We start from the raw sequence: 72,089 nt of genomic DNA, 5'->3' as shown, positions 1-72,089 counted from the left end.
GTAAAGAGGAAGGACATAGAATTTTGTGTGTCTACCCCAGATAATGTTTTCCTGGCTACATATCAGTTGCCAAGGAAATGCACAGGATGCTCATTCCAGAAGTTTTCCGGAAGCGACAACAAAAGTCAGTTGGGAAGTTTGGGTGCAGCCTTTACTGGGAATACTAGCAGATGTGTGCTGCATTGCTGGAGTCTGTAACTGAAGACAGCTTTAAAAAAATTTAAAGGAAAATGTGCATATTTTATTTATATAGCCGCCTCATGCTTTATTTAACAGAGGAGCTCAGGGAAGGGAGTAGAGGGCACAGGCGGTAGGGTAGTGGGTGGGAGGTTCAAAGCAGGGACTGGTGGGTGCAAAAGTCAGGGCAGGAAGTTTTTTTACAGGGGGGTTTAGGGCAGGGGGTTAGGTGTGGTTTGGGTTGCAGCTCCTAGAGCCCATGCCCGTCCGGGGGTGGGGAGGAAGGGCAGCTCCTGGCCCTCCTCTACCTGTCCTTGTGTGGAGGGGTGGGGGGCAGGTGAGGCTATGGCTCCCAGCCCAGCTTGCCAGGCCACTTTTCCCACTCTGTTCTGAGCTCTGGGGAGGCTGGGGTTATGCCATGGAGTGAGCCCTTTCCCGAGCTTGGGGGTGGTGGGGGAGGGGAGAGAGACAGGCCAGGGCTGGATGATGGTGCTGAGTCTGTCTCCAGGGTAAGCTGGAGGGATGGGGCTGGGGCAGGGGCCAAGTGATATGTCCAGACCTAACTGGAAGTCGGGGTGGTGGGGAATCAGGGCTTCTGGCCCTGATGTCTGAAGGGGAAAGATAGTCCTGGAGACTAGGTTGGTGGGGTGGGAGGCAGGGGGTGGAGCGCTGGGGCTGGAGGACACTTACCTGTCTGGTGGCTGGCAGGATGGAGAGTCCTGGCTCCACATGCCCCCTGTGTAATCAATACCAGGTAGGATGTAGGTTTGGACTGCTGAAGGATGATTTCCTCTAGGGCGCATAATTCCCTTATATTCAGTGCCATTCTCTGTTCCCCTCTAGTGGATGGACCACATTGAGTTTTGAATGTATTGTGGACTTTAAGCCAAACTGACATAGGTCTTTTAGCTTCTCAGAAGAGGAAAGCCACTCTGAGCATGTATGGATTACATAAATTGTCAACAGATTAGTTAGTTATTTATTTTACAGTGACACACTCACAGGTTCTATTAGTACTTTTGCTTGTTTTCTCAGGTCTGATTCAGTTTTTCCCTTACAATCCATATTAATATTAGACATTGTAAGTGATCATCTTCATAAAAATTTTCCCTACAATGTGAGAGATTGCTTCACATTAAATAGTATGAATATACCAAAGAAGGAGGGGTGGAGGCAAAGCACACTAAATTACAGAGGGAGACACAGATCTCTCCTGTCCCTTGTTAAAGGAACATTTAAAAAACCCAGCCTAACTAAAATTTACGTTAGCCGTAGCCCTACTATAATAAAAAAGTGTGTCCTTGTTTTCTCAGCCACCTTGAAGAAGATCCACCTGTTGTGTATGGCTCAGATGGGGTGCACACATCTGCATGCCTTATGCCCTTTCTGAATATCACATCTACTCATCTCTCAGACAAAGTCAGGTGCCAAGTGTCTATTTAGGACCACAAATGACAAACGGTGGATTTTAAGGCAGAGCACCTGCCCCCGCTGCTCTTTGCAAGTTTTTGTGGCAGTAATCAGGTGATTCCAGGTTCTGGGAACACTACCTTCTGAAATGCATGCTTTGCTGTTGAGCTCTTCTCCTTCTATTCAGAAAAATACCAAAACCCACACTACATCCCACTTCAGCCCCCAATCAAATTCACAGAGAGAATAAGTTGTATCCTAGCAGTCTGGAGCCTGGGACTGGGAGAGAAGAATTCCTGAGCACTAATCGTGACTCTGATGTGGGCCGGCTCATTTTTAAGACCAGTAAAAATGTACCTATAATTGTACATCACAAGTAACAAGCAGTCCTTCAGCACGTGAGGATATGTCTAAACTACAAAATCAGGTCAAATTTATCCAAGTCGAATTTGTGACATTGGATTTTATAAAGTCAAAGTTGAGTGTCTGCAGCCGCCCACAAAGTCGACTTAGTGCATCCTCACCAATGTTTGACTGTTGCAGCAATGTATTGTGGGAATCTATCCCACAGTTCCCTGAGACCTGTTGCATTCTGGGCTTTTTTGCTGATGCATTATGGGGAAAAATTCCCTGCAAGTGGTTGTGGGATTCTGTTGCTATCATTCCACACTGCATTGCCCTCAAAACAAACGGCCATTTTTCATGTCTTTTTTCTCAGTGAGATATTATTTGAGTCATCTGAATCATGGATCTTTTAACCAAATGGGCCATGAGAGCAGCTACTTTCATCTTTCCAGACTGCATTGCCCTCATTTCCCTCCCTTTGAAGCCAAACAACCAATTTTCAGAAGGAAATTAGGAAAACTGGGGAATCCCAGAGGATGTCAGAACCAAAGGAAAGACAGAGTGACTTGCTTTGTGGTGTGTCGGAGAGGGAGCTGAATTAGTCTGTATCTTCAAAAACAACAAGAAGTCCTGTGGCACCTTGTAGACTAACAGCTATTTTGGAGCATATGCTTTCGTGGACAAAGACTTGCTTTGCCTTTGCCCACAAAAGCTTATGTTCCAAAATGGCTGTTAGTCTATAAGGTGCCACGGGACTTTTGTTGTTTTTTAGTGGTTAGTTTCTCTTCTCCCATTGAAAAGCAGTGGTTCCCTGGGGAAGGGATACCTTGACAAATTCATACAGGAGCCAAAAGAATTGGTAAAGGTGCTCAGGCTACAATAATCTATGAGCCGTCCCCTTTATTGCCTGTGCCATGTTAACAGGAACCACGCTGGTCCCCTGAGGAAAGCACACCTGTAAATTTTCTGGTGTTCAGTGGGGCTGAGCACCTGTGTTCCCTCCTCAAAGACTATTCTGCCTGCAAATCACAATGGTGCCTTTCCCTGTTCCGTCTCTGACTTGCTAACAGGAACCACTCTGGTCCCCTGGGGAAAGAATACCAATGTGCACAGTGGCCAAAAGGATCGGCAAAGGTGCTCAGGCTACATTTGTGAACACCTGGGAATTTTCTGGCATGTAGCAGGTCTGGGCAGCAGTCAGGGAGCCATCAGTCCCACCAGTTACAGTGTCTGGTCTCCAGGTCTGTTTTCCCCCTGTGAAATGCAGCAAACAGGGCATCATAGAGACTGTGTGGCTCCCCACTTTGTGAAATGGGGTGAAGGAGGCAGCCCACTATTCAGCATTGGCCAGGGCTGGCCCCCATAATCCTCTGAAGCCAGTGGATCATGAGGCTTCCATTAGCATGGAGCGGACACCAGGATCTAGGAGGGCCTGCCTACAATTCAGCATTGGCCAGGGCCCCCCGGTGACAGCCAGCCAGCCAGCCCCTGAAAATCTTTGCTGCTGGATGAGACTTCCCCTTGGTGACATCCAGCCCCCAAATCTTTCCCACATTTGGAGCCTTCACTGAGCACAAGCCAGGACATGCTGCTGTCTGGAAGAATTGACCGCACAGTGCAGCACGCACAGGTTTTTATATGGTGTCGGGCTAGCTGTTGTAGTGTGGTTGGGTGGGGGGATAGACCCTGATTTCATGGCACCTATAAGGAAGGTGGAGATTCCCCTGTACAAATGGGAGCTGCAGAAAAAGAAGTTTCTTGGCCTGTCATACAAGCAGGACCCCCACGATCTAGCTGCCATGTGGTGTGATGGGGCAGGGGCGGGACTGCCACATAGCACCGGGCGGGGGGTAGCCACATGGTGATGTGTGGGCTAGAAACCCAACTGTAAGAAGCCTGTGGGAGCCTGGGGCCTCTACGTACAAATGTGAAGTGGTGAAAAAAATATCTCAGCCTCTTGTGCTAAATCCTGTGCAGGGAAGAAATCTTCACCCCATGCAGAACATGACGCCCCACTGTCTTGTCCCCATAGTGAAGCTGCCACTTGCTGCTTTGGGGTGGGGGCTATCCAGCAAGAGGAACTGAGACCCTGGCTCTCCTGATGGCTCCATGCTGGAGCTTTGTAAAGTAGCTACATGCAATCGCCACGCTGATCATAAAGAAATGAATTCAAAATGCTGTGCTTCCCATTTCCTACTTCCTGCTCACCTGGAGCCATGACCTGAAAGGACATCTCAAGGGGCATTGTGAGACAATTTCTGGGGCTAATAGAATTGACTTTAACCCTGGTTAATCTACACTGGTTTAGCTCCACATCGCAAATTCAGTTGTTCAAGTAACTTCGTTGGGAAGTCAGCAGTACAGAAGTTGGTGTTACAGAGCCTCGAATCAGATTGTTGAGTACTGGGGTGCTTAGCTGGTGGCATAGCTAGAACTGTGTATCGGAAATCAACTTTCTACCCTAGTGTAGCTCTAGCCTTGGAGTACACCGTTACACAAAGAAAACAAAGGAATCCCCTCCACAGGAGGAAGGTATAAAGGGACCCTGGGGGTTCCTCCATCTTTTGTCTCCAGCCTGTTCCATCTTTGTCTGGAGCCTGCCTTGAAAATTGCCTGACACACTCTTAGGAAAACAGAGAACTTTACTGGAGGCAAAGGTCAAAATAAGATCTGACCTGAAGATGTCACTTGATATAAAAGCAACTGTTTAGGTCAAAGTAAGTAGATTTTTAGGGGACTAGAATTAGCTGTGTGTTTTCTTTGATTTGGTAACTCATTTGGATCTGCAACCACTACTGTGTTGCTTAATAAAAAACCTCTTTTGTTTATAATCAAACTCAGTGTAAACTGCTATTACCTTACCTAATGAGCCCACCCTGTACAAATCTTTTGCACAGAGACAAATCTATTTAGGGTTTTGATCCCTTCTGGGGGTTGACTCCCTTTCCTTGTCTTACCCACTTCTTCTGATTATTGGAGTAGACAATTAGAATCCAGGGTTTATATAGTAGTGGGTGCGGGAGGTGGAGGACAAAAAGAGCTTACCTGTCACTAATAGGACCAGTGGAAGAAACAAATTAATTTAAGTAGTATGTGTGCCATTGCGGATATCAAAGGTAGGGAAATTGCCATTGTAGTGCATGATAATTGAGATCTCTGTTAAGGTCTGGGTGGATTTCCTGTCATGTCCAGGAAATAGATCTCTTGCATGGAATGGTCCAGGCTGAGATTGATGGCAGGGTGGAAATTGTTGAAATCTCTGTGGAAATCAAAGTCTGATTATATAATATTTGTAGACAGACCTGCTCCATGTAAGTATTCCCGCTATAGCTTTTCTCTTCACAACGGAAGTATATTTTCTGGCACTTGGTTAGGTTCCAAACGGAATGAACTTATGCATTTTGATATAAATTGTGTACGGTGCAACAACAACTTTACTGAAAACAGAAACATAACACCAGGTAGCTCTGCGTATCAGTAGATAGAGCTCTTACATGTTAATAATGCTACAAACAGTTTATGTGTGTATACTTTTTTCTATGTGGTGTTGCGTAGACTTGTGGGTTCAAGGCTGTTAGGGAGACCGGGTGGGCAAGGTACCTTTTATAGGAGCAACTTCTGTTGATGAAAGAGACGAGTTTTCAAGCTAAACAGATCCCTTCTGGGCCCTTCAGAGTTTGACAGCTTGTTGTTTTCACTAAGGGTGACTCTGTACTTATCAGTGGATCGATATCTTTCAGAGTTTGATTTTGCCTTGTGTGTTAAGACATGGCAAAATTGATCTCTCTGGGCTCAGCTGTTGACCCTGTACTCCATGCTAGTATACACACTAGAGACTGTGTTAAATAATCAATCTGCATTGTTATTCTCCTGGATGGACTGTTGAAGACTGTTTTTATTTTATTACTAAAGCAAAATTTAGGGTGCAATTAGAGTGAGTTTACCTTTGTGATCTGACTTTTATTTTCGTTTTCTCAGGGTATTTTAAACTGGCAAAGCAACCTCGGGATGCTTTCTTTCAGCCCATTCTTGTGTTGCTATGTCCTGTCTCTTGCACTGTGATCCATGTTTCCCACCCCTTGTACCACACACAAGAGAACAGCAAGGCCCAAATCACAAAGACAAATACCCAGGGTGAGCACTCCAAGGTACATTCCTCAACCACCACTAAAACACAGCAGAGCCCCTTGCTAAATCAATAAATGGGGTGAAGTTCAAAGAGGGAAGACAGCGAAGAATCACTGTGGATATGACATGAATTGTGGCCCCTAAACCCTCAGAAGTGATGAACTGGTGGTTGATGTGTGCCTTCTGCAAACCCAGGCCCTGGGGTCTCAAACATGCAACTGGTTCAGGGGCCAGTGGCAGGAAGTCAATTATATTGCACCTGCAGTGGAGAGTGAGGAGCACATAGATGCGCTGATATCAACCAGTCATACTGAGATCCAGTTACTTTCCCTAAACTCTGCCCATGAATTCTGGCTCCCCTTGGTCAGGTTCTCTCCTCACTCTGCAGCATCACTGAATTTCCAGGGTCCGAGGGAATGGATGCAGCACAACATTTGCCTGGCTGCAGACATTTCTGAAGATAGTACAAGACTATACACGGGAGGGTGGTGAGATGAGCCTACATACTACTGAGCCAAGCTCTCTGGCAGATATAGTTATAGGGAGGGTGCAAATGCATTAACTTTAAAAATTATTTTGACTAACTCACCCTGTTATTGCTTCATAGATGACTTCTACAGGTCCCTTCCAGTTCTATGAGATATTTATGTATGTATATTGCAGCCTATTTGATACTGAATGATATTAGAGAGATGAAGTATATATGATAATCCAAAGGAATTAAACAAATTTCACCAACTTCTTTTCTGATGCTTCAAAATAAAGATTACATAAAATGTGAACAACTAAAAAACCATCGTGTATGAACATGTCAGTACACCAAGTTCAGAACAACTCACAGCTCCAGCTAAAAATCTGCCTACAGTTTGCTCAGCTTCGCTGGTCAGCGGCAATCAGTCCTCTAAGCTCTGCTGAGACTAGTTTGAAGGTGATTCTTCACAAGTTTGAGCAGAGCAGTGGGTTTGTTTGAACAGGAGGTCACTTGTAATGTCATAACTAGTTTGCAGAAATTCTCTAGAGATCCACACAGACTGCAAATATTTCTTGACCATCCTCTTGTAAAGGGATTAGTTATTTATGGCACCTAGTGCTGGATATTTCTTTCATGCTTCCCTGCTATTTGGGTTTCGCATCCTGCCATGTATTTCTTGGAATGAGCCTGCAAGTACTGACACATGGGCAGATCAGCACAGTAAGCAAGTTACAGGTGCCTGAACTCCTTCAGCAGACTTTTATTTCCTCTGCTTGGCATGAATGTCTGTTACCTTCCTTGTCAAACGAGACCCTTTCATAGGGCTCTGCTATTTATTATTTTTATGTTTTCTCATTTTGATTTTCAATAGTTGTTTTAAAAGATTCTGAGCCAGATCTTAAGCTGGTGTAAACTTATTAGACTAACAGATATTCTGGAATATTAGCTTTTGTGGGCAAAGCCCCGCTTCATCAGCTGCATCTGACAAAGCAGGTCTTTGTCCACAAAAGCTCATGCTCCAAAATATCTGTTAGTCTATAAGGTGCCACAGGACTTCTTGTTGTTCTTGCAAATACAGACTAACATGGTTACCCCTCTGATATGTATGAACTTATTTAGTGTCTTCAAAGCTGAGTTAATGAGTGTGATGCAGCTGGATGAGATTAAAGCCACTGCAGATGTGTATCTTAAAAGGGTACTTAAAGGAAGTATTTCTGCACACAATGAACAGTCAACCAGTGGAGCTCTTGGGCAGACGATGTTGTGCAGGCCAACACCATAATAGGCTCAAAAAAGAAGTAGATAAGTTCATGTAGGCTAGAGCCACAGCTGGCTATTAGTACGGGCAGGGATGGTGCCCTAGCCACTATTACCATAAGCTGGGAATGAGTGATGGGGAGGGATCACTTGATGGTTACCTATTCTGTTCATTCCTGCTGGCACACCTGACATTGGTCACTTTTGTAAGACAGGATACTGGGCTAGATGGACCTTTGGCCTGACCCTGTATGGCTCTTTTTAGAATCTTGTGCGTAGCAGAGAAATGTATTAATTGCCTATGCAGAGTATGTTGGTTTTAATTTGAAGGAAGGACTTTGCAGAGTCCTCTGATTTTGGATACATTCCTTTTGCAGGTAGAAAACAGCAGCTATCCATGTGGGAATCTCAAAATATTTTAAAGACAAATGCCTGATCTACAGACATCAGCCATTATCTACCAGTATGAAAGGCTGTGCCTGCCCCTATTTATCTCGATTCTTGTACTGGCACCCTTCATACCTGAACCCAAAAGCCAAGGGTGAAGGAAACACAGAAATACTTTCTATTGCACGGGAGTCTTGGTTTTTCATGGGTAGGTCACTAAGGCACTCACACCTCCATAAGCATCTGCCACTTTACTGCTAATGGTGTCTATGTTCTCTGCTACTTTCCATCTTAGACGTAAGGACAAGTAGGTTGTAAAAAATGGGCCCAGACATGTATGTGATTTATATAGTTCATGTGTGCACATGCAATCAGCCACTGAACATCTTGCCCTTTGTATATTGTATGGCAAGCAGAGCACATTGTTTGCAAGTCAATGTTCCACTTACATACATGACATTTATTGATCTGTTTGCCAATTATTTTTCCCTTTGGGTAGACACCATTTGACTATAACTAATTATGCAAAAGTTGGCAAAGGAAAAAAAAACTTCAGTGGAGGGAAAAAGCAGACGAGAGAAAAAGAGGAAATTAGAACTACTCCAGGAACCTTTTTGTTAATGGATGCGAATGCCTGTATAAAACTTTGCAGTTTGGACTTTTTCCTCCAACATAGGAATAATATATCTTTCCCTTCCGCACACGTTCTTTTTTCCTGCTTATTACCAGACGATGATTTCCTTTCTTTGTCTAGCCTATCAGCATTTATGTGGATCTTTCAATGAATATGAATGCTTGATGGTGCCTGAATGCAATTACAATATAAGGTACTTGCATGCTCACTTCTGATACCCATTGTCTTAAACACTAGAGACTGACAGGAGATCTTGCTCAGATCACTATTGCTTTTCTTCCAACACAAAGGTTGGGGTGGGGTGGGGTGTGGCATCCTGAAATGTGGCTAGTGGGAAAATAATCTGCTTGCTTTTCTCTTCTAGCATTTATGGTTGACTTTCTTTCTGATTTCTATGTCAGAATCTCGGTGTCACACAATTAGGGGAAATCTGTTGGAGCAGAATTATAGACTCTTGAATTCAGAATTAAGTCGATATTTTCGAAAGGTGCCTGGGTAGCTCATCTTTAATAGTTTGTGTGTGGTTAACACATTCCAGAGTGTCTTGGTGGAAATTCTGTAAGAAGCTTGGTATTAAAGAGCAGATGCAAAGGAGTGGCAGACCTTGCTACTTAGGGGGCTAAGTATTGCATTTGTTCATTTTACTTAAAGTTTCAGGCTCTTCATAAAAGCATGAGAATGCAATCCTGACCTCATGTAAGAATTATGATAGGCATGTTTACAGACTGTGTCCTTTAATACATATGAATTTCTCTTCTCCTTTTGCCACAACATCCACTAAAATTTTTAAAATGAGTGGTTGGGTCTCTTTACATGTGCAAAACTCATTAAGGCAAACTACTGCAATAGTCGTAGAGCCATGCAGATAATTTGAATGCACTGTACCACAATAACTATGCTGTGAACCTAAGGGTATTCATGAGCTTTTCAAGTGAATGAACACTCAATGCTGGAAGCAGGCAACACACAATGAATAAACTACATTATGTGGATGTACTAAACTGTTGAACACCAAACTATCTCATGGATGTCAGTGATCTGAATTTGATGGCCTACTGAAACATTCTTCTTTTATATCACTAAGTTGGCGCTAGGCAGCCAGTACACTGCTCTTCTTTGATGATCCTTTGCACCTGCAGGTGCAGGATACTAACAAAAGGATAATTCTAGCTGGCAATAAAATTAAGATTATTATTCATTTACTGAAATTATGTGGGTGATTCTTCTGATGTGGGTGCTGCTACATTATATATTGAATAATAACATTTGGCTGACGCATGCTTTTTTTCTAAAACTCACAGAAAACTAATACTCATGTTTCCTTAATTCAAAAGGCTGTCAAGAATGTTACACAAAATATTCCACTGCAAACCTCAGAAGAAGGGAAGAAGAATGCAAAGTATTTTTCTTTATATAATACTTTATGCTAAACATACTAGAGGTTGAAACTCTCTAGACTGGCACCCTTCGGCTCTGACCAGTGCCAAAAGAGAAAATTTTCTGTACTACAGGAGGTCAATATTGTCTAGCACATTACCACATAACACTCCATTGCTTACTGGGCTCTTAGAAGACAATTATGGATAAATTACAGCTAAATAACAGCACAGAACACTGAGAGGCAGGACTGGGGTCTGTAAACAAACTTTATGGGCCCACAGGTAACTTGGCCATATCCACAATCAGTGGTCCTCCAGCTATTTAAAATCATGCCAGATTACCTATGTTACTAGATGAGAGAGTACAGCCTAGAGAGGTTCAACCTGAACTACATCTTCAAACAGGACAGATGCCTGTAAATCACCTCTTCAGATGTCTTACAAATCCAAACAAATGCAAAAATTCCCTGAAGACCTCGGTCACAAAGTTTCTAGTGGATAGGTGCCTGAAGAAACACTAACCAAACTGCAGCTGATGTTCACCTCACTGCTAAGGTCCTCAGGAACACATTAAAGAAATCTCTAACTATATGACCAACTAAATAAAAAAGACAGTAATTTCCATCAATTAAAGGGGAAAAAAGCTAAATAGCTCTCACTGAAAGCAGCACACAATCACACTAATTGTCACTGCACTTATGACGCACTGCTCAGTTACAGATCATTCTCTGGGGTTGAGAATGTGGGAGGGTGAATAAGTCCACATCAGGTGTCACTACCTGTGGATCCAGTAATTCTTGAATCCTTCTGGCATACATTTAGATAGAATTTTCCCATGGCAGTGCCATTTTAAAACTACCAAATTCTCCTGTTCACCCCCATGAAGGTTCAGAAACTTCAGACACTTCAAAGATAAAATGTTCATGATACAGGGACCAAAGAGTAGTTGAAATGAAATGCTGAGGCACAGCACTGAACAAAACCAGGAAGGCCTGTTAAAATGGGCTAATCTTCTCTTTTGGACATGTGCCTGAAATAGGGTTATGTTATTTGTCAATTTGCAAAAAAAAAATTATTTCACCTAAAACAATTGTAGTCAGTCACAGCCTCGCCAGGACTCTGGGCAAGATCAGTGTGTGTGTGTGGCAAGGGGTGGGGGGGCAGATTTGTGCACCTGGAAGGGGCAAGGCCTTGGGCAGGATGCATGGGGTCGGGGCTAGCTTCTCGCAGGCAGCCCTCAATGACACCCAGAGCTCCTCGTGCTTCCTCCAGGCAGCCCTCATTCACTCTGGTGGTGATTCAAAACGACAGGAGCTCCAGCCACCACTGTTGCTACAGAAGCGTTGAAGCAGCTGGGAATCCTGGGCCCTTTTGAATGGCAGGAGCTCAGGGCAGTTGCCCCTTTGCTCTGCCCCCCCCCCCCCACATGGGTGGGGCTGATGGTAGTGGCTGGGTCAACAAACAATTTTGTATTATCCTAGGTAAAATAACATGATACTAAAACGTAACGTCATAAAAGCCCATGTGAAACCACATGAGTCACACAAGTATCATGAAGACCAGGTTCTCTGCGCAGAAGAGCAGCAAAAAGATTCAGTGCATGGCCAAGGCCAGGAAAAGAGAACTGCAAGAAGTGTTTTGTTTCTAATCATTGTCAGTTAAGTTATGTTTGCTTTGGGTGGAGGACCATGGGTTCCAGACCTACTGAAGGGAAATTAATTTATAACGCCTTTTCTTTAAAGAAAACAAACGCAGTAAGCAGAAATGTTGGGTAAACCAAAAAATAAGACAAAAACTTCAGATGTGGCTAGTGGTTTTGCTTGCCTTTTTGGAAATATTTCACATGGTCCTGATTTGCAGCAGTTTCTAGATCGGATCTCCTGATGGCATGTCAATCTTACCCACAAAAACTCATTATTACCCTAGTAAATAAAACCATTAGTCTTTAAGAGGCAAAAGGACTGCTGGGTATTTTTTTTTTTTTGTAACTCTACAGACGAATGTGGCTATCTCACTTTTTAAAAGCTTGCATCTCTTGCTGCATCTACGCGATGAGATAAAATCAAACGTAAAGGAGTTAGCTCGCTGTTAAAATGTCACTGTCTTCCCTGTAAATACCATTAGCTCGAATTAGTGAGCCCTAATATTGATAACAAAATGACAATATTGCTGGAAGGGTATAGAGTCAATTTCGAATTTAAAATTTTGAATAAAGGCTAGTATGGAAGCACCATGTCTTTAATTCAAATTTATTAGTCTCCAAAAGTGTCCTGTATGTATCCCACAATGCTACGTGGTGACCCTCCACGTGTGTCTGCTTCCTTCTCTGCTGCTCTCCATCCAGGTGCACAGGAAGAAGGTCACAGGAAGCCCACAAATTTTTGTTTTAATTGGAATTTGAATTCTGCAGTGCCCAGGCCTGTCAATATAAAGGTTCAGATGCGCAGCTAGACTGAAGCGGGCAGGAGTGGACAGGTCTGATATCACAGCTGCCCACCGCTACGCCAGTGTCAGCAGAGGACACGTGGCATGGGGAACCTGGGTGGGTTGGGGGGTGGGGGTGGGGGAAGTCACAGCTGCTCACTGCTACGCCAACGTCCACAGCGGATGCGTGGCTGCTGGAACTGGGCGGGGGTGGACAGGGCTGACAGCACAGCTGCCTGCCGCTATGCCAATGTCTGCAGAGGACACATGGCATAGGGAACCCAGGCGGGCTTGGGGGAGGGTTGAAGGCACAGCTGCCCACCACTAAGCCAAAATCCACAGCCGATGTGCAGCTCAGGGAACCCGGGCGGGTTTGGGGCAGGGATGAATTCTGTTACTGGATATTCTGAATACAGGGACAGTGCTTTACATTCTGGAATTGTAACATGAAACACCCACAAGCAGTTGGGTCTAAGGCACTGTGGGATAGGTACCCACAGTGCACTGCTCATTCTGTTGAACTTGCACAGGGCAATGGGGACGCAGAAACTCGACACGGAAAAATGGTGGGTTGAATTTCAGGAAGGTTTATGGGCACAAATTTGAATTCATAAGAATGAGTAAAAATCAAATTTATTAAAGATTAAATGTATCTCATAGTGTAGACATAGCCTAACTTCTAGGAAAATTCATTTGGCTCACTGTTCTGTGAGCTACTATTTAGCTATTGGTTAAAGAGCACAACTTAGACGGTTAAACTTCTCTACTCCAAAACTATCTTGTCTGGTGATATCTGTAACATCTGCATCATTTTAGTTAGCTAGACAATCACTTATCATGGGTGTGGCCAAGTTTCCCATGGTCCCATAAAGTTTGTTTACAGCCACGAGTCCTGGCTGACAGTGTTCTGTGCTGTTATTTTGCTGTAATTTACCCTTAAATGTCTTCTAAGAGCCCAGTAAGCACCAGAAGTGTTGGTAATGTGTTACACACTACTGACTTCCTGGGATCTGGCAAATTCCCTTGTCTGGCACCTATCAGGTCCCAACGGTGCTGGCTGAGATAGGTTCAGCCTGTAGTTTCTAGCCCATTCTTCAAATTCAGCATCCTAGACTGTATCCCTTCTCTCTCACCCAGCCAGAGAGTTTAACTTCAAAATGCTATTTTTCAAGATAGGGTGTGGGGGAAAATGAAGCATGAAGTCAGTTTGGCAACCTTTTCTGCTGTCTGAAAGAGTGTTAGTGAACATTTTTCACTGTTCACACTCCCAGTGGAAGTTCCAATTTCTCAGCACTGTGTTATTTGACCAATGTGTTGGTGTCTGTTTTATCTCAGACGTCAAAGGGATATTTACTTTGAACTAACAGTAAATAAGAAACTCCATTCAAGTATCATTCCCCTAAATCAAAGATGAATCGTTCAATATATAAAGAGCCCCTCACCCGGGCACTATAAAACATCATAAAAACAGTTAAAATGCAATATAAACATAATATAAATCCACCCTCCTAAAATTCAATACACAGAATGTGAATGAGCAAGTCCAAGCCAGAAGGAGGGTGGTGATGGTATAAACAATATTAGCAAAGTGGGTATAATAAGAGACATCATAGAAAGAGACCCTGAGGTGTTTTACTTTAAGAAATAGGAGGCATGTTCTAAGATGGGTGCCAGGAAACAGCATTTCCACACTGTGGAAATACAAAAGCCAATACGACCCCCAACACCCACAGAAGACAGGTGGTGGCAGAATGCACAGACCTGTTACACCAGGAGGAAACTGCAAAAGGAGGGCTGACACACAGCCAGAGCTTAGCATTTCGGATTTAAAAACCCAAAGAACAAAAAACAGCTGGGCCAGCTTGTAGCTGCTCTGCCCCTTCATAGGCAGCCAGTGTAAAAATGCCAGGTGGTAGTGGGGAAAACAGGACCAAGCCTGAAAGGTGCTGAGTTCTGTTTGGCATCCTCCAACCAAGCACTTTAGCACCTGCTTAACATAAAGCTTGTGAGCAGCTCCATTGGCTAGGGCTGTTCTCTTGCTTGATGTTAAGCACCTCCTTAAACGTTTTGCTGGCTCAGGCCAAGTCACTCAGCGGCTCTAAGACCTGAGCCGAGTCTAACTGTCCCTGCTTAAGCCAGTGTGCAAGCACGCTCCTGCATGCTGAGTAGGCTGCCAGGGACTTCTAAAGGAGCCCTGCTAAAAGGGAATTAAAAGCTGAGCCTGGTGATCCCAAGATCATGCTTTGCCCAGTTGCAGTGAGGCAGTCTTGAGACCAGACAAATAGAGAAGAAGCAAGTAGAAGAGACATTCATGAATCATGTTCAAACAAACCAATACAAAAGAAAAACTCCCACTCTGTAGTTTTCTTGAGAAATGGTTTGACTGAAAGTGGTGGCAAGATAGTTAACAGGCTCGGTACTGTGACATATTTTTGGAATTCATACTGTGACTTGCTTCTTTAACTAAAAATTAAAATATTTTTGTATGAAAGAGAAAGGCAAAAGCAATGAAGCAACGAAGAGGACAGTAGTCAGAAGAAGAGGAAAGCCGAGAGTGGAATGGTGCACAAAAAACACAGGCCTCAGCCAAATGCATCTACTTGGAGGCAGACATAGGCTCTTGCAGTACAGGCTATGTCTAGATTCAAGAGATCCGTCGGCAAAAGATGCACAAATTGCACATAGCGTTTGCGTATCTCCTGCTGATGGTTCTGTCTGGAGAGGCTTTCCTGACATTTGCCCCACCTACATAATGTTTGGCCCGTGGAACAAGGATTACCGGGATGTTGGCAGAGGGCCCCTGTAGTGACAAACTTCTGTTGGGAGATGTCTGGGTTCTCAACAGAAGCCTGGAATCTAGGCATAGCCATAGTCTTGTGGACTGAAAACTGGGCTAGTGAAACGCTGGCTAAATTCAACTCAACAGTTCACTGAGTTCAGTAGGGCTGGGATTTAATTCTGTGAGCCAGGTGATGAGGTCGATCTATTTGTAATTCTGCCTCTGATCTTGGGCAAGTCATTTCACCTCTGTGGTTCTCTATTTCCCTTCTCCAGGCTGTCTGCCCTGACTATTTAGATGGTCAGCTATTAGGACTGGGACTTTCTTACTTACACTGTGCTTGTGCAGTGTTTTGATGGAGCCTTGATCTCAACTGGACTGGCTCTCTCTAGAACAACAACTAGTGATGGATGAACAAACCCACAAAAATGGCTGGAGAAGTTATAAATGAGGCAGAATAAATTTTTTAAAAGGCAGAAATCTTCAGAAACTCATATATCATCAGTGCACACCTGATTTATCTGTCAGGGCCCACTTCTGCTTTAATGGAAATAAAGGAAAATTATATTATCTGCTAAAGGCCTGAAGGTATCCAGAGGAAGATGAATACAAACAGCAAGCAATTATCTTTTACTGTGTTTTAAAACTATAATATGTTTTGATTTAGAACATCTGCAAGTTTATTAACTGCTCACATTTGAGTCAGGAATTTAAAAATAAAGAACAAAATGTTACAAGTCAGAAATGGATTGACAATGCACAATAAATCATGAGGAATATACTCAGATACTGAAAAAAAACATGCACAAGAACAGGTCCCTATCTAGAAATGTGCATAACATGTCTGTACATTTGGGGAAGTGAGGAAGAGTGACTTAGGAATCATTCACGTCAAGACTGGAAATTTTATTATAAAGATTAAAAAATCTCCTCTCCCTAAGGCTGCATCTACACTATAAAATAGCTTCAAAGTTAACTGTGAAGTAAGAGCTACTTTGAAGTAGTCTGCAGAGCATCTACACGTGCTTTTCCTTACTTCGAAGTTAACTTTGAAGTAAGGGAGGCTAACTTCAAAGTCACTACTCCATTCCCGGGAATGGAGTAATGCCCTACTTCAAAGTTTAATGTTGAAGTGGGGCTGTGTAGACGTTCAACTTCAAGGTTATTTGTGTAGTGTAGACACAGCTTAAGTGAATGTGTCATAATTTGCTCTTTAGTAGGAGACTGGCTGTCGTAGTGCATGGAACCAAACTAGAAAAGTAGTTATTTGACTCATATAATTAAACAGTGGATTTAACAGTGTTGCTAATGCCTGTTACTGCTAGAACTGTGAGGCTAAATAACCCCATATTACACTAAAAATATATGACAACTATGCCATATGTCTGTATCTAGCACTTTGTGTGTTGCTAAGAGTGCAGCTTCAACCTGACATTGTTAGTTTCCATCTGAACCAGAATCAAGTCCAAAGCCACAGTGGTGACCAAAGCACACCTGAATCGACAGCTTTGTTTGGGTTCCAGCTGTAAAACCTGTGCTCTTTGTGCCATTTGTTTTGGAAAGAAGGGGCATTCAAAGACTGGGAGGTTGTTTTGAAAGGCCCCCGGCTACACAGGCAGTGCGTGATTCAAAAGTGACACCTTCGAATTGCTGCAGCAGCCATTATGCTATTGAGGCACTGAATATTCATGGCAGTGCCTCATCAGCATCTTTTGAATTCCCTCATTAACATGCCCCTTCCGAAAGGAGGGGGCTTGTGTAGACACAGTCTGTCTTAACAGTGACTACTTCGAAATAGCAATTTTAAAATAGGTGTTATTTCTCGTGGAATGAAGTTTTCTGGAATCAGAATAACACACTTGCTATTTCAATTTTATTTCAAAACAGTGTGTGTGTCTTTTGGATGCTGCAAAAATTATTTAGAAATAATTCCTGTTATTTTGAGATAGCTTTGTTGTGTGGACACAGCCTTAGGAAGCCAAGCAAGAGGGATATTGGGGATGGTTCTAGGCAGAAGTTCTACAGAGAAGCAGAATGTAGCTTTATGGGTAATACTGGCTCTATTCTAACAATGTTCTTTATTCAATGCAAAAAAAAAGGGACTGTGTGATTCTTTAACACAGTCCTCTAGCACTCTCCAATATATCACTGGGTTAATCCTAGATAGTATCGAAAAGGTTGATGAATGACAAGAAGCTACTACAAGAAATCCAGTTTGCATGAATTTTTCAGCCTGCAAGTATTGCCATCCAAGGTGGCAGGACACTTATTTGCTAGAATAAGAAAATGTGTGTGGAGAGGACATGGGTGGTAGCAGTCTGTAGCTCTTTCAATCCAGCCTGCAAATCCTGCATTTAACTCTGGATTCACTTGATCTGTTTGTTGAGGGGAAGGAACACATTTGTGTTTGGGTAAAGGTCTGTCATTTTGCAGGGTAATCCCTGTGTTTAATAATAACCAAGGAACTTTTTTTTTTGAGGATGAGAGGGGAAAATTAGTCTTTGGTTAGAAAGAGTAATATGGAGCACTGTATATCTTCTGAATAAAATCCCTAGGGAAAAATATATCATGCAGAAGATTTTACAAGTCATATAATGCCAAAATTTTTAGCAATTCCCAACATTTGCAGGTGCATGTGTTTGAGCTCACACAATCTTGTTCTTGCATGCCCAAAGCTTGTAACTGCATGACTAACTACCACTTCCCTAGACTAATGCAAATATGGGCTAAGCTTCAGATATGTAAATTGATACACCTCCAAATTTTCAGTGTGCAGTGAAAGATGCACACTGAGAAATTTATGCTATGATTTCACTACATTTGCAAGCAATACATCTAAAAAATGTTTTTGGACGAGGAATTATAACTGAGCATATGCAACATTTCCTGATGCTGCCTTTAAAATAAATTTCTTGGCCTTTTCCCAAGTAAGAACACAGTACAGTTCATCTGAGGAATAGCTTTCAGTGGAATTCTATCTTATGGTCCAGTCTTTGTCATGGTCAGGAGGCTTGTGCCTCTCACGGACTTGGAGAGCTATGCCAGCAGGAACTACAGCTCTTGGAAGGGTCACTCAAAGTGGACAGGTCAAAGGGTATAGACCAGACAAATTTGAATCACCTCTCTCCAAAGTAAAACAGGTTGGCTTAGGGTTAACAAGCCTATCTGTAAAAAAACAAAAGTTACAAGAACATGCACAAAGAACCCTACAACTACACAAGTCTTGGGAGGAGTTGTCAATCCACTTGGATTGAGTATGAAGCATGGTAGAGAAAGCCAGAAAGAAGCTGCCCCACAGATGACCCTTCTGTCACCCAGCACAACCACCCAGTTGGTACGTGGAACTTTCAGACCATTTATCCAATGGGAATGACAGCACAGATTGCAACGGAGATGAAATAGTGCAAGCCTGCAGCTTTGGGCTTGTGTGAGACAAGATGGACGCAATCTAGGCAGCTATGCCTAAGAACAGGTGAAACCCTCATCTACTCAGGACATGAAGAAGAGGGTGCACCACATGCAGAAGGTGTGGGCTTGATGTTATCAAGAGAGGCATCTGCTGCTTTAATGGAGTGGACAGCAATATCGCCATGCAATATCCCAGCCAGATTCTACACCAAAGTGTGGAAGGTACTGATTGTGCAGTGTTAAGCACCAACCAACAAAGAAGCTGAGGAATGCAAAACAGACTTCTATGAGAAACTACAAAGTGTTGCGAACCAGAAAGCAAAGAAGGATATCTTGATTTGGATGGGCGACTTCAATGAAAAAAATTGGAAGCGTAAATACAGGAAGAAAGCAGACTATGGGAAAAGAAGGCTTAGGCAACATGTATGAAAATGGAGAGTGCTTCAGTGACTTTTGTTTCTTCAACAGATTGGTGATGGGGATAGCGTTTTTCCACACAAAAGATCTATAAGGTTTCACCGGATCACCAGTTGGAAAACCAGTTTGATCACAGATGCATCAGCAATTCTTTCAGAAGATAGATGCAGGATGTCTGCTCTAAAAAGGAGCAGATGTAGGTTCAGACCTCCTTTTGGTCACAGTAAAACTCAAGTTCAAGCACAAGAGGTACACCACAAAAGTGAACAAGCCAGGACTGAGATTCAATACAGATCTGCTGAAGGTTATAGAGCCAGTTTCCAAGCAGAGCTGTCCAAGAGATAGGCACTTCTGACAAACCTCATCCCAAAAGATGTTACCGTGGAACAAATTTGGGAAGACACCATAACAGCCTAGAAAGTGGCCTGCAATAAAACTTTGGGAAAGAGGACACGCCATCACAAAGAACGGATCACAGAAGAAACTCTGAGAAGAGTGAAGGAACGAAAGGACAGAAAAGCAGCAACGAACAACAACAAAACAAGAACAGCCAAGGCAAAAGCTCAGTGACTGTATTCAGAAGCCAACAAAGAAGTTAAAATCACTGTAAAATGGGACAAGAAGAACTTTGTAGAAAACCTTCCACAACAATGTGAACAAGCTGCAGGATAGAGAAACTTGAAAAAGCTCTCTAACATCGCATGGAAACTAGATGGGGCACGGTGCACAGTGGATCAGCCAGTACAGAATAAGGATGTGGATGTGCGAACAAACCCAAGGGAACAGCTCAGTAGATGGAAGGAACACTTTGAAGAGCTTTGAACCCCCTGCCCACATTGAACCTCCCAAGTTACCACCTGCAAACATACTGCTACAAATTAACAGCAGCAGACCTACAAAAGAAGAAATCAGAAAAGTCCTAGTCCATCTAAAAAGTGGAAAAGCACCTGGTCCAGATAAAATCCTCAAAGAAGTAATCAGGGCAGGTAGTGAGACATCAGTCAACATGATGTATAATCTATTTGGGAAAATTTGGGCCCCTAAAGATATCCCCTAAGACTGGAAACATGGCTACCTTATCAAACTTCCAAAGAAAGGCAACCTGAAGGACTGCAAGAACTGCAGGGGCATCACATTACTGTCTATTCCAGGAAAAGTGTTCAACAGGATTCTCTTGGAGGGAATGAAGACAGAAATCAATAGACAGCTCAGGGAAGAACAGGCCGGCTTCCAAAGCGAGAGATCCTGTACTTACCAAATAGCAATTCTCAGAGTGATTAGAGAACAATTGCTTGAGTGGAACTGCTCCCTGCACATAACCTGCACAGACATTGGAAAAGCTTTCAATACAATGGACTGGATTGTGAACAGGACAAAAGATGACCATCAACGAGGCATTCAGTGGACACTTTTTGAACAGCTAGAGGACACTGATTTTGCTGGTGCTGTCTCCCTCCTTTCCCACAGACATGAAAGCATGGAAGAAAAGGTCACAACGCTAGACAAAACTGCCTCAGTGACTGGACTGAGCATTAACAAGGAAAGACCAAGTCAATGAGCATCAGCCAGTCCAACAACACCACTATCTCACTGGGATGGGATGACCTGCAAGACGTGGAGCAGTTCAATTTCCTGGGGAGTATTATGGGCAGAGATGCAGGAACAGACAAGGATATCAGTGCCAGGATAGGGAAAGCAACAGCTGCATTCAAGACTCTCCATCCTATATGGAGTTCACAAATGATATCTGTGAAGACAAAACTGCAGATCTTTAACACAAATGTGAAGAATGTGCTCTTGTATGGATGCAAGACCTGGCATACTACAAAGTCTTCAAATCACAGGCTACAGACATTCATAAACAGGTGCCTGAGGGTACGTCCTTCAGATCAAATGGAAAGACTTTGTCACAAATGAGGAGCTTTGGAACAGAGCAGGACAAGAACCACTTGATGCTCAAATCAAGAGAAGAAAGTGGGGATAGCTGGACCACATGCTCAGAAAACCATCATCCAGCATAGCCCTTCAAACTCTCATATGGAACCCGCAAGTAAAATGCAAAAGAGAAAGACCTTGGACAATGTGCAAAAGATCTACTGAGGTGGAAGTACAATAACTGGAGTACTCCTGGAGTCAGCTAGAAGTTTTTTCCGAAGACAGAGTGAAAGGAAAGAAACTTATAGATGACCTATGCTCCACGTGGAGTACAAGAGATAAGTAGTAGTAGTAGTTTGAGTGGAATTACAGAAAACATCAGGTAAACACTTTTTTTGTACTAGTCCACTGTGGACCAATTTTTTTTTTTTTGGTTTGGCAGAAGGAGAAATTTGGCACATCAGTCACTTGTACAATTTTTTTCTTTCATTTAACCCATCCCACATATTGAACACAGGTATATAAATTGTCATCTTTTAAAGCCTAATGATTGACTCACCTTTATACCCCATGAAGTGAAGATGGGTTGGGTTACGGCAGACAGTTGTATTTAGAAAACAAAAAGTGGTAAAAGAATGGGGTAAAAGAATGATCACAGAGAGGTAAAGGGGTAAAAGAATGATCACAGAGAAACCAAGATCAAGGAGAATCAAGATGGATCAGAAACCCAATTTCTCTCTTCCCAGGCTCTCCCTGTGGTTACTTTATCTCTGTTTAATCTCCCTTTATTCCCTAGAAGCTTGGTCAAAGGAGAGTTATTTGATTTTTAATACGTACATTTTGCAACTGTTAGCACTAAGTTTTCCCAAAAGAACTGTGTCCTAGTTTCTAGGCCAAATGTACTTACTATCTTCCTATCTTCACCACCACATTCAATGGTTGGTCACACAGTTATTCTGACTAACTCCTCTGCCAAAATGACAGATCTTGTCAGAATCTTTCGCTTATAAAGAGGAGATAATTGCACCTACACAACTGATTTTTTTTTGTTGGTCTGGATAGACACACACTGCAGCCACCTGGCTCCCATACACATGTAAAACGTGGAGAAAAATAAGAGCAAGGGGACCTCTTAATTTGTGTGGACCAGGCACACTTCTGGACATGCTACCTGTTGACTTGATTGAAAGCAGCATGCAGTACCATGACTCTGTGTAATCAGTGTTGCCGTCAAGGATGCACAGATGCATTGATTTACTGTTGCCTTGGTTCCATGGCAATGGCTGGGCAAGCAGCTTTCTAAATTTTGTTAGCATTCTCACGAGAATGGCGTACTCAGGAAAGGTTCAGGACTGATAGGCCAGAGTGTGAAAACCTCCAGTGACAGATATACCATAGGCAATGTAGCTTCTTCACATCTTCCTACAAACTTAAGGTGCCTCGGCCTGACACTGCAGGTACTCTCCCTCCAAAGAGAGGACAGGCGCAAAGCCATCCAATTACTGGCTTCCCTCCTGCAATAAGGTTGTCGTTCAAGGTCAACAATGGTATTGGTTAGTTAGTGGTGGTGCATTTGAGATGTGGACAGCTAGCCACCATCAATGCAACTGAAACCAGAATAATTCCACATTGCAACAAATGGCAATAATTTTCAGATATCGGCTGAATTTGACTAGGCATCCATCAATATTAAGAAGCTTTGCCTTCCCAATGCTGTGAGATGTCCAACAAACCTTTGCAGAAGAGTTATTAGACAGCACAAAACTGAAGCTGAAAATTCACTTATCAGCTTCCAGATGCACACCGACAAACTGCAGCCATAAACATTCCTTCCATGGGGATATGTAGCAAGCAAGACTTTGGCCTGGAGCAGATTTTTTTAAACGAAATGTCAGACTAAGTGGTCTTGTCAATTTTAAATTATGTTGCATTTTAAACTTGTGTGCTGTTGGGGGTGTTGCTTTGCCTTTTTGGACTTCCAAGCTCATTTCATGTAAATCTAATTATGAGAGTAAAACTGTTCCTATCTGTAAGTCTTATGATTAATGCATTAGCCTGAGGTTCAGAATATCCTAGTCCCACCATAGACTCCCTATATGATCTTCGTTGAGCCTCTTAATCTTTTGCTACCTCCGCTCCCCATCTTCAAAATCAGAGGTGGGGAACCTCCAGACTCTTTAAATACTCCTCTGAACCCACCCCCCCAACTCATGCATCTGATGAAGTGGGTCTGTGCCCACGAAAGCTTATGCTCCGAAATATCTGTTAGTCTATAAGGTGCCACAAGACTGGTTGTTGTTCTCGAAGCTACAGACTAACACAGCTACGTCTCCGATACAGTTCATCAGGGTTAGCTGCTGATGGGTTGCCATATGGTTTGTTTACCTGAACGTCTGCAGGCTCAGCTGCTTGTAGCTCCCAGTGGCAGGAGCGATGCAGGGGGATAATGGAGTTCACATGCATCTCACCAGCATCCAGCCCCCCCTGCACTCACCATCAGCACTATGCTTCTTCCAGCAGATGAGGCAGGTAGGGGGGCAGAGCAAGGAAAAGGGCAGGGGGCTGAAGCATGGGTAGGGCAGGACAGGCTAGACATAGCAGACCAGAGGCAGGGGCAGGGAGGGGACAGGGAAAGGGCACATGGCTGGTGGTCCCTGCCCTCCCAGAAGCCCCGTCACCAGTCAGCACCTCCTAGTGGCCACGGTTTGCCATTCCTGGCCCTGGAGAGCTGCAGGAAGCAGTGGTCCAGCCGGTGCCACTTTCCGTAGCTCCCATTGGCTGCGAATGATGAAGTACAGCCACTGAGAACTGTGGGGCTCTGTGCCTGAAGATGCTCAGATAAACAAACTGTCTGGTGGCCTGCCAGCAGCTAACCCTAACAAACTGCGTGCAGCCGGTGGGCTGGAGGTTCTTCACCCCCGTGGAAAATGGAGACTAAAAACTCACTGTCCTCCAACCTTTGCGTCCAGTTTCTACTTAGATTGTAAAACCTCTTCTTGACAGTGTCTATTTTGCTGTGTTTGTACAGTGCCTACCACAAGGTATCCCAGTCCTGGTGGCAGCCTTGGGTAACCACTGTAATACAAAAAAAACAAACAAAGTTAAATTTATTTTCTGTTTCTTAGCCTAAATATTAAAGTCGGAAAAGTGGCTACAGATCTTCTGCAGTGCCTTTATAAGAATTTTAATATTCTTCATATGCAGCCTATTATAATTGCCTTGTGTATTTGCCCAGTCTACAATGAATGGAAACTGTGGTCCTAGTCCCATTGCATTCCATAGCAAAACCACTCACTGGCTGTTTCTACGCAGGCCACTTTCTTTGAAAGTGGCATGGTAATACACGGCCCGAAATATGCTAATGAGGCACAGATGCAAATTCCCCACACCTCATTAGCATCCAGTCACATGATTTGGAGTCCGGAAGACCGTTCTTCTGGACTCCAAAACGCTGTGTAGAAGTGCGGCCCCCGGGGGAGCTTCCGGAAGGAAGTCCTTCTTCTGGATGCCCCTTCTTCCCGAAAATTTTTGGGAAGAAGGGGCCTCCGGAAGAAGGACTTCCTTCTGGAAGACTCCTAGGGGCCACGCTTCTAAACGGCGTTTTGGAGTCTGGAAGAATGGTCTTCCAGACTCCAAATCGCATGACTGGATGCTAAGGAGGCACGGGGAATTTGCATCCGTACCTCATTAGTATATTTCGGGCTGTGTATTACCATGCCACTTTCAAAGAAAGTGGCCTGTGTAGAAACAGCTGCTGACTTCAATAAGGGCCCATGTTAGCAGCACCTTTCTACAGAATCAAATCTAAACAGGGGTGTTTTCAGATGATCTAATCATGTGGCTACTTTGCAATCTAAATGCCAGATTGTAACAATTTTAACTGCTGTGTAATACTTCTAGAGAGAAGTCCCTGGAGCTTTGTCAATGTTGTCTTTAAGAGCAAGGATTTCTTACAATGCTAGTCTTTTGTGGGTTTTTGAATAATAGATCTCCACCCACTGTACCCACAAATTTGGGATGCATTTTGTGGCATTTATTGCTAAGTTTTGTTTGAAAACCAGAGCTGGCTGCATGAGGCAGCAGGGCTGCGGTAGGGCACAATGCCTCCCAGCTAGGGCCAGCAAGCAACACTCAGTCACGAGGTAGCTTAATGCGTTAGAATTCTCAAGCTAGGAGAAGTCATGCTAATCATACACTGGGCCTGCAGCCCAAGAGCGGGTGCCAATTACACCATGCCTGTTCATTCATGTTCTCACAAGTAGGCGGTTTTCTTTTATCTGAACCAAACATATTGAAATGTGCCACTTTGGACTATGACAGTCAAGAACTTTCCAACCACTGCCTAGCTCCCCTACTGAAGCTTACAGGATTTACTTTGCTTTGGCTTTGATTTGTGCTCATTATACTGGCCAGCAAGCAACCTGCTTCTGGGGGTGGCATGTGAACAATCTATGTATTGGATTAAATCTGCCATCCTTTACTCAGATCATAACCCTGAAGTCCTGATGCCTCAAATGTGTAGGGCATGCAGATGCAAGTAATTAAGGAATTAAGGAGCAAGTAATTAAGGAAGTCATCTGCAAACATCTGGAAGAAAATAAAGTGATATGTAACAGCCAGCATGGATTGGTGAAGAACAAATCATGCCAAACCAACCTGATAGCTTTCTTTGATAGGATAGCAAGTCTTGTGGATAAGGAAGAAGCAGTGGATGTGGTATACTTCAACTTTAGTAAGGCATTTGATATGGTCTCACGTGATCTTCTTATCATTAAACTGGGCAATACAACTTAGATGGGGACACTATAAGGTGGGTGCATAACTGTCTGGATAACCATTCTGAAAGAATAGTTATTAACAATTCACAATTGTGCTGGAAGGGCTTGACAAGAGGGTTTTGCAGAGGTCTGTGTTGGAACTGATTCTGTTAAATATCTTCATCAATGATTTAGATATTGGCTTAGAGAGTATGCTTAGCAAATTTGCAGATGATTCCAAGCTGGGAGGGGTTGCAACTATTTTGGATGATAGGTCATAATTCAAACTGGAGAAATGGTCTGAGGTAAATAGGATGAAGTATAATAAGGACAAATGCAAAGTACTCCACTTAGGAAGGAATAATCAGCTTCATACATACAGAATGGGAATTGAGTGACTAGCAAGGAGTGCTGCAGAAAGGTATCTAGGGGTCATCATGGACTACAACTTAAATATGAGTCAGCAGTGTGACGCTGTTGCAAAAAAAGCAAACGTGATTCTAAAATGCATTAACAGGAGTGTTGTTAGCAAGGAATGAGATGTCATTTTTCCGCTCTACTCCTTGTAACACTCATTTTTCTCCCTCCTCCTTGTAACACTCTTTTAGGTATTTGTAAACCTTTATCATGTCCCCTCTTAGCCTTCTCTTTTCTAAACTAAACAAGTCCAGTTCTTTCAGTCTTCCCTCATAGCTTATGTTCTCTAGAACTTTAATCATTCTCGTTGCTCTTCTCTGGACCTTCTCTAATTTCTCCACATCTTTCTTGAAATGTGGTGCCCAGAACTGGACACAATACTCCAACTGAGGCCTAACCAGCACTAAGAGGGGACATGATAAAGGTTTACAAATACCTAAAAGAGTGTTACAAGGAGGAGGGAGAAAAATTGTTCTTCTTAGCCTCTAAGGATAGGGAAAGAAGCAATGGGCTTTAACTGCAGTGAGGGAAGTCTAGGTTGGACATTAGGAAAAAATTCCTAACTGTCAGGGTGGTTAAATACTGGAATAAATTGCCTAGGGAGGTTGTGAAATCTCCAGCACTGACGATATTTAAGAACAGGTTAGATAGGCATCAATCAGGGATGCTTTATGTGGTACTTGGTCCTGCTGTGAGGGCAGGGGGCCAGACTTGATGACCTCTTCAGGTCCCTTCCAGTTCTATTATTCTATGACTCAATGCAAGGTGAACCCCATGGAAGTAGAATAGACCTACTGTGATTTCTTTAGTGGTAAGTATATACTCTGGGATCTTCCAGGATTTACAAGAGAGAAACCCAAATAAGGAAATTAAAAAGAATATGTTTAAATTTGTGAATCTAAACCAACGATTCACAGATCACTTGCACTGAGGAAGCTCTCCGTGGCTCATGGGAAGACACTTTATGCTCTTCATACCATGGAAGCATGGGGAGATTCTATCCTCACTTCAAAATGTTCTTGCTTTTCTTTTGCTCAAAGATCTTGTAAAATATATAATGACAGAGCCTCAGCATGCGTACATCACTATGGCGGACTACCTCCATTGGCTTAAGCTCTAGCCCATGTCATTTCAACACAGACAGTAGAACATATGTTTGAATCTCATATTCCTTGAATCTCCATGATCTGTAGCATTCTAGTTCCCTTGTTAGAAAGTAGGTTGTGAGTTTGATGCCCACAATATCTTAAATGTCTATTTAGGGCTAGATGGGCCTATGGAGGGTGTATGTGTGAGTGAAGACAAGGGAACCAAAGGATTTTCCACTCTTGCTGCTGGATTGTATATATCTAGTGATATTAGAAACTGCATAGGATGAGGCAAAGGCAACGTCATGTTTCCAGCTCCCTTCCCTTGTGGAAAATAGAGCGCACTGGAGAAATAAAGAGAGAAACTCACGATAAACCTGGTCAAAGGGCTGAATAAGATAGAAGCAAGTTCTGCCAGCTGCACTTTCAGAGATGTTCTGTAAGGGAACTGCTCCTGAGTTGGCCGTCTTATGATATAGGTAGTGACTTACAGCCTTTGTCTAGCCCTTTATATCATACTGCAGGACTACAATGGCAAGTAACTACATCTGACACACTTCTTGCCATGCAACATTAAACAAAAATCTTTCGTCTGTGCCCTTAACAGTTATACAGGTGGATGTTAGCAATTCCATTTTGCATCATTATGATTATTCTTTTATTCCCATCCTAACCAACACTCCTTCCTTCTTTCCTGCCTTCCAGAAAAAGCTTCTAATGTTCAGGAATAGGAGCAAAAAAAAGAGGAAAGTTAGGACAATTATAGTAGTCCACACAAATGTGCCCCATTAATACCAGTTGGACTTAATCATAGAAACGTAAGGCTGGAAGGGGCCTCAAAATGTCATCAGGTCTAGCCCTCCATGCTGAGGCAGGATCAAGAGTGCCTAGACCATCTCTATAAGATGTTTGTCCCACCTGTTCTAAAAAACCTTCATTGAGGGGGATTCCACATCCTCCTTTGGTAACCCATTCCAGGATTTCCTTACCCCTATAATGAGTAAAAACTCCTGAATGTCTCAGCTAAAGTTCCCTTGCCACAAACTAAACGACTTTTTGTCCCATACTCCAGTGGAGAAGGAAATCACTCAATCACTGTCCTTTTTACAACAACCTTTTATGTATTTGAAGACTGATGCTCCCACATTAGACTAAACATGTCTAAATCTTTCAACCTTTCCTTGTAGGTCATACCTCCCTAACCTCTTATTTTTGTTTTCCTACTTTGGTCTCTCTCCAATTGGTTGATACTATGTTCACAGCTGGAGGCACAATTAGAAGTTTGCTTAGGAGAGGGCCAAAGTTGCCTGCCTGTCTGTCCCAAAGTTTGATTGATCCTATGCATGAGATCACAGCAGTACACCATCACACTTGGTCCAGCCACACGTGGCGAGCGCTATTTCGAAGCTGAAATTGACTTAAGGCGGCAAGACGTCGAAGTCACTATCCCCAACAGGAGATGGGAATAGCACCCTACTTCGACGTTGAACGTCGAAGTAGGGCACATGTAGAAGATCCGCATCCCTCAACATCGAAATAGCGGGGTCCGCCATGGCGGCCATGAGCTGAGGGGTTCAGAGACGCTCTCTCCAGCCCCTGAGCTCTATGGTCGCCGCATGCAGCAGCCCCTTAAAGCTCCCCGCCCCCTGCATTCCTGTGCAGGAAGCTGAGAGCATGTGCAGGCAGCAGCACTGCCACGCGCTCAGCCTGCACGCCCGCAGCAGCCGCAGCCCAACACCCCTCATCGATGGCAGCCAGCCAGCTCCCCAAGCGCCGCCAAGGCACCCCCCACAAGGGGACCCAGGGCTCCCAGGCTGGCAGCCAGCTGGGAAAGAGGCAGCGGGGCCCCTCCTGGACGGAGGCCGAGATCTGGGACCTGGTGGGGCTCTGGGGTGAGGAGGAGGTGCTCCAGGTAATGGGGAGCAAGAGGCGGAACATGGATGCGTTCGCTTGGCTGGCTGAGGGCCTGGCTGCCCGGGGTCACCCTGCCCGTGCTCCTGACTACGTCAGGAGTAAGGTTAAGAAGCTGCGGCAGGGTTACGCCCGGGCCCGGGATGCGGCCAGCCGATCTGGGGCCAACCCCGCCACTTGCCCCCTTTACAGGGAGCTCAGGGACATCCTGGGCCCCCGGTACACCTCCTCTCCCCCGGCCACTCTTGACACGTTGGCCGATGAGCCCCAGCAGGCCCCGGAGATGGAGTCCGCCCTGGAGGCAAGCCCTGCACCCTAGGGGACCCCCAGGAGCCCACCCCTGGGAGTCCAGAGGAGGAGAAGGGGGACTCCTCCAGCGATGGGGGGCTCCGCATTGTCCTCCTGTCCCAGAGCTCCAGCAGGGTATCCACCCAGAGGGTGTCCCCTGACCATGGGAGCGGACCATCAGGTATGTACCCCCCTGGTGCACACCCCCGGAGTTAAGGGGTGGGGACAAGACACATGACCAGGGCCCTCCACATGCCCAGATGACCATGACCCCAAGGACAGCAGTGGCACGTCCCTCAGAAGAGTCCATCAGCCCCTGCCCCCCAGCAGAACAGCACCATGCCCCATCCCTGGGGATGGGGGGAGCGGAACCTAGGGTCCCCCGTGGCAGGGGGGTACACCCATCAGCAGCAGCAGCATCTCCCGGGGACGGGGATGGGGAACCAGCAGCAGAGCGGTGGGGGGACAAGGGCCACGGGTCAGGGCCCACACTAATGGCTGTCTCCACTCTTCTGCCCCCCGTGTTCCGCAGCTGCACCATCGGAGGGCCCGGAGAGTGCCGGTGAGGTGTCCGTCGTCCCAGAGAGCCCACCAGAGCCATCCCAGCATGCCAGCCCCTCAGCGGAGCACCGACCAGCCCCAGGATGAGGCTGATGGCGGAGCCACCCGCAGACGGCCATGGACCCCCAGCTGCTCGCGACCCTCTGGCATCAGCTGGAGGTGTCGGAGCAGCGCCTGCGGGTGGAGGAGCGGTGGCTGGAGCTCCAAGACTGAGCGCTGGCCTGGCGCCAGGAGGCTTGGTGGGCCTTCATGTGCATCTTTCAGCGCATAGCGCAACGCCTGGCCCCCCCCCCCACTGCTCTGCCCACCGCGCCACCTGCCGTCCCTCCACCGTCAGCCACCCTGGGGCCTGCCACCGAGGGGGACCATGGGCCTGCGGACACCGGCCAGCCATATTTGCCGGTTCTCCCCGCCCCCACCCAGCCTCGCCCAGGGCTCCAGCCGAGGTGAGGGTCGTGCCCGCCAACACCAGCCGCTGGACATTAGGGTGCGGGGCCAAGGATGTGCCCCCCCCCTTTGTACATATCCCCCATTTGTATATCGTTTGTGTTGGACCCCTGTTCTGCTAGCTGCCCCCCATGTAAATAGTTCCCCACTTTTTTTCTATGTTAATAATAAGAGGTTGCACTGTTTGGTTTGAAACAACATTTCCATTTATTTCAAAGAAAATTGGGGATGTGTGTGCTCTCAGGTGCTCTGTGGTGTGGGCATGGGGGCAGGGATTGTTGTGGAGGATGAGGGGGGTGCAGTGGGTGGCTCGCCCGCAGCTGGCCCTGCCAGCGTTCACCCCGCAGCCTGGTCAAAATGGGCCCGCAGGGCCTCCCGGACCCGGATCCCCTCAGGGTCGACCTGGCAACTGGGGGCAGCGGGTGGCTGGACGTCGGCCCTGCCAGACTCCACAGCCCAGCCCTGGAAGAAGGCCTCTCCCTTGCTCTCCACCAGGTTGAGGAGTGCGCTCCACGCGCCCATAACCTGGGGGATGTTGGTGAGGCCTGCATCCAGGCGGGTGAGGAGACACCTCCAGTGTCCTTTGAGGCGGCCGAAAGTGCGCTTGACCACCTGGCGTGCATGGTTCAAGTGCGTGTTGAACCAGCCTGTATAAGGGTGCATGAGCCAGGGCCGGAGGGGGTACGCCGCGTCTGTGATGACGCAGAGGGGCATGGTGGTGTCCCCCACAAGGGTCTCCTGCTGGGGGATGTAGGTCCCTGCCTCCAGCCGGCGGCACAGGCCTGAATTTCTGAATACCGGGCATCGTGGGTGCTGCCAGGTCCACCAACGTAAATGTCCAGGAAGCGGCCCCGGCTGTCCACCAAGGCCTGGAGGACCACGGAGTGCTATCCCTTCCTATTGAGGAAGCGTCCTCCACCGTGCTCTGGTGCACGGATGGGGATATGGGTCCCATGCAGAGCCCTAAAGCAATTTGGAAAGCCCAGGCTGGCAAACCCCATGATGGCAGCATCCGGGTTCCCAAGCCGTACGAGCCTGTGGAGGAGCAGGGCATTGATTGCGCGGACGACCTGCAGGGGAAGGACATGAGAGAGCACCAGTGAGGGGTGTGCAGGGTGTGTCTGGTCCTCCACCCCAGGGCTCCCCCCTCCCAGGGCTCCCCAAGGGCTCCCCCCCAGGGCTACCCCCTCCGGACTCCCCCCAGGGCTCCCCCCCCGGGTCCTCTTACCTCCATGAGCACAGCCCCAACGGTGGCCTTGCCCACGCCAAACCGCTGCCCTACGGATCGGTAGCTGTCTGGAGTGGCCAGCTTCCAGACAGCGATGCTGACCCGTTTCTCGACGGTGAGGGCACGTCACATGGGGGTGTCCTGGTGCCATAAGGCGGGGTGAGCCACTGGCAGAGCTCCAGGAATGTCTTCTGGCTCATCCGGAAATTCTGGAGCCAGCGGTCGTTGTCCAACTCGCCGAGCACCAGCCGCTCCCACCAGTCTGTGCTCGTGGGGTAGCTCCACAGCCGGCGGCATGTGCGGCCGGGGGGGGGAGGGGTCAGAGGGCAGCTAGGTCTGCGGCTGCTTCCTCATCCCCTGGGGGCAGCTCCTCTTCCACAAATAAAAGGTGATCAGCTGCCTACTGCATGGCACTAAGCAGGGCAAGCACTGCTCCTGCAGGGGTGGGTGTGTGGACCTCTGGCTGCTGCTGCTGCTGCTGGGGGTCCATACTGCTTCCACAGGGTGTGTGTGCTTGTGGCTCTGCAGACCGTGTGCTGCGTGTGTCTGGGAGGGACCCTTTAAGGGAGCGTCTTGCTGTTGCCCCGGAAGTGCTAGTCCGCCCTGTGACCCTGTCTGCAGCTGTTCCTGGCACCCTTATTTCGATGTGGGCCACTTTGGCATGTAGACGCTCCCCTGCAGCGCCTATTTCGATGTGGTGCTGCCCAACGTCGACGCTGAACGTCGACGGCACCAGCCCTGGAGGACGTGTAGACGCTATTCATCGAAATAGCTTATTTCGATTTCGCTACATCAAATAAGCTATTTCGATGTAGCATCCCCGTGTAGACGTAGCTAAGGCTACTTACTAATGTTTGAATTGGCTGCCCTGCCCTGTCAAGTCAAGAACCAAGCGTGAGGGAGCCTGAGCCCTCTCTTTTCTTGTGACATCATTCATGACGTTCATGAAAGGAAGTTAGATTAAAAACTCACACGCTTGCTGGAAGGTTGCAATGTAACTATTTTATTTAGTCAAAGTCAGAATGGTTACTGACAAGCACCCAAACAAAGAGCAGCTTAGACAACACAGCTGAGGCTCTGTAACATGGGCGGTTGGGAGCAGGGTAGGCTTAAGAGCCTATGCACCAGCCCGAGGTGCGACATTCTGGCAAATTTCCGCAGATCTTCTCAGTGTGGTAGCACTAACCCTACTAGTATGACTCTCTACTGTCGGGCTGACATCCTCTCTGACTCTGCCTGCTCCACGCCTAGGGAGGGCTGGGGCTGGGGCTGCGGCGAGGTAGTCCTCAGTGCTGCCTGGCGCTCCATGTCTCCCCCTCCCCTCCCCTGCACCCTCATTGCTGTCTGGAGCATGCTGCATGGTGCTCCCAGCAACAATTTAAAGGCCTGGGGCTCTGGCGGCAATAGCAGTGGTGGCAGTCAGGGCCCCAGGCCCATTTTTATCACTAGGCCCTGGGGTAATTACCCCCTTTACCCCTCCTATTGGTGGGTCTGAATCTGTATAGCTGGGCTGGGAGGGTCACTCCCAGATGCATTGTTGACATATTCCAAAGTACTTGCAATCCGCCTATCTTGGTGTCATTCACATAGTTTATAAGCATACTCTCCACTCTGTTAGCCAAGTCATTAATGAAAACATTGATTAAATACCAGACCCAAGTCAGATCCCACTTGATATTTTCCCCTATTCGACAGCAAACCATTCACCACAGTCAGGTAATTTAATCTATATCACATTCCCATAGTTGGTTTATGAGACCGTCAGTGTGGGAGTGCATCTAAAGCCCTACTATTGAAGCACAGATATACAACTTTTCCCCACTTGCTAAGTCAGCCACCCATTCAAAGAAGGAAATTAGACAGGTTTGGCATGATGTGTTCTTGACATAGCAATGTTGGCCTCTCCTGGTGTGAGCAAACTGACTGTTGGATAGTTTATTCCTTTTAAAATACAAATTATATCTGCCATTCTCCAGACCTCTGGGACCTCATCCATTGTTCATCAGCATTTAAGACATTTGTGGAAAGTCCTGCAATGAACTGACTTCGGTAGGACTGGTCACACAGCATGTAAAAACATAAGAATGGACATACTGGGTCAGAGCTCAGTTCAATCTAGTGAGTGAGCTATCATCACAGTGGCCAATGCCAGGTGGTCAAGTGACTTCACCCTTTCCCAGCTTCTTACAAGCAGAGGCTGGGGACCCTGTGCCTGCCCATCCTGGCTAATAGCCATTGATGAACCTATCTTCCATGACCTAATCTAATTCTTTTTTGAACCTTATTATCAGCTTGGCCTATAGAACATTCTCTGGCAAGGAGTTCGAGAGGCTGACAGGCTGTTTCTACACAGGCCACTTCCTTCAGAAGTGGCATGCTAATACACAGAGCGAAAGATGCTAATGAGGCCTGGATGCAAATTCCCTGCACCTCATTAGCATAACACCACGTGATTTGGAGTCCAGAAGACCATTCTTCCAGACTCCAAAATGCCGTGTAGAAGCGTGGCCCTGAAAATTTTCAGGAAGAAGGGGACTCCAGAAGAAGCATGTCCTTCCGGAAGCGCCCCCTGGGGCCGTGCTTCTACACGGCGTTTTGGAGTCCAGAAGAACAGTCTTCTGGACTCCAAATCATGTGATGTTATGCTAATGAGGTGTGGGGAATTTGCATCCGTGCCTTATTAGCACCTTTCTCTCCATGTATTAGCATGCCACTTCCGAAGAAAGTGGCCTGTGTAGAAACGGCCACTGTGTTGTATGAAGAAATACTTCCTTTTGTTAGTTTTAAACCTGTCATCTGTTACTTTCATTTTGTGACTCCTGGGTCTTGTGCTATGAAAACAGGCCTGTATGCAAGGATTTGTGTGTGTGTGCATGCGTGTGTGCGTGCGTGTGCGTGTGTGCATGCACTTTTTTGTAAATCTGGACAGCAGTTTTTTTTAAATATAAAGGAGTTCAAAACAGTCATGCAATAAGTGCACACAAGAGAGGTTATTGAAAAATTAGAGTGAAAACAGTGATTGGTAAAATGATTTTGTTATACTAAAATTTATACAGTAATAAAGGTTTTGTGGAAATTACCTTCTGGTAATCTGGGATCTTCTCGAATCTTGTTATAATTTCTATCATAAGTGAAAAGCAATATTCCAAAATAGTATCCTCTCCGTTTCCTATTGCTAGTGGCCAAAGGTATATTGGGAAATGTAGTCCCTTCTGTGCTCCAGGGCCAGCTCTCTAGGTAGGGGTCTGGCCAAAGAACTACAGTTCCCAGAGTGCCTTGGGTTCCCCCATCATTGTCTTCAGGCTCCCCCAGAACGGCAGAGAAGAAGGGAGGGAAACTGGACATGGGCCAGAAGGGGAAGGTGGGTCGCACCATTTGCAGCTCTCGTGCATATGGCCATGGAGAAGGAGTAAAGAAAACTTCCTTATTTACTTTTTCCATGTCAGTCAAGATTTTACAGACCTTTATCATATTCCCTGTTAGTCTCCTCTTTTCTAAGATGAAAAGTCACAGTCTGATTAATCTGTCGTCATATGGCAGCTGCTCCCCTAGTCATTGTGTTGCTCTTTTCTCTTTCTTTTCCAATTCTGATATAACTTTTTTTGAGATGGAGCGACCACATCTGCATGCAGTATTAAAGATGTGGGTGTACCATTGATATATAGAGAAGCAAAATGATTTTTGTCTTATTATCTATTCCCTGCCCAACATTGTTTGCTTTTATATCTGCCACAATGACTCCAAGATTGGTTTCTTCAGTGGTAACAGCTAATTTATATCCCATCACTTCATATGTGTAGCTGGGATTATGTTTTCTAATGTGCATTACTTTGCATTGGTCAACAATCCCTTTGTAGCCCTTTGTTCAGATTGTTTATAAATAAATTGAATGGGATTGGGTCCAACACAGACCCCTGGGGAATGCTTCTACTTACCTCTCCATTCTGAAAATTGAACTTTTAGTCTCATATTTCCCGTCTTTTAACCATTACTGAAACAGGAGAGAACCTTTCCTTTCATCCCATGACAGCTTACTTTTGCTTCAGAGCTTTTCAGGAGGGACCCACTCAAAAGCTTTCTGAAAACCTATGTGTACTATATCCACAGGCTCCTGCTTGTCCATGTACTTGTTGACTCACTCAAAGCATTCTAGTAGCTTGGTGAGGAATGATTTCCTCTCACAAAAAGTGTGCTGACTCTTCTCCAATAGTTTAGTTAAGCACAAGCCTTTGTCAGAGCAGGATTTTGGGGTGCTCACAGCACAGAAAGAGATAAAGCATGGTCTTTTATCAGGCCACAACTTTTGTTGAATTACATCCAAGGTTCTCACTGGGGGACAGCCCACAGTCACTCATGCCAATGCTGTGGGCCCTCCCAACAAGGGGGAGCCAATCATCAGGCTAGGAATTTTTTTGAACCACTTCAGCCGGGTCTCTTTTGCCGTTTTAAAGACTGGCTCAGTAAGCAGGGGGAATTGCCCAGACATAGCAGCGTGCTTTTGCCAGACATCTGGAAGTAGAGGGGCTCTTGTGAATTGTCAGCTTTGCTGATGTTTTTTGGTATTAATTCATCCATTTGTGGGATAAAGATAGGCATTCTGTGCATAATGTAAATGAAAATATTAGCAAAATCTAGACTCTGTACCTAAACATTTTCCTATTACCCAGAGCATCCAAATTCCAAACCCTTCTTCCATCCTAGGAGGATGAGACATGAGATGTTGCTGAGTGCATAATGGCAGCTGTACTTACCACTGGATTACAGGCAACGAAATCATCACTTTGCCTTTTAGGTATCATCGGCCAAGCTTTGCTTTTAGTTACAGACCAATGAAGAGCTGTTTGACCAGCGCATGTCAATAGACTTCAACCCTTTGAAGTTAACTGTAGTTTGATCTTGTACAGCAATTACCTGACCTTGTAAAGAAGTCACAACAGTTCCGGCAATGGACAGATCTAGTTTCACATAGAAGGGTCAGCTTAGGCAATATATGGCACTTGGTGGCCAAAAATCACACCCTGGAATGTTAGGCATTTAGACAAATCTTGTGCCACTGATCTTCTTGGGACTATCCATTGTTACTTCGTACTGAGTATAGATGTTGATATTGCAGAAGCTCTTTGTAACGCAAAGTAAACTGTATTTTTTCCTCCAAAAGAAGATGAAGTTGGTAATTTATAAAGTTGAATTGCAGCTTCAGACAAGCCTGACAGTATAAAGTGCTTCATCCATCCCCTTTACAGGGTTATTTAGAACATCTGCTTTGAGATTTTCCAAGTCTCCTCAGATGATGTAGAATAATTTTCTGCATTTGAAGGATTTGATTTCTTAACTAAGTCTCAAACACCATTAGCTCAAAAAGATATTTCAATTTTTAATTAGAAAATTAATATACTTTGTTTGTTTGTTTAATCAACAAAAGGATTAATGACTTCCTCAGACGATACTGTATCATACTGGAAAGTAATATAAATGAACAGTATAATGTGGCCGTAGAGCGCTGCCAGCAGCAGGTGTCCAGTTCAACAGAAGAGTTTTCTAGTAGGTGGAAAACTGTATTATAGCCAGCTTGAATATCATTAAAGACTCTTGCTATGTTCTTTTTTTTGGAAGCCTCCTCCATAGATTTTTCACTTGTGTATTCATTAGACTGAAAGCCTACAAAGTGCAGTTGTTAATTACCATTAGTGGTCTGTCTCTGAGCTCCTTGATATTTCAGGCTAGAAGATGGTATTTGTACTGAGTACCTAGAAGACAGAGACTGATAAATACCAGCCTTTTGATTTTTCTCTCCACTCCATCTCTTTCAGGCCTTTTGTAAGGAAACAAGAGCCTGCACCGAGGAGATTATGTTCACGTTGGTAAAGCTCAAGAAAAAAAATTGGCAGGAATTTTCTTGATGACAGGATGTTATGTTCTCTCTTTTTTCTGCTAAGTTCTATAGCTAGTGAACATGAAGCAGCATGTGCAGGTATTCTGTGATGTTGGCAATTATGCCAAAGACTCAAGGTAACAGAGAGTTGGCTTTGTTTAAAAAAAGTCAAAACAATCCCCATCCTCCCCAAAGGATTCTTATGTCAAGTTAGCTATTTGTTTTAAAGCAATAGCCCAAAATTATATTACTACAGGGGTGGGAGGAACCTCCAGCAGGCATCTAGTCCAGCCCCCCGTGCTGAGGCAGCTCCAAATCTAGTACAGGTTAAACCTCTCTAATCCGGGCTCTCAGGTCCGGCAAACATCAGTGATCTGGCATGATTTTAGTTAACCAGGTGTCCACATATGAGTGTGGCCAAGTTTCCCGTGGTCCCATAAAGATCGTTTACAGCCACTAGTCCTGGCTGTCAGGGCTCTGTGCTGTTATTTAGCTGTAATTTTCCCCTAACTGTCTTCTAAGAGCCCAGGAAGCCGTGGAAGTGTTGGTAATGTTGCTAGACAATCTTGACCTCTTATGCTTTGGCAAATATTTGGGTTCAGTGCCAGTCAGAACCCGAGTGTGCCAGACTAGATAGGTGCAACCTGATTTGGCTCAACTACTTCCTGTGTTTTTATATAACACACCCATTAATATGTTCCAAAATTACAATTTTATTTTTTGCAACTGCATCACACTATTGACACATCAATTTGTGATTCACTATAATCTCAAGATTCTTTAAATTCTTAGGTGTACAACTTTGTACTCACCTTTACTGAATTTCATACTGTGGATCTCAGAACAGTTTTCCAATTTGTCAAAGTAATTTTGAATTCTAAACCCACCCATCACAATGCTTGCAATCTTTCCCATTTTGGTGTCATCCACTGATTTTATAAGCACACACTACACCTTTAACTAAGAATCATTAATTAATTTTAATTGCTATTAAATTGTGAGTTTTGCTAAAAGGTAGCTCAATTAAAAGCAAAACCTCAAGCGGCCATGACTACTTAGCAAAGCATTGATAACAACCTGATCTTTTTTTTTTTTTCTGACAGTACCACAATATTAAACATGGTAATACTAGTAGCTGGCATTCAAGAGGTATTTACCTACAAAGAAATATGGAGATATACCTCTCTCACAGAGCTGAAAAGGAGCTTGAGAGGTCATCAAGCCCAGTATCCTGCATTCAGAGATTTTTTTTTGGTGTTATCTATTTGCTCTAGATACCTAAAAGGCTCCCTCAAGGACTGAGCTCATAGCCCTGGGGTTAGCAGACCAATGCACAAACCTCTGCACTATCTCCCTCCAACTCAAAGGTCCCTCCAGTTGTCTCATCTCTGTTAAGAATACATTTTGTTATGTGCACCAAGGCATGCATGGATGTGCACCATCAGTAGAAACACACGGGCCATGTCTACACTAAAATAATAACTTCAAAGTTGCTTACTTCGAAGTCCAACTTGGAAGCAACACACTTTGAAGCTGAGCATCTACACACACCCTACTTCGAAGTTAAACTTCAAAGTAGGGCACTACTCCATTCCTGGGAATGGAGTAAGGACTCCGAAGTTGGGCTCCCTACTTAACTTTGAAGTAAGGAAAAACATGTGTAGATTCTCTGCTGGCTACTTTGAAGTAGCTCCTGACTTCAAAGTCAATTTCTAGTACAGATGCACCCGTGCTGTTGGCTATGGGAGCTGTGGGAGCTCTGCTATCAGCAGGGTGGCACCAGCATATCTCCTGAGTGGCTGCCCAAGCACTCAGCTTACAGGGAGCATAGCCTACAGATCACTAAAAATTCTACTGCTGTCCTAAATAAGACTGTAATCCATCTTGGAACACAAAGCTCATAGCCATAGCAACATGGGCTGTGATGTAATCAGACCTAACAAGATAATTTAGCTCTGGACATGACCCATGTTTAAATGGGGGGACCTCAAGGGAAATTTTTTTTTAATTAGAAAAATGCCAATTTGTCAAAACAAAGAAACTTTTCATGGGATGATCAGTTTTGACAAAATATCTGCTGGGGAGTTTTACCAGGTTCACATGGAATTTCAGGTTGAATAAGAGATACAGGTGTTGTCTGATTCAGAGCTGGGATTTGGCTTTGTGTCTTCTACTTCTCAGCTGAGCACCTCAACCACTGAGCTAACGGCTATTTTAGGGGAGCTTGTAACATATACAGGATTTTTTTTGGAATATCTGTGTAAACAATATCCAAAGGAATGCTTTATTTTTATGTTAACTGTACTGGAGTTGTGTTTCCTCTACACTGCTTGCAATGGAGAGACGTCATGAGAGGCCAGCAGAGTGGTGGCAGACTGACACAACAAGTCTCACAGGGCAGCAGCAAAAAGAAGGTGTATGGTGAGTGACCAGTGGAGTGAGTAAGATGCCTCCTTATCTCTTTCCACCCAGGATGGGAGGTTAACTCTGTGGCTCCACCTCTGAACTCAAGGTCTGCACTGATCCAGGGCAGCAACTATGAGTGGAGTGCAGAGGAGGTTTGGGCATATAGAGAGGACATTTAGATTGCATGGGGTTAAGAACCCCAAAAGAAGAGAGCAGCCAGCATGGACAAATCATGTCAAACCAATCTGATAGTGTTCTTTGATCAGATAACAATCCTTGTGGATAAGGGAGAAGCGGTAGATGTGGTATACCTAGACTTTAGTAAGGCATTTGCTACGGTCTAACATGATATTCTTATCAGTAAACTAGGCAAATACAACTTAGATGGGGCTACTATAAGGTGATGCAAAACTGGCTGGATAACCATACTCAGAAAGTAGTAATTAAAGGTTCCCAATCCTGCTGGAAAGGTATAACAAGTGGGGTTCCACAAGGGTCTGTATTGGGACCAGTTCTGTTCAATATCTTCATCAACAATTTAGATATTGGTATAGCAAGTACGCTTATTAGGTTTGCAGATGATACCAAGCTGAGAGGGGTTGCAACTGGTTTGGAGGATAGGGTCAAAATTGAAAATGGTCTGGACAAATTGGAGAAATGGTCTGAGGTAAGCAGGATGAAGTTTAATAAAGACAAATGCAAAGTGCTCCATTTAGGAAGGAACAATCAGTTTCACACATACAGAATGGGAAGCAATTGTCTAGGAAGGAGTATGGCAGAAAGGGATCTAGGGGTTATAGTGGACCACAAGTTAAATGAGTCAACAGTGTGACGCTGTTGCAAAAAAAGCAAACATGATTCTGGGATATGTTAACAGGTGTGTTGTGAGCAAGGCAAGAGTAGCTATTATTCTGCTCTACTCTGCGCTGGTTAGGCCTCAGTTGGAGTATTGTGTCCAGTTCTGGTCACCGCATTTCAAGAAAGATGTGGAGAAATTGGAGAGGGTCCAGAAAAGAGCAACTAGAATGATCAGAGGTCTAGAGAACATGACCTATGAAGAAAGGCTGAAAGAATTGGGCTTGTTTAGTTAGGAAAAAAGAAGATTGAGGGGGGACATGATAGAAGTTTTCAGGTATCTAAAAGGGTGTCATAGGAGGAGGGAGAAAACTTGTTCTTCTTGGCCTCTGAGGATAGAACAACAAGCAATGGGCTTAAACTGCAGCAAGGGAGGTTTAGGTTGTACATTAGAAAAAAGTTCCTAACTGTTGGGGTGGTCAGACCCTGAAATAAATTGCCTATGGAGTTTGTGGAATCTCCATCTCTGGACATATTTAAGAACTGGTTAGATAAATATCTGTCAGGGATGGACAAGACAGTACTTGGTCCTGCCATGAGGGAAGGGGGCTTGACTCGATGACCTCTCAAGGTCCCTTCTAGTCCCAGAATTCTATGATTCTATGATTGGCCAACCTACTTGGGGTGGGACTTTTACTAATGCCATATGGTTATGCACCCTGTTTGTGGAGTTTTCTCAATTTAATGGCAAGTCACTTCCCTCTCTTATATTAAAAGTGTGTTTTCTACACTCAGACTCTGTACCTGTGGGTGGGGAAGCACTGCCTCTCAGAAGTGGCCAGGGGAGGTGTGTGAAATTCCCAGGTTACGGAGTGGGAGCTCAAGCAAGTTCTGTGTTGGATGGATGAATGGAAAGAAACCCTTAGCCATATTAAATCTGGACATAGCCACTGCTGGTTCCACCTGGCAGAAGGATTACGCTGGTATCACTCTGAACCTAACCACTTGGCATTGTTCCATCTTGGAGAGTAAATCACTGATTTTCTCCCTGGTATATGGAAGATCAGCCTAACATATCTGAGACAGAGCCACTAGTAGTGCCTGACTTGCACTCAGCTCGTTTGAATGGAAGGCTCTAGAGAGACAATGGAAACCCTAATACATGAAAATAAATACCTAGCTGGTGAGAAGTGATTATAATTTATCAAGTTAAAATGTTATTATGCTATTATACTATTTGTCTTTGAAAAATGAATGTTAAAATCATGTCCACATCCCTTTTTATTACACGCCATTTTTTTACACAAAAAGTGTTATTTTTTTGTATAGTAAAAGCAAAAAGCACTGAGTTGCTCAAGAAGTCTGTTTTATACAGAAATTATGCAGTTACACATTAACCTATTTTGCCTTCACAATTCTAGTAGGTTGCAACAATAATTAATACGGCTCAATCCTGCAAAATGTTGGGTACCTTTAACTGCCATAGTAGTGAAGGGTGTTTAGCACTTCATATGACTGAACCCTTAATATTCATGTAACTCCTTTAAATTCAAGTGCATATGCTCAAGTGGAGGGGATGGCAACCCCTGGCACAGGTGCCAAGAATGGCATGCAAGCCATTTTCCATTGATACGTGAGGCAGAGCTCAGCGACATCCCCCCCTCCCTCCTTGCATCCAAGAGCTTGCTCAAAGCCATGCCACCTGTGGATTAACAAAAGACCAGCTAATGCTGCCAACCACCACCTGGCCAGTAAAGCTCTAAACCTTAATTTATTTATCAATGAAGCTGTTGTAAGCAGGGTGATTAGTGACTTTAAAAAGCATCACCAGCACTCAGGCCATACATAGAGGTCAGAAGGTCACATTTCGGCACTCTGCCTTGGAAAGGTTGCTAACCCTTGCTCTAGTGCTACAGTTACATATATGCATAGAGAGGTGTGGAGATTTTGACAGTCCATCACAGGATGTGCTGAAGTCTAAAATAAAAACCATGTACCGGCTGCCTGAACATAGGTAGGAGGATCAATATGTTTTGCAGACAAGGAGATTAATCTAGAGCAACAAGCTATTTACACTGGTGCCAATCATAGGGGTGAGAAGAATATGTCTTGCCTTACAGGATTGTCAAAATTGGTAAATGTATAATTATAAGCCTGACAGACTGTGTCCTAATGCGGATGGATTCGAAAATACTTGAGACACTTTTAAATGTGGCCCCATTATAATTAGAATATTTTCCCCGGAATAGAAATAACAATCTGAGACAGCATTGCATTTTGCTTATCACAGTTATTCTCCTGGTGCTGGTCCATTACCAACTCACCATATCATTTACACACTTAAGATATTCTGTTTGTTTCAATTACTTTTCTCTGGCAGCTAGACTGGCTGTATTGACTAGATAACCAAAGATGTACTTGAATCTTTCCTTTACAAGTGAAATCATATTCTGTAGGTTGAGGTGTTTTAGTTTCTGCATACTACACTTCATGTCTGATAGTCCTTGAAGTCACCTTGCTGCCTCCCTCTACAGTGTTGCGAAATGCTACAATGCTGTTTTTACAAGAGGGGAACAATACAGAAAACAGTATTTTAAGAGGGGTTTTGTTTTTACCAGTGAGTGGAACAGCATCATCACAATTTTAACTTTGTTTTCTAACGCGCTGGCTTTGCTGAGAATGCTGCATATAGAAGCGGGCTGCTTATTTTGCATCATTGGTGCACAAGAGCTAGACTGTTTTAAAAGGCAGACAACTGCACTCTGTGTTTCCAGTTAAAGTCTCTCTTTCAGTGTACATACGCACTATTTTTGTGGACATGTTTTTAAGTTAAATCTGACTCCAGTCTAAAATAGATCCAAACTGCTGTCTGTGATTTCCTCAAGTAGTGAGTCAACCTATTAATAATTTTAAAACCCCACATGATTTTACCATTAAGAAATGCACATGATTAAAGTGAATCAAATTTTAGTAACCTTTCTTGTGCCTTCCAGGCAAAGCATCATGTCTAAATTTAGGGGCCTAGTCTTCATACACTACTATAAGCCGTCCCACTGATGTCAGGGACTATTAAGGGGAGCGGACAGTGTTTGAGGACTGGGCCTTTAGGTCACAGTACTACAACTTCCTCTGCATAGGTACAGGAAGCAGCTCACCTGAGGCCAATTAGCTTGTAAGCTTTTTAGGCCATAAACCATATCCTTTTATAAAGTGCCTATTGTACTTTCAGGCACACAGACCTTATAATAAAACTAGAGGTCTATGAAATTGATGCACAAGCTTATGCTACTTCAATTTTAGAGTTCCTCGCATTTTTCCCAGCTTTTGTGTCTGCTCAGTGAAAGACAGTTCATAACTCATTATCAGTGCTTTCTGGCATCAGGCTCCATAAATGCAACTCCCCAACTGCAGATAAGTGGGAACAAAGATGAACCAAATCAGTACACTTTTCTGATACTTCTTGTGCATAAAGAGTAAGACCAGGAGGCTGCAAGAAGCACATTGCTCCTCAGTTCAGAGCTTGTACCAAAGGAGATGTTCAATCCCTTTGCCAGCCTGAGAAAAATCCTATTGTGGGATTTTTTTTTTTAAATTATTTTAAACAAGTTATGGCAGTTTTTCATTCCATACTAGCTGGATTTGAGGCTACTTTAAAGAACCATTGCAAAGTTCAAGCTGTGTTGCGCACGTAATTTAAAATATGCTCATGCTGGCCAAATTTCAAAGAGTTAAGCAGATAAATTAGCCAAAGAATCTTGCTGTAATTCATCACATAATATATTTGAGGACTTATTTGGTCTGCTACAAAACTTTTTGTATAAAGCAAAAACTAATATAATAAAATTTTTATAACTATTTCCAAGATTAACCAAATAATGTATTAGCAAATAGCATGTAAGTAGGCCAAACTTTACGTGGAGTCAGATTACATTTTAGGTTACTTTGTGAAAAATGCTTAAATCCAGGGTTTTTAGTGTAGCTTTCTCTTAAATGAAGCTATTTCTAGGATCAGGGCCAGCTACAAGGGAAAACCCAAGCTCTCAAAACATGCTTAAGAAGATGACAGAAAAAAGAGGGCTTTAAGTTTATTAGAAACTGAGGAATGTTTTGGAGGAAGGACCTAAACCAAAGAGATGGATCCTACCAAAGGTGGAACCAAACTGTTTGCACAGACAACTGGAAGGGATAGTTAAGAGGAGGTCATTTTTGACATTCCTAGGGAAAGAAAAAAATTGAAATCCTCATACTTGTTGTTGCGTTCTAAATTAATGCTAAGCCCTGAGTGTAGAGACTGTGAGATCTTTATCGACAGCTCAATGAAAACCTCTCTCCAGATACAGTGGCAGTCACAAACCAAACCAAACTTAATATGTATAAGGCTTGGGATAGAAAATACTGACATTATTATATTGCCATTTTATAAATCTTGCCTGGAGTACTTTGTGGAGTTCTGATTGTGCAATATCAGAAAGAAATAGGATTCAGAAGTGGCTGAAGAAAGTAGGCAAGAGGTACTAAGAAACGTCTATATTTAGAAAAATTATGAGTGAGACTCCTTAGTTTTAAAAAAAGAGACAAATAATAGGAAGTGAATACAAAATAGAGACAGAGAGGCTCTACTACCAGTGCCTGCTCTGCTACAGCTTTCCTATGTGACCTTGGGTAAATCATTGAGATTGTATCCTGGAGATGTAAATTCCAGATGCAGGAGATACACCCAGCTCATATCTAGCATGGGTAGTGTGTTAAAAATGGCAGCACAAGGGGCCAGCCACCTGAGTATGTACCTATAGTTTCCCATGGGATAGTACTCAGGGCACCTAGCCTGTCATATGGGTTGTTGCTACATTACTATTTTGAGACAACTAATAAGCATCTGGTTTCTCAAGCACCTCCAGCTCAATGACCAAAGGGTAAGACATAGTCTCTGTGGCTCGTTTGTCCCATCTGTAGTAGGCCTTTCCTGTCACTGGAATGCTGTGAAAATAAAATACTATGAACATTAAAAGACTCAATGGAAGTCCCATAAACATCTTAAGTGCAGAGAGCAGGTAAACTGGAGGCTCTTATTTATCCTGTCATAAAAACTGGAGCAAGGGAAATACTGCAGAACTACTAACCACAGTCTGTAACCTATCATTTAAATCAACTTCTGTACTAAATGACTAGAAGACAGCTCATGTAACACCAGTTTTTAAAGAGGGTGCCAAAGGTGATCCTAGCAATTACAGGCAGGCAAGTTACATTTCAATAACAGGCAAACTGATTGAATCTATAGTTAAAAAAAGCCAATATAGTCAGACATGCTTTGTTGGGAAAAAGTCAACATGGTTTCTGCAAAGGGAAATCATGCCTCTCCAATCTACTAGAATTTCTGTGAGGGGGGTCAACAAGCATGTGGACAGGGGAGATCTACTGTATTTAAATTTTCAGAAACCCTGTGACAAGGTCCCTCTCCAAAGGCTCCTAAAAAAGTGAGCTGTCAAAATTCTCTCATGGATCAGTAACTGGTTAAGACAAAGGATAGGTATAAATGGTCTGTTTTCATAATGGAGAGAGGTAAGTAGTGGTGTCTCCCAGGGGTCTGTTCTGGGACCAGTCCTATTCAACACATTCATAAACGATCTGGAAAAGGGGGTAAACAATGCATATTACATAAAGCTAGCTAAGTCCAAAGCAGACTACAAAGAGATCTAACAAAGCTAGATGACACAGCAACAAAATGGCAGATGGAATTCAACATTCATCAGAGGAAAATAATGCACATTGGAAAATGAATCCCAACTATAAATATAAAATGAAGTGATCTAAATTAGCTGTTACCACTCAAGAAAGATCTTCTAATCATTGTGGATTGTTCTCTATAAATATCCACTCAATGTGCAGACTCAGTCAAAAAAGCAAACAGGTCATTGAATAACATTAAGAAAGAGATAGATAATACAACAAAATATTGCTTCTCTATTAATCCATGGTACGCCCATATCTTGAATGCTGCATGCAGCTTTGGTTGCCTCATCTCAAAAAAGATATCTTGGCGTCACTATAACTTCAGGAAAGGACAACAAAAATGACCAGATGGGACAACTGCCATATGAGGAGAGATTAATAAGACTGGGATTTTTCTGTTTGGAAAAAAGATCATTTAGGGGAGCGGGGGATATGACTGAGGTCTGTAAAATAATGGCTAGTGTAGAGAAAGTAGATAAGGAAGTGCTATTTGATCCTTCCCATAACACAAGAACTAGAGGCCACCAAATGAAATAGCAACAAGATTGAAACAAATAAAAGGAAACATTTCTTCACACAATCCTTCAGTGGAACTATTTGCTAGAGGATGTTGTGCAGACCAAGACTATAACAGGGTTAAAAAGGGAATTAGATAAGGTCATGGGAGCTACACTCATCAATGGCTATTAGATAGGGATTGCCTTTTATTGCCAAAAGCTGGGAATGAATGACGGAATGGGTCACTTGATGAGTACCTGTTCTGTTTGTTTGCTTTGGGATACCCGGCACTGGACACCGTGGGAAGACAGGATACAGGGTTGATGAACCTTTGGTCTGATCCAGTATGGCTGTTTTTATGTTGTTATGAACATTCAACGAAGCCAAAAGGCAACAAGTTTAGCATCAAGTCATTTTTTTCACATTGAATCATTATTTTGTGGAACTCACTGCCACTGGATGTAAGCGATCCAAGATTCAGAAAAGGAGCAGATAGTTAAACTGTTTTTATTCTATCTAATATAAGAAGTGATATAAGTCCTCATGCTTCAAGGCATGGTCCACACCCTGAGAAGTTAAGGAAGATATTATCCTTATTGACAAGTTTATTCCATTATTGTCTACAGAGTGTATTTTCTTGCATTTTGCTTCTGGACACTGCCAAAGATAGGATCTGGACTAAATGGAATAATTAGTCTGCATTCCTGTCTCAGCTATTCCACTGGACATTACAGTAGCTCTGCTGGGTTTCCTTTGGGTTAGCAAGGGTATCTTTCAGTGCAACTAAAACCTGGATGTCTGCATTTAAATAGTTTAGCAACAATTTGCTCCAGCAACACATCTCCTGTGCTGCTGGTGTCAGCTGCTAGAGGGTAGAATAATTAACACCTGTCAGAAGGAAAAAAGGATCCTGCAACTGCCTCTACATGGGCACATCTCTGCACCTACATGGCATTCCATTTAAGTCATGGAGGTCTGCCAAGGTGGATAGAACCCTAGGGGGATATATCGTAAAGGAGATGGAATCACTTCAGTGTTTTATGCTCAGTTGCTTTATTGAGAACTTCAGCTCAGTATTTGTAACTGTCTGGACAGTTACCATTAAGAGATTTAATTGCTTCTTTTAGATGTAACTAATTCCCTCATACTTAAAAATTGTATTTTTAAAAATTTGTGACTTTAAACAGTGGCACACTTTTGCAAACTTTAGAATGGAATCAATCATTTTGTCAGTATCAGAGACATTTTTTAGGTCTTCTCTCACAGCCACAAAATTTGACAAACAGCCATAACTGGAGTGATTCATGTTTCTAAATTGTAGAATATGTGCAACATGCTATGCTAACAACTCTCATGTTTATTTTTAGGAAGTTTAATCAATCTGGGTGGTTTCAGTGATATTTTTGTCAGATTGGCTGGCAGTCAGTTACTTCCAAAATCTGGTTGCTAAGGCATAACAATGATTTCTTTAATCCAAAAAGCAAACCAAAAAACCTCCAGTGTATTATCCATAAAAAGCCCCAACCAAATAAAAAAAATGTTTTGATTCCATCCTCCATATTCTATCATGTGAGACTATTAAAACTTGGCTCCTTTGTTAGGCTCTAGCACAGTCATACTCGGGACTACAGTACAATTCCTCATCCTTAGTATAACAAAATAGGTCTGGGCACTTTTCACTATGTTTAAATAAAAACATAAAACCAACATCACTTGGAAATAAAGTGCCATGTACTGCAGAAGTTATTGCCATTGTCATAAATCCTCAAGGTTTGCATACCCTGTCTCTTACCTCTACAGCCTTATTCAAAGAAATTCAGCTTGCCCCCTATCCAGATACTGGAAAGAAAAGAGACATTGGGTGCGTCTGCACTAGCTGGCTACTTCGAAGTAGCCGGCACAACGTCAAAATAGCACACATCGCATCTACACACGCCGTGTGCTATTTTGACGTTGAAATTGACATTAGGTGGTGAGACGTCAAAATCGCTATTTCCATGCAAAGATGGGAATAGCGCCCTACTTCGACGTTCAACATCGAAGTAGAGAATGTGTAGACGATCCACATCTTGCTACTTCGAAATAACGGGGTCCTCCATGGCGGCCATCAGCTGAGGGGTTGAGAGACTCTCTGTCCAGCCCCTTCAGGGCACAATGGTCACCCCGTGCAGCAGCCCTTAGCCCGGGGCTTCTGGCTGGTGCTGCTGGAGCTGGGGGTCCATGCTGCACGCACAGGGTCTGCAACCGGTTGTCGGCTCTGTGGATCTCGTGCTGTGTAGGGCAAATGTGTCTGGGGGGGGACCCTTTAAGGGAGCAGCTTGGGGCTTTGCTGGCCCCTTATTCAATGGGGAGCACTTGTGTGTGTGGACGCTCCACATTTCCTTCTGGGGCGGCTCCTTTCGATCTTCCCCGTTGCTACTTTGACGTTGAACGTCGATAGCACTAGCCCTGGAGGAGGTGTAGATGATACGCGTCAAAGTAGCCTATTTTGATGTCCTTACTTCGAAATAGGCTACCTCGACGTAGTGTGCTAGTGTAGACGTAGCCATTATGTGATATCCCAAAGGTTAATAAATCTAGGCTGTGGGAGAGAAATCAGGAGAAATGAGACAGGTCTTTCATTGCTCCCCCACTACAATCCCACCCCAGTGCTTTTAATCTGGATCCAAAGCATCACTGAATCTATGTTCAAAACCACAGGGAACTATGGATGGTAAAAATGTAACAAAACAGTGGAAAGGTGCATTGGCAATACCAACAAAGGTACTTGTTACTCCCTGCAGAAGATATAGATGCAGCAAAGCTGGCATTTCCATGGCTGAATGACACCTGCATACTAGAAAACAAAGAGACAACTAGATGGCTATGTCTACACTAGTCCCCACCTGTTGAAAGGGACATGCTAATGAGACACTTTGGGATATGCTAATGAGACACTGCCATAAATATGCAGCACCTCATTAGCATAATGGCAGCTGTGGCGATTCAAAAGTGCCGCTTTCAAATCACGCGCTGCCCGTGTAGACGGGGGCCTTTTGCAAGGACCCTGCCGGACTTTGAAAGCCCCTTATTCCTATTTGGTTTTAGGATTAAGGAGCTTTTGAAGTCTGGGGGTCTTTTTGAAAGGCCCCCGTCTACACAGGCAGCACGTGATTTGAAAGTGGCACTTTTGAATTGCCATGGCTGCCATTATGCTAATGAGGTGCTGCATATTCATGACATTGCCTCATTAGCATATCCCAAAGTGTCTCATTAGCATTCCCCTTTTGAAAGGCGGGGGCTACTGTAGAGGTAGCTGATGCGTAAATATAATAAAATTATATCTAAAGACACAACTGACAAAGTTAGTACAATGCATTTTGTTTTAATTACTTAACCAAGAAGACAATAGTGTGACACCTTCCAGATTTGCCCTGCCCAGCAGTAACTTCAAATTTGCAATCATTTTTGCCCAGCTTCTAGAACCAAAACTGCAATTAAAAAAAATGTACCTCAGCATTGCAATAGCAAGAACTACACGTGAACCAGCCTTACTATGAGAGAGGTGGTTAAATAAAAACATGGAAATTTTGAAGGTTCGTACATGCTTCCAGAAGTCTGCACACTTATCTTAACTATCTAGGTGTATGGGGTCCTACAGCCATCCCTTCTCCTCTCCACTCCTGTTATCAGAGTCTATTATGAGATTAACCTCTGCACAGACTTTTTACCTGTATTTGTTTTCATTAGGAAAAGGACAGTACTGATGACTTTCTACCATCAGCTAGAATATCTCCTTAGCTCCAATTCTAGATTGAGAAGTTAAAGTGAAGTAACTTTTGCTGGCTCCTTTGAATACCAGGAGTAGATTCAGTCAATCAGGAGTCCTAAAGAATTAATATGCAATTTTAGTCATAGGATAAAACCCAGGCAGGGAGGCTTGAAAAATAAGTGAAAAACCACATTGAAATGTTCAGCAACAGCCAGCTATTAGAAGCATGTTGTGCTCAACTTTGAAAAATCTCTTCTGGATTTAACATAACTAAAATGTACGTTGCATACTCCTTTAATGGCTAACCCTGCTAACGGATGGCAGCTGTCCAGCCGAAAAGAATGGCTCTAGTCCAAGTAGTAGCATTCCATGCACTGATGCTGGAGGTATAAAGTTAAAATACGACCACTGATCTCTGTGGCCATTGTGTCAAAACTGGCATCCAAGTAGTCTTGAACAGTTGCAGACCAACAATGACATTCCCTTATCAGGATAGGAAGGATCAGTCACAAGGTGGTGAAATATGTCAAGATTCCCTCCAGTGGGTAATGCAGGGATGATAGCAGCATTCGACTGCTGCCAGCTAAGGGAGGTGCTCAACAAGTTCTGTGCTGCAAGTTCTCCACTGACCCCTCAGTGGGTCACAGCTGAGAATATAAGGTTCAGGACAAGCTGCTGAGAACTAAGGCAGATGCACCCCCGCACTGTAGTTATTCATTAGATTATATCAAGTCATTAAACTGCTGCAGCACCACATTGGTCAACACGAAATCAAAAGTGCAATACCACTAAGCATTTCATCCCTTCCTTTACTGCCCACGCTGAAAACCAATTTAATCAAACAAAGGATTCTTCCGATTTCAAGAGATGAGCCACATAGCCGGGTCAATATACAACTCATCTCTTACCCGATAACAATGCTGGTATCAATCCTTTAATAACTAAAACCAAAAGGTTTTATTATCCAAGGAAAAGAAAAAGATCCAAAATGGTTAAAAGACCATATACAGTGAACAATGATAATGTTCTTATACCAGATTTGTAGCAGTGACGTAGACTGGCTTGTAAAATGTTTGGTAACTTCCAAAATATTGGACAATACTCAGTCCATAATCCAGTATGTCCCTTTAGCTACGTCTACATGTGCCCCAAACTTTGAAATGGCTACGCAAATGGCCATTTCGAAGTTTACTAATGAAGCGCTGAAATGCATATTCAGCGCTTCATTAGCATGCGGGTGGCCGCGGCACTTTGAAATTGACACGCCTCGCTGCCGCGCGTCTCGTCCAGACGGGGCTCCTTTTAGAAAGGAATAAGGGGACTTCGAAGTAGGTGGGGTGCTTTCGAAAAGGAGCCCCGTCTGGATGAGACGCAAGGCGTGTCAATTTCGAAGTGCCACGGCCGCCCGCATGCTAATGAAGTGCGGAATATGCATTTCAGCGCTTCATTAGTAAACTTTGAAATGGCCATTTGTGTGGCCATTTCGAAGTTTGGGGCACGTGTAGACACAGCCTTTTAGTTGTAAAATCATAGTGCAGAGCATCAGAGTGGGAAAGATGCAAAATTATATCATTCCAGGAGTCTTTTATATCCTTTTCCATGTTCATGGAAATTTACTACAGGCGGTCCCCGATTTACAAACACACCGACTTACAACCATTCGTACTTACAACCAACCTCCAGCTCACCCCCAGCCCGCATGCCCCAGCTCACATCCCCCAGTGGGGGGCTCCAGCCACATGCCTGGGGCTCCCCTCTAATCCCTGTGGACCTGGGGGCCAATCCCCTTGCACACCTGAGCCTCAACCCCCCCACCCAGCTCCCAACCTCCACAGACCCAGCCCCAACACCCCCAAACTCCTGTGTGGCCCCTGATCACCCCCCCCCAAGTGGCTGGCTCAGCATGCGTGGGGGCTCCTGCCCCCTGCTGAAGCACCTTGCCCTGGTGCACCCCCATTCAACCCCTCCTCCACCTGGCTCACCCCTCCCTCACATCCCCAGGCCCACCTCACCCCCCATGCATGGGGCTCCAACTTCAACCCGTGCCTGGGGCTCCGGCTCCCAGCCCCCAGCGGGGCTCCATCCCCCTCCACTCAATCACCCCGCCCCCGTGCACCCCCCACCTGGCTCAACCACTCCCTCCCGTGGCCCCAGCTCACCCCCCTATGCTTGGAGCTCTGGCTGTCAGCTGCCTCCGGCATACACAGGGGCTCTATCCCCCCTGCCAACTCAACCTACCCCTGCCCTGGTTCACCCTCATTCAATTCCCCTCCGCCCGGCTCACCCCCCCCGTCCCCAGCTGACCTCCCCGCCCCCCCAGCAGGCACTGGGCTGTCACCCACTAGCAGCATGGGGCTCCAGCTGTCAGCCGCTGCAGGCGCATGAGGCTCTACCCCCCCCCAGCACCTCCCCACCCTGGTTCACCCCGTTCAACCCCCCATCCCCCATGGCCCCAGCTCACACTCCCCAGCACGGGGGCCTCCGGCTCCACCCTGCACCTGGGGCTCCCAACCCCCAGCGCACCGGGCTCCAGCTCCAACCCCCACTACCCGCCACCCCCCCAGCCCCGGCTCCACCCCCTGGCCAGGCTCAACCCTGCCCCAAGCCACTGCTGCCCAGGTCCAACCCCCTGCGAGCCCCAGTTCATCTGCACCCTCCCACCACCCCTGCTGCCCTAGCCCACCCCAGGCTTAACCCGCTGCCCCCTCCCAGGTCTCCATCCCCCACCCTCCATCTGCCCATCCCCCAAAGACCTCCCGACTTACGCAAAATTCAAGGTACTCGAGGGACTGCAGTATAAGGGTATTTCGGACTTGTGACCAAATCGAGTTATGACCAGGTGTTTGGAATGTAACCCATTGTAAGCCGGGGACTGTCTGTAGTTCAAAAGACAGCTCAGAGCCAGAATCTATTGATGGCAAGTTGCTGGCACAAGGTGGAGTCCAGGGTCACATGAGCATATAACACACCACAGCCTGGCTTGCTGAATCACAGGGATAGCCACTGGCTTCTTGGAGGCTGAGGCATCAGCTGGAAGAGCTATCGGGACAGAGCGAGTTTTTGCTCTTGCCCATTGTGAGAGCTGAATGTCTTTGGACCATCTGCACAAAGCTGTCTGGTCTTATCCGGTAGCTGTTGCATATGTAAGACGCCACTGTAAAGCAATATTCATAACTTCACATACCAAAATGATACGTGTATAGAAAGGGGATAATCTTATTTAGCAAATGAAAACTTTCCATTGACACCTTACCTAACATAATTTGTACAAGGTTTGTTGAAATTGTCTAGCAGTGGCACTGATATTATACATGGTCATATTTCAGTCATACAGACTGACAGTCCCATATCACAGAGTCTTAGCCTTGTATTGACAAAGCCAATGGACTCACTGGCTGATCCTTTAGGACCGTGCTTTTTATTTCCACCTCTGAGGAATGGCAGCATTTTAAATCACACTTATACCCACAAGAAGACTGAATCTTTTCACTGGCTTTTTCCAGGAAGAAAAAGTTGTCCTGTAGCCTCATCTCAAGTTTTCATCAAAAGTAGTATCTGAACATCCCCTTCTCAAAATATCACCCTCAGCTGCGAAGAGCAGGCTTTATGAAGAGTGCGAATTACCATCTGGGTGTGTCCAGACTAGCCCTGAACTTCAAAGGGGGCATGGTAATTCGAGTCTTGGGAAATTACTCATGAAGGGCTGAGGTGCATATGCAGCACTTCATTAGTCTAAATCTCCCCCACAGCAACTTCGAAGTGTGAAGCTTTGAAGTGCCAGCTTGCGTGTAGCCGTGGGTCAGCTGCGGGTACTTTGATGTTTCCATGCTACTCCAAAGTCCCTTTACTCCTCAAAATGAAAGCACAGGTGCCTGGAACTGGCATGGTCTCTGCTATGTTTGTGGACAGAACAGGGGCTTGGGGTTCAGCAGTGTGATTTGGCCCTGCTACAAAGGACGTTTCCACTTAAGTGCTTGTCCAAGTGGATTAGGCTATACATGAAATGTGTTATATGATAGCTACTGTGCCAGTATTTCAGGAACCGACAACTTGCTCTACAGCACTAAGGCAGCATCACCGGCTTGAAGTCCTCAAGTTTCCATCCTAGAATCCCGCAGGTCTTCTACATGGAGTTCTCTTCACAGGCTTGCTCAGCACTAGCCTCGTCTTAGCTTATGGAGCTGATGCTTAGTTTGAAAGAGCAGTTCTGTCATCTGCTGCCTTCTGTTCCTGGGCTCTTGGCTTTTGCAGAAAGGACTAAGACGTCAACCTTATATAATCTGAGCTCTGACTTGTCACTGTCACAAGAGGGAGTTTCTGGTGTCCTAATGAGCACAGTCTTCCAGAAGGCTCCTGTAGTTCTGCAGTACCAGTGTACATCCCACAAGTGTGTCTGTTCAGAGGAACCCTGTTACAGTAAGGGATCATTTTGCTTTTGTGTGGAATACATCCATGGACATTAATTTTCACACAGAGCCAGACTCGTGCCATCTGACACCGAAAGGAGCTTAGCAATGAGTCAGGCGAGGGCCAGCGTGTGCACTCGACAGGCATAGCAATGGGCTTCCCAGTCGCAGTGCAAACAGCAGCATTAATTTCTCTTGCTGGAGAATGCTCCTGTACAGAAATAGGAGCAGACTGCTGTGAAATCTCATTCTGTGAGGGAGTTAATGATTCATAGAAACCTACAGCATCATACTTTCAATTGTCATGCTCTGCAGTGTGGCTGTCTCCACGCCGCAGACACGGTAGGTAATACAGTTGATCAGAAATGCGTCCAGTTGGGTATAATTTGAATGTCCTCTCTCCCATGAAGACAATAGTACCGCACAAGACAAAACTAGAACAATTATGTAGATATATAGTCAAGAAAATGTTTAGAAAAATGCAACTTTTTACAGTTATATTTTAATAGAGGGAGGCATTGTTCATGTAAACCCTCAGCCCCTCAAACATATCTTTGGTAATTCTAAGTATGTTACATTTGACTTATAAGGTTGAAAACGTTTATTCATCAAAGTCATCGTCGGTGTCACCTCCATGTAGGGCACCACTGTTAGACCTGTTGTAACGCTGCCTCATCTATGCCACTCTGGCACATCTGCACACAAGGCAGGCCAAACTTTTGCAGGAGGGTGCAGAGGTGCTGGAACAAGTTTTAGAGTCGGGGTTCTGAGAGATACTGAACCCAGCTGGAAACCCAATATATAATGGAAGTCATTCCAAGACAGGGGGTGCTGCAGCACCTCCTACACTCCTAGTTCTAGCACCTATGGGATGGTGAGCATCCAGTGTTTGCACAAGAGCATGGAAAACTCACGTGCCCCAGCTCCCTAATCATGTTTAGAGTATTGAAACAAGCCAAACATGGCACCCGTCTTCAAAAGGGGAAAGAAGGCAAAGCTAGTGGCAGGATGGCTTAGTGGTGTAAGATACCAGCCTTATGGTACTGTCTTTCCCTCCTCTGGGTGTTCTAGGAAGCATGGATTCAAATCCAACTCCTGACATCAATTTTGCTTTGGGGAGGGGGGTGGGCGGAATAGCTCAGTGGTTTGCACATTGGCCTGCTAAACCCAGAGTTGTGATTTCAATCCTTGCAGGGGCCTTTTAGCAGTCTCGGGCAAATAGATTAAAAAAAAAATCATCAGTGATGGTGCTTGGTCCTCCCAAGAGGGCAGGGGAGAGGACTCAAGGATCTCTGAAGGTCCCTTCCAGTTCTGTAAGATAGGTATATCTCCATATGTTATTAGGAGGAGGAGGAGGACCTGCAGAATTACAGACTGGTCAGCTTCATCTCAGTCCCTGGAAAGATCATGGATAGGTGCTCCAGGAATCAATTTTGAAACACTTGGGGCTCATCTACATTATCCCCCTCCTTTGAAGGGGGCATGTAAAGAGCCAGATCAGTGAATAGCAATGAGGTGCTGTGCTGCATATGCAGCACCTCATTAGCATAATTCTCATCACACAAACTTAGAAGTTGCGAAGTTCAAAGTGCCAGCAAGCAGTCTAGCTGCAGACACTTCCAAGTACCCACAGTGCTTCAAAGTTTGGGAGTAAGGGATTTCACTAGGAGGGTGATGAAGCACTGGAATGGGTTGCCTATGGAGGAGGTGGAATCTCCATCTCCTCAAAGGTTCTTAGGGCCAGGCTTGATAAAACACTGTCTGGGATGATTTGGTTGGGGTTGGACATGCATCAAGCAGGGGGTCAGACTGGACAGCCTCCTGAGCTGTCTGCCAGTTCTAATCTTCTATAAGTCTATGATCTGAGTCTTGAAAGACTGAGTCAGGAGAGAATGGTATTTCAGACGTAACTGGTGTGATCTCTCCGTCCTCCAATACCCACCCAAGCCCAATAAGTGGCTAGTTTTAGATCTGTTCACTCACTCCAGACTTGAAGACTTGCCCATTTCGTAGAAGATATTTTTCTCCATTTGTCTGCTTTCTGGTAAACATTCATCAATGTAGCTCTGCAACTGTCATGATGTGGGTCTCCAGAAGTTAAACTGGGCATATGAACACCAACAGTGCCTTTATGACCATAGTGACTCCCTCAGATGTTCCAAGCACTTTCGGGACAGAGACAGAGTCTTTGGAAGCTCAGACAAATGCTTTCCAGTATGATAATTTTGCTCTTTTAGCTAATTTTCCCATAGTGCCATGTCTTTAAAGGGCATGGAAACCTGACAATGGAGTAGCTTTTAATGGTCTGAGCAATAGTAGCACACATCTGACTCTGAGGCTATGTCTACACTTGGGCAAAACTTTGAAATGGCCATGCTAATGGCCAAATCAGAGAACACAAATGAGGTGCTGAAATGAATATTCAGTGCCTCATTAGCATGCTGCCAGCCGCGGCACTTCGAAAGTGCCGCATTTCACTCACACATGGCTAGTCTACATGGGGCTCCTTTTCGAAAGGACCCTGCAAACACCGAAATCCCCTTATTCCTGTCAGCTGAGTTTCAATTTCAACTTCCATGTCTGCAGTGTCCTTTCGAAAAGGACCCCCATGTAGACAAGCCGCACGTGAGCGAAATGTGGCATTTTGAAGTGCCGCTGCCAGCAGCATGCTAATGAGGCACTGAATATACATTTCAGCACCTCATTAGAGTTCTCTGATTTGGCCATTAGCATGGCCATTTCTAAGTTTTGCCCAAGTGTAGACATGGCCTGAGGGATATACAGAGATTCTGTTCCCCAGCAGCATTCACAGAAACAGAATCTTGCAGAAGCCTGGGGTAGCATCTCACAGTGATCACTAGAACATCTCTCTTGTGCAAAAATCTGGAGCTTAAAAGAACCAGTCTCTGCTGCATTCATGATGCTACAATTATCGTGAATGCCAGTATCCTCACAGGAACTACAAAGAAACTCTATTGAACAACTTTGTAATGCCATGTGACAAAGAAATTCTTCAATCAATTCTTCTCATGCTGGAGCATTTTTCCTTCAAGGTATGCAGTTAACTCTTCCTTCATGCAACTATGATACATTAGCTTCCTCATTGTGATGTTGGAGATGTTCGTAAAGTCAATGGTTATTATTGGGGAGATGCATTGTCATAGAATCTCTTCTTTCTGGTAATAGTTTAATGGATTCTTTTGCAAAAGTGTCAAATATATGAGGAGGACTTCTTCATCACAGGTCTAGTATTTTCTCTGTAGCCTCATGATTTCAGCCAAAGTTTGTGAACTGTTCATCGCCTGTGGTTTGCTAAGCTCTCATACCTCAGCCGTCCCATGTCTGACTGATGTGCTGGCATAAGGTACTAGTCACATTATCAGTAGGTGCTGCTTTAGGAAGACCCTGCAAGAGTTTCGTTATCTTGGTTTTTTTGCTTGGCACATATACCTTGTTCCATCACATTCAAACATCAATTTTTGTACGCAGTGAGTTAAGAGTTTCCTAAAAACTCTTGTAATTTAACACCATGCTGAAACCTGGGCATGAGGAGGAGCTGATAAAACAATGCCTTGTATGTTTTTAGCTAGGTAATAGTCCCTGACATCTTCATTCTTTGCATTTGCACTCAACTTTAGTTTGTTATTCTTGATTAGAACCCATAGATTGAAGACACTTGGTATTTCTTTGGGTTTTGAAGGCCAGAAGTATCCATTTGACTGACCCAAAGTATTTATTTGACTGACATCTGTAGCCACCTCATTACTGAAGTTTGTCTTTGTCATAATATTATCAGGCTTCAGTCCATCACGCAAGTGGACAGCTAATAAAAGTAAGCTCATCCTATAGCTTTAAAATGGTCTCTTATTAGCTTTTAACAGCACCTAACAAGTATCTTGTGCTTGATCACTTCTGTGGAAGTCATTCCAGCCCTGCTTGATGTTTTGTTCAAATTAAGCTTCCCTAGGGCCGTCAGCAAAAACTGGGAAAGAGTTGGCCAGAACCCACCAGCAATGTTCAATGCTTTGTTTTCATGTTTGAAGGTTACATCTGAGCCAAATGCACAGATGGGAACGGGTGACCTTTTAATCATCCAACTCCCCTTTTGACATCTTAATCAGTGCCTCGCTATAACTCTTTTGGGATTAATAAATGAAACTGATCGTCAATACTACACAGTTGTGCTAGGTATGTTCTATCTGATACCAATACATTCATGGAAGGAAGATCTTTCAAATGATACCCAACTCAATCCATTTCCAATGACACTCTATTATCATAATTTCCAACCAATAAAAGGCCTAAAGCTAGGAATCTGGTTAAAAGGGAGGTCAGGAACAAGTCCCCACCACCACACAGAAGAGGGTAGCACAATTGAAATGATGATTCTGTAGACTTTTCTAAATAAAGTCATTTATCTTTCTATTATTAACTCAGGCACAGAATTACACTGCTACAATATGTATTTATGAGAAATAATTCTTTTCTATTTTCATGCCCATTTCAAATGCACGAAGATTGCAAGAGTTAATTGAGCACATGTAATTGTGAAATGGTCCGAAATTAATAGGATAAAATTCAGTATGGACAAATGCAAAGTAATATACTGAAGGAAGAGCAATCAATTGCATAAATACAAAATGAGAAATGACTACCTAGGGAGGAGCCCTGCAGAAAAGAAACTGGAGGTACTAAGTATGCATCAACAGTATAACACTGTGGCAACAAAAAACAAAACAAAACAAAATTACCTGAATCATTCTGGGACGTGTTAAGAAGAGAGTTATAATCAACACACACAAAGTAATTATTCCACTATACAGGACACTCACAAGGTCTTGACTTCACTGTTGCATGCAGTGCTATGCACCACGCTTCAGGAAAGATGTCAAATTACAGGAAGTTCAGAGGAGAGGGGAAAAAAAACTGATTAAATGTCTAGGAAATATTGTCAGGATCCCAACAAGGGCAGTCAGGATCCAGGGCCAAAACGGGGATAAATCTGAGGCTCGGAGCATCAGAGGTGTTCATAATCAGGTTCTTGGCCAGGGCTGATGCCAAGGGTCAGGTTAAAGCCAAGAGTTCAGAAGCATGTAGCAGGAATAGTCACAGCAGCTACAGAAGATCCCAAGTGTTGACAGGGCAACTTCTGGAATGCCCGTAAGATGTGTATTGGGAAGGGAGCCAATCAGGACCCATGAGACTGCTGCATGTCAGTGGGACTGCCCGTGGTCTGGGTCTATAGCTGGTGGTGGGCAGTGGAGTGCCAACTGGTTACTGCTGCTGGCAGCATGGAGAAGGCAGCTAGTGCTATAGGTCTAGGTTCTAGTTCTCTAGAGCCTCACAAACTGGTCTACCTGAAAAAAACATGGGCTTGTTTACTGTGGAGTAGTGAAGACTGTGTGGGCACATGGCAGTCTTCAGGTGTATAAATGGTTGTTATAGACAGGAGGGTGGTAAATTGTTCTCCTTAACCACTGAGGCCAGAACAAGCAGTAATCATCTTAAACTGCAGTGAGGGAGATTTAAGTCAGGAAAAACTTCTTACCTAGAACAGTAATTAACTACTGGAATAAACTGTCTCAGAGAAGTTGTATAATTGCTGACACTGGAGGATTTTAAGAACAGGTTAGACAACATCAGTCAGGGATAGTGTAGATAATGCTTAGTCCTGCCTCAGTGCTCGGGATGGGTTCTTCTTCCTAGTGTGTGGGCGATGTGCCTCAAATGGAACGTGACCAGGATTCTTTATCAAATTTGGTCCACTGGGAGGATCATTAAGCTTTGCCAGCTCAGACTGGGTTCTGACAAGGGGTGCAATGTGATGCTGATCCATGCCCTGAGGTGACTGGATGTCAGATGGCAGAACAAGGAGTAATGGTTTGAAGTTGAAGAGGGAGAGGTGTAGATTAGATATTAGGAAAACCTACTTCACCAGGCGGGTGGTGAAGCATTGGAATGCGTTGCCTGGAGAGGTGGTGGATTCTCCATCCCTTGAGGTTTTTAAGTCCCAGCTGGACAAGGCCCTGGCTGGGATGACTTAATGGGGGTTGATCCCGCTTGAAGCAGGGGGCCGGACTAGATGACCTCCTGAGGTCCCATCCAGCCCTGTGATTCTGTGATGACTTACCAGGGCCCTTCCAGCCCTTGATATCTATGATCCGATATTTACTTTACTTCTAGCAAAGGATGAGCTCTCGTTTGCTTCTGCTCCCATGAAAAGCTCACACTAGCAGCGTCTACACAAGCCAGCTACTTCGAAGTAGCCGTGCCAACTTCGAAATAGCGCCCGTCACGGCTACACGTGGTGAGCGCTATTTCGAAGTGGAAATCGACGTAAGGCGGCGAGACGTCGAAGTCGCTATCCCCAACAGGAGATGGGAATAGCGCCCTACTTCGAAATTGAACGTTGAAGTAGGGCACGTATAGCCGATCCGCGTCCCACAACATCGAAATAGCGGGGTCCACCACAGCGGCCATCAGCTGAGGAGTTGAGAGACGCTCTGTCCAGCCCCTGAGCTCTATGGTCGCCGCGTGCAGCAGCCCCTTAAAGCTCCCCACCCCCTGCGTTCCTGTGCAGGAAGCTGAGAGCACGTGCAGGCAGCAGCACTGTCACGCACTCAGCCTGCACGCCCGCAGCAGCCGCAGCCCAACACCCCTCATTGATGGCAGCCAGCCAGCCACCCAAGCGCCCCCAGGGCAACCCCCTCAAGGGGACCCAGGGCTCCCAGGCTGGCAGCCAGCTGGGGAAGAGGCAGCGGGGCCCCTCCTGGACGGAGGCTGAGATCCGGGACCTGTTAGGGCTCTGGGGCGAGGTGGAGGTGCTCCAGGTAATGGGGAGCAAGAGGTGGAATGTGGATGCATTTGCTCAGCTGGCCGAGGGCCTGGCTGCCCGGGGTCACCCTGCCCGCACTCCTGACCACGTCAGAAGTAAGGTTAAGGAGCTGCGGCAGGGTTACACCCGGGCCCGAGATGCAGCCAGCTGATCTGGGGCCGCCCCCGCTACTTGCCCCTTTTACAGGGAGCTCAGGGCCATCCTGGGACCCCGGTACACCTCCTCCCCCTGGCCACTCTTGACACATCGGCCGACAAGCCCCAGCAGGCCCCGGAGACAGAGTCCGCCCCGGAGACAAGCCCTCCACCCCAGGGGCCCCCCCAGGAGCCCACCCCTGGGATGCCGGAGGAGGAGGAGGGGGACTCCTCCAGTGACGGGGGGGCTCCTCATTGCCCTCCTGTCTCGGAGCTCCAGCAGGGCGTCCGCCCAGTGGATGTCCCCCGACCGTGGGAGCGGACCGTCAGGTATGTACCCCCGCCCCCGGTGCACCCCCCCTGGGGTCAAAGGGCGGGGACAAGAGACATGACCATTGCCCCAAGGACAGCAGTGGCATGTCTCTCAGAAGAGTGCATCAGCCCCTGCCCCCCAGCAGGACAGCGCCATGCCCCATCCCTGGGGATGGGGGGGGGGAGCGGAACATAGGGTCTCCCGTGGGGGTGGGGGACACCCATCAGCAGCAGCATCTCCTGGGGACAGGGATGGGGAACCAGCAGCAGAGGGGTGGGGGGACAAGGGCCACGGGTCAGGGCCCACACTAATGGCTGTCTCCACTCTTCTTCCCGCACCCCCCCGTGTTCCGCAGCTGCACCATGGGTGGGCCCGGAGAGTGCCGGCGAGGTGTCCGTCGTCCCAGAGAGCCCACTGGGGCCATCCCAGCAGGCCAGCCCCTCGGCGGAGCACTGACCAGCCCCAGGACGAGGCCAACGGCGGAGCCACCCGTGGCCAGCTGGCCACGGACCCCCAGCTTCTCGTCACCCTCCGGCATCAGCAGGAGGTGTCGGAGCAGCGCCTGCAGGTGGAGAAGCGGTGGCTGGAGCTCCAAAAGCGAGCGCTAGCGTGGCGCCAGGAAGCTTGGGTTGCCTTCATGCTCACCTTTGAGCACATAGCGCAACACCTGGCCCCCCCCCGCCCCTGCCACGCTGCCCGCTGCTCTGCCTGCTGCGCTACCCGCCACTCCGCCTGCCGGCCCTCCACCGTCAGCCACCCTGGGGCCTGCTGCCGAGGGAGACCATGGGCCTGCGGACACCGGCCGGCCGTATTTGCTGGTTCTCCCAGCCCCCACCCAGCCTCGCCCAGAGCTCTGGCAGAGGCGAGGGTTGCGCCCTCCAACATCGGGCGCTGGACATTAGGGTGCGGGGCCGAGGATGTGGCCCCCCCCCACTCCTTTGTACATATCCCCCATTTGTATATAGTTTTTGTTGGACCCCTGTTCTGCTAGCTGCCCCCCCATGTAAGTAGTTCCCCCCTTTTTTTCTATATTAATAATAAGAGGTTGCACTGTTTGGTTTGAAACAACATTTCCATTTAGTTCAAAGACAAGTGGGGGGGAAGGTGTGCTCTCAGGTGCTCTGTGGTGGGGGCAGGGAGTGTTGTGGAGGATGGGGGGGTGTGCAGTGGGTGGCTCGCCCACAGCTGGCCCTGCCAGCGTTCACCCTGTAGCCTGGTCAAAATGGGCCCGCAGGGCCTCCCGGACCTGGATCCCCTCAGGGTCAACCTGACGACTGGGGGCAGTGGGTGGCTGGACGTCGGCCCTGCCAGACTCCACAGCCCAGCCCTGGAAGAAGGCCTCTCCTCGCTCTCCACCAGGTTGTGGAGTGCACTGCACGTGCCCACAACCTGGGGGATGTTGGTGGGGCCTGCATCCAGGCGGGTGAGGAGACACCTCCAGCGCCCTTTGAGGCGGCTGAAAGTGAGCTTGACCACCTGGTGCGCATGGTTCAAGTGCATGTTGAACTGCTCCTGGCTGGCTGTGAGATGGCCCATGTAAGGGTGCATGAGCCAGGGCCAGCGGGGGGGTGGGTACGCCGCGTCTGCGACGATGCAGAGGGGCATGGTGGTGTCCCCCACAGGGATCTCCCACTGGGGGATGTAGGTTCCCGCCTCCAGCCGGCGGCACAGTCCCGAATTTCTGAATACCCGGGCATCGTGGGTGCTGCTATGTCAGCCAACATAAATGTCCAGGAAGCGGCACCGGCTGGCCCTCAAGGTCTGGAGGACCACGGCGTGGTAGCCCTTCCTATTGAGGAAGCGTCCTCCGCTGTGCTCCGGGGCATGGATGGGGATATGGGTCCCATCCAGAGCCCCAAAGCAATTTGGGAAGCCCAGGCTGGCAAGCCCCGCGATGGCAGCATCCGGGTCCCCAAGCCGCACGAGCCCGTGGAGGAGCAGGGCATTGATTGCACGGATGACCTGCAGGGGAAGGACATGAGAGAGCACCAGTGAGGGGTGTGCAGGGTGTGTCTGGCCCTCCACCCCCGGGCTTCCCCCCCCAGGCTTCCCCGAGGGCTCCCCCACCCCCCGTGCATCTCGTGGGCATGGAGTTGTTACATCAGTGTAGGGGGCAACGTACATCAGCAGGAGCAACAATGTAGTGTAGACACTTACCCAGTTAGGCAGACACTGCATCAAACTAATTCTGTAACGTAGCCCAGTGCATCCTCACCTGTAGTCGGAGTGTTTTCTCTGGTCCTTTTGCCTTTAGGGAAAGGCATCTTTTGAAGGCTAAGAGGCCAGGGATCTCAGCTATGGGCACGGTGGGAGAGAAAGACCCCCAGGATGCAGTGGGAGAGTTGTCAGTCAGTCCCCTGCCCCATTTCCCAGGAACAAAATTATTGTTGGAGATCCTGGCTCCTGGGGATGGTGGAGCACACTGTTGTGCACAAGCCAACTCTGAAGACGTTGATGGGCTGTGCTGACAGTGTGGGAACCTGGCTAGCATTCTTGATACCAACATCAAAAATTCAGATTAATTTATGACTTACTCCTGAATTTCAGCAGTGCTGCCAATGCAGGGCACCATAACCAACACTCTCTTTAGCCCTTCTGACTAGATCAGTGCTATTCGTCATGCTCATTTTCTGTCTTGCTTTGCTATTCACATCTCCTCCCTTCACTTCACAGTTCAGCCACCAGTCCCAGGCCAATGCTTCAGAATTCTTAATCAGAAATTTAAAGCTGTCTATCTGACCTTTCCTACCGTTTTTATCTATTTATTCCCTCCTTTTCTGTTCATGGCTTTTGACTATCACATTATAATCATCTCACAATCTTCTAAATGTGATATATTCTTTTACAGGTGTTTCTAAATATTGTCTCTATACTCCTCTAATTCAAGACCTGGAGAACTCTCTTCCCTTCCATCTTTTCTTTTTAACTCTCCATTTTGAAATTTCTCTCAAAACCATTGCCTTTTCCTTCTTTTAACTCTACTTCTACTGAGCTGATCTCATGTCTCTGCCTTATATCTTCTCTCAATATTCTATCATTTTTGGAAATACCACATCAATTGGTGTTTGTTATCCATGTTTTCATTGCTGTATCTTTTGTCACCTTGGCCCACAGCTTTGAACCAAAGATGGTGTAAACTCTGATCCTCCAAAGACTTATGCCCAGGCTTAATTTTACACACTGTGAGTAGTCCCACCAAAGTCAGTAGGATTATTGAGCACATAAATTTAACTGTGGGTGCAAGTCTTTGTAGGATTGGAGTCATGGGGTGTGTCTGGGCAGCAAAGTTACTTTGAAATAACAGTCATTATTTCAAAATAACTTTCCTAGTGTCCACAGAAAACAACTGCTATTTTGAAATAATTTCAAAAGAGAGATTAGCTTATTTCAAAATAGGCAAAGCTCATTGCATGAGGAATAGAACCTAATTTGAAATAGGGGCTGTGTAGGCAGAGAATAGAGCCTATTTTGAAATAAGCCATGGTGCACCCAATAACCCCATTTTGAAATAGGCTTTATTGTGTGTAGACACTCTATTTTGAAACTCATTTTGGCTGTGGTGACACTTGGCCATTTCGAAGTTTTGGGCTAGTGTAGACGTAGCCTGAGAAATATTTTCACTTAAGTTTCTCTTAAAAGCCACACTGGCAGCTTCTAACTTTGCTAGTGCTTAGAAAGAATAGAAGTGCAAATTTGGATCAGCCCCAAGTTATAGTGAATGGAGAATGACTTGTCCCCTGGCAAGTCCAGGAGATCAAATTTACCTGCTGCTCCAAGGGGAGGTGTTGTCGTCCTCTTTGTCCCAGAACTATTAGCAGGGGTGCACCTAAGGGGAGAAACAGCTCGGTGATTGAGCAGTGGCCTGTTAAACTCAGGGTTGTGAGCTCAGTCCTTGAGGTAAGCCATTTAGGGGTCTGGGGCAAATAGAATTAAAAAAAAAAAAATCTGTTGGGGAGGGTGCTTGTCCCTCCTCAGAGGGCTGGGAACTGGACTCGATGACCTCCTGAACTGTGTGCGCCTTGGAAGGTAAGTGGGTTCTTGGGGCTGAGGTGGGTTAAGAATGGAAGTGGCCTGGCCTGTGTTGCCATGTTGGAAGGTAGCTGAAAAGCACTTACTCCATGGTGAATCCCTGCCCCATCCCCAGGGCAAATCCAGTAGAAGACCAAAGGCCCAGCTCAGCTGAGCCCTGCACTCTGCTGCTCCTTTCCCCTACTGAAAGGGACAGATGCTGGAACCAGGGGTGCTGCTACACCCCCCAGCTTGACGTAGTCATAATAAACCAGAGAGGGTTTCTGCCTTCAGCACCTCCACTACGAAAATAGTTTCAGCACCACTGTTGACAGAGCTCACCTGGGAGCTGGTAGAAGTCTCCACTGGACAGACTCTCCTTCGGGCAGCAGGGTAAATAAAGTGTGAATCTAGCCCCACTGAGGCTGGACTTTTGTTTATAGGGGAAATTATTGCCTTTTGGGGGGAAAAAATCCAGCCTATAATAGTTACAGCAACTAGTGAGCCATTTTCTCAGGCCTTTGCACATTGGTTTCCTACAGCTGTGCTCACCTCTAGCCCATATACAGTCCAGAGAGCCCAATGAGCTGCCCGTGTAATTTGGTGCAGCGCCCTTGCTGCCCTTGCTTTCAATTTTAATGTGTTGCACAGTTCCTGCGACTGCATAATGTCACATGCTGTATGGCTCTAGTGAAGCTGGAGCAGCTTCCTCCAGCAGAGGACATAGCCACGGCTTTAGGTAGACTATGGGCAGATCAGGCTTCTAGCTCAGTATCGGCAGCACACGCTCTTTCAGTGATGTATTTACTGCTCACTGACTCACTTGCACACTCTTAGAATGGTCAGAGACTAAACACTGATGACTTAATCGAAAGTTGCTGTTCAAGCCAGCACTGAGCGCTATTTACCCACTGACAAAGCAAAGGACGGTCGCTTGAGTACACCAAACATGAGGTTTAAAGGTACAGCTCTGAGGCACAGTGCAAACCCCAGCTCACGTATGCGGAGCGGGCGTTACGAGATGTGTACGCTGAGCATGATTGTTCCCTTAAAAGTCTGGCTTGCCACTTAAAAGACAATGAGCCAGCACATGAACGTGTGTGTGATGCAGTTATGGCAACGGCTGCACACCTGTAGATGCATCCACCATCTTAGCATGATGGGTGCGCTGTACTGAGCCCCAGAAAAGATGGTGAAGAAAGCAGGAATATTTTTCATAAAGACTGACAGCACCACGCTTTGATCAATCAATATTCCCGGCCTGATCAGCAGGGTCTGGTTATGTTTCCAAACACCTGAGGGAGCCTGGCTGATTAATCCCCCAGGGAGGTTACAGGCTGTTGGGCAGACCCTGTGTCATATGACCTGTACTGTCTGGGAGCATGGGTCATCCCCAGGGATGCTAACTGGGTCACGGGTAAGCATGAGGCCTACCAGTATGGTTAGGGTTACCTGACCCCAGCAGCAAACACCAGCGGCAAAAGAAAGAGTGGAGCTGGCTGGCTGCTTGGCCTGCACGTATGGGAGCATACGGCAGCATGCGCCTTGTGGAGCAATTACATAATATACCTCTGCTCCAAATGATGCACTCCCCTGCTGGTAGGTTGGGCTGTACACTTCAGAGCACAGCAGAGGAGTGTCTTGGAGTGGAGAGGTCCTTCCCTGCTGGGACCTGCAGGCAGGGTTGGGTGTGAGCCGCTTCAGATTCTAGCGAGCTCTTGGGTTGGGGGGTGGGAGTTTCCATTACATACCTCTCTCTCTTCTGGGGCAGTGTTGCAATCAGATTTGTTCACCTGCAATGAGCAAAGGGACTGTACTGCTGAGCTGCTGTGCTGAAGCAGGCAGGCAGTGCAGGCAGGGAGGTGGCGTATTGAAGTTTTGCCGAGGGCAGCAGATTATCTTGAACAGCCTCTGCTGAACAAGCTAATTCAAAAAGGATGCAAGGCCATAAGCAGTACTTTGGGACACACGTTCTACCCTAGTCAGCTGCCTTGAGATTGCTCAGATGATGCAAAGGCAGGGAACTCCTCTGGCAAGTCATCAGCTGGGGTTTCCCCTGGGTTGGGAACAGAGGGGAATCCTCTGTAGACAAGGGAGAATGTTTTTGAAAAAAGATTGTACGAAGCAGGCAGCCCTGCATGTAAATTAACGCCCCCCCCACTGTAACCTTTCTCCAGGTGTGTGTGTACTTCTGTTCAAAGATGAGCTGCTGAGTACCAGAAAATAAAGGGGGAAATGATGTGTCTACCTGTAGAGTAGGAGCTGTCTCACTCTGGATAGGGCCAAGACTGTATACGTCTGGCATTTTTCTATCTTGTCAGTGCCAACTTTTTGGTAGCTCTGCATTTTTCACATTCTTTTCGCATCACTGATTTTTAGGATGGTTGATATGATAACTTTGGACTGACTCATAACTTCAGATGTCTCAAAAGACCTACCATCCTGCTGACTGACCGGGTACAGTTTTGGATGGATGGGCTTTCCAAGCTGGAAGCTACTGGGAGAGGGATGGTCTTTGCTTGCATAAAGGTGATGTAACTGGAGCTCATTTGGTGATGCCATGACCTCAGAAGATAAGTGCCTCACTCTGATTCACCAAGAAGCCCCCTGAGAGAGTTCCAAGAGGAAGACCAAGCCAGGCCCCCAGCTTCAAAGCCTGAATGACTCGAAGAGAACTTGCTGCCAGTGGTTGTTTCAGCAAAAGTTGCTGACATGGATGCTGGTGCAGTGATTGGTTGCTGGTCTCTGGCTATTCAATGGCATCAGGCCTGCCAAAGAGACCTGTGCTTCTTCCACCCTCCTGACTGGCCATGGCCAGGTATGAGCCCAGCAACATACAAAATCCAGATTCAGCACCTTCAAAGTAACCTCAGGCTCGCCAGCAAATCTGTCAGTGAAAACCCTCATCTTTTCCTCATGCACCAGCTTCCTGAAGCTGACTGAAGCCCCAAGAGAGCTGCACCAATCATCCTGCACAAGTAACAACACTTCGGTTTTGTATCCCAAACTTTGTTCATGAAGGACACTTCTAGCTCAACATTTTTGGACTTGTTTTTAGCTCCAGTGAACACCATGCGTGAGCATGCACAGGAGGGTGTAAGACCAGAGAACCCACAGAATATGTATCTGAAAATTGCCTCTCTGCAATATCAGAAGGGTAGCCATGCTAGTCTGTATCTGCAAAAACAATGAGAATTCCTGTGGCACCTTATAGACTAACAGATATATCGGAGCATAAGCTTTCATGGGCAAAGACCCACTTCACCAGATGCATTGGGTTAGAGCTAGGGTTAGGGTCTGATGAAGCGGGTCTTTGCCCACAAAAGCTTATGCTCTGATATATCTGTTAGTCTATAAGGTGCCACAGGACTTACTGTTGTTATCTCTATTATAGTAACAGAGAGGGAGCCGTGCTAGTCTATATGCTATCAAAACAAAAAGGCAGTCAAGTAGCACTTTAAAGACTAACAAAATAATTTATTAAGTGGTGAGCTTTCGTGGGACAGACATGGGTCTGTCCCAGGAAAGCTCACCTCATAAATTATTTTGTTAGTCTTTAAAATGCTACTCAACTGCTTTTTTATCTCTATTATAGTTTCTCATCTACCTAAAACAGCCCTAGTTAAACAGCCTGCTGGCCAATGGACCTCACACATGTTTCATCGCATAGGAGTTTGTGTGTTTAATCTGGGAAATTGTGCTGTTATCACATACATTTAATATTTTATTATTAAATGTAAGACACCTTACCTAGCATTGCAATGTTTCATTGTGCAACACCATGGCAAAGAGTTGATCTGGAGAGAGGCAACTGACTGTTCCCTAACTCCCAATCCTTTAGCCAAGCTGCCTTCATTGGCACCAGAGCTGTAGTCTCCTCATAGATCTCAACTTGAGAGTGATTTGATGTCAGCTAGATGGCTGGAACCTAAGCATAGCAATCAGCATTGCAACTGATAATGACCTGTTACTATTAAGGGCTGATAGCTAAACAAGACTTCCGCCTTCCCAAATTATTGCGTGGAGCATCGAAGGAACTATTGGTTTAGTGATGGGATTTAGTTATCTCAATAATTACATTAATTCAAGGATTCCCTAATAATTTAACCTGATTTGTTTATATGTATTTTATCCTTTTGCATAGTTATTTAGTTGAGTTAATAAACAAGAGGCTCACACGCTCCGTTGCTCATGTCGGCCAAACACTTTGCGGTGCCCATCTGTGGCTGTGCATATGGCTTTTCAGTGCTGAGGTTCCAGTGTGGAGCGTCATGGCTTAGATGGCACCAGAAACTGAGCATGTAGCTGTGGAAGCTGAGGTGTTATAGTCACAAATTCTCCTTTCCAGCAAAACAGGCAAAATCCGTCCCAGGTAAGGGGTGGCAAAGACACAGCAAACATGTGTCTGGAGCCCATTGAAAATGACCCCCCCCCCCCCCCCCGAGGCTGGTTGAAGCAGTGAGCCTCAAGGAGCGCTGGAGGAGGGTAAATGAATTGGAGCAAGGAGGTGAACGTTTTGGGACAGAAAAGCACTAAAGCTACGGCCACACTACAGCACTCTTTCAAAACGCGAAAATTTGAATGATTCCACTCGGTCTCATTCGAAAGATTGTCTGGGAAAGAGCATGTCCACACACAAAAAGCGGATCGACCCTGCAATCTGCTTTTTCGAAAGATGGGTCAGCTCTCTTAAAAGGGAGCGTCTACGCATCCACAGGTGCTCTTTCAAAAGAGCTAAGCAGGAAATGGCAGAGACAGGGTCACATAGCTGCCAAGCCCTTCCAGGGCTCACAGCTAGACACTCCCTTAAACGGGCCCCTCCCAGATTCCCATGCCCTGCAGTCACTCAGGCTCTCACACGTTTTGCAAGCCCAGCAGAGCCTCTGCACAGACCATATGGTGCTTAGAAGCCTGTCCCTGAGGGATCCCCAGCAGCAGCTCCTTCTATTGGCGCTGGACATCCTCTGCGTCTTGTTTGGACACCTGTCCATGATGGTCACTGCCACCCTCCATCTTGTGCTGGGGTTGACCCCCAATGCGAGGGGCCTGGAGCTGCTCGACCCAGGATGGTGCTGATGTTCCTTGTGAGTTCCCTGATGCCTCTGGAACAACCAACGCAGCTGTGACTGGTGGGAGCGGTTGGTGCTGGGATGATGCCAGATGGCTGCAGAATTTTAGAATGAGCAAGCAACGTTCCAGGAGTTCTGCCACTGGCTTGCCTCCAGCTTGGCTCACCAGGACACAAGCATCAGGCCTGCCGTCCCCCTTGAAAAACGGTTAGCGATCTCCATCTGGAAACCAGCCACCCTGGACAGCTACCAGTCCATGAGTCACCAGTTTGGAGTGTGCAAGGCTACCGTCGAGGTTGTATCATGGAGGTTAAGCATGCTCAGCTCATGCACTCACCACAGGGAGCATTGCTCAGCTCACGCCCTCGCCACAGGGAGCGTGGAGTTATATCCCAGGAAAGGGGGAACCTTGGCAGAAGGGGACAGGGGGCATGGGATCCTGGAATGCCCCCTGAAGCCCTTATGGCACTGCACACCCTTCCT

This window comes from Carettochelys insculpta, chromosome 1, assembly GCF_033958435.1.
Source record: "Carettochelys insculpta isolate YL-2023 chromosome 1, ASM3395843v1, whole genome shotgun sequence".
NCBI lineage: Eukaryota > Metazoa > Chordata > Testudines > Carettochelyidae > Carettochelys > Carettochelys insculpta.
This window is presented reverse-complemented; position numbering follows the sequence as displayed.